The following is a 72,089-nucleotide window of genomic DNA, read 5'->3' as shown; positions in this document are numbered from 1 at the left end:
CAGGAAAAGCATGTCTAGGAGGAAGCAGCCCACAGAACGTTTGGCAGACCCTAAAGGAGATGACAAGTGGAGACTATCTACTGGAAGTTAGGGCAATAAGTCCCTTTTTATAGAGGGATCTGGGTGATACATTTCCATTTTTTCCACTCATAGTACCATCTAGCAAATCCTCTTATACCATTTATATTAACAGCAAAGAATAAGATATATCCTATCCAGGCATATTTCAACCTGCCACGGGCAACACTACACCTTTGTGATCTATATTGAAGTATAGATGTATGTGCAAGTGCCCATGGGCTTGTGGGGATAAGAAAAAGAGCTTGAAGTACACAAAAAACCTATATGTTAATATTTATAGTATAGAAGAACAATTATCAGATACATAAGCTGTGCTTTGGCTGGACTGCTCCTTTCTAGACTTATCAAGGACACTGGCTTTAGCCACGGTCCTACTTAATTGGCTGCGTTTAAATTTTACAAATCTCACATCTCACACCATAGTAAAGGGTTCATTAACATACTCACATATGTTGCTATAAAAAAGCAGAAGTTAACTTAAATATAACATAAATTCGTGAGTTTTCTAAATGTTCTTTACTGTCATGATCGTTTGTCCTGGAACTGTTAATCATAGGATATACCATGATTTTTTCTTTTTTCTCTCTTCTCTACTTAAATAACTCTCAAAAGCATGTTGTTGTTGTTGTTTTTCTTGTTTTTTGAAATACTCCACCAATTGGCTTAGCCTCTTTTTTTTTTTTTTTTCTGCTGTGTCACCTTTTAATACAGGTTTTCATCACCTCTGCAAAAGAGACGTTTTTTCTCCCCAGTGAAAAAGATGGATTGGTAAGAGGTCCCACAGCCTATAAACTGTTTCCTTTTAATTCAGGCCCTAGCAGTTTGGCCTGGCTCACGTTCAGATAGTACTATAACTTGTCTGAACCCCTTCTAAAGGGCCTCCTGCTAGTGTATTTATGCTTCAGCACTTGGGCAAGACTTGAAATAGCTTCTCTAAAGAGTGATGGGATCTGTTTGCTCACCTCCAGTCCACATTGTAATGAAGCATGACCCTTGCTTTTAAACTCCTGAGGTTCTGACCTCACCAGGTGAGGCTTTCCCTGGAAATGGCCCCCCGAGGCTATTCCTAACGGCAGTTTATGTGTAGGACACCAATAACGGTGCTCACTCTTAAGGGTTTTCATTCTCTTAACATTGTCAGCTGCTTTCATGTACAGCCTTAAATTTCCACGTAGGAAGTATTAGGAGGAGATTTCTAAAACTCTGAAAACTCAACCTGTTCAAGTTTTCCTTTAACATTCAAAATGGGATTTCTGAGCAATTTGCAATAATGTGTTCATTTTAAGTGGGGTATAATAGACAAAAGAACCAAGAAATCTTTTCATCATTAATGTCATCGCCAAGAAGAGGACCTGATGTTATTTGAGCTTTGTTTTCTTCCCCTCCCCTCACTGCTTAATTCAATTAGGGATCCTGCTTTACATAATATAGGCACAATTCCTACACAACTCCTCCTTAATTACAGACTATTCAGGGATCCTAGGTGTCCTGAGATGGTGCTGGTGTATTGGGCCACTGTTTTCTTCCAACCTCCACCAGGTACTGCATGTCCCAGATAATTTTCTTTCTCAGGCCCCCAAATATCAGACTGCATGATAATAGCTCATTCAGTAATCAGTAGATTATGAAGTGGTTGAAACATAAATGAAAATTAATGGATAGAACTGAGACAAGAGGCTACTTAGTTTCCTTTGATGAGATGATACAGCAACTTACATCTAACCTAAGTGCTACTCCCTCTCACCCAATTAACTATGCAACTGCAAATTTATAAAAACATTTCAAACTAAATTTATATTACAGGCCTTGTCAAATATAGCTTTTGAATGATGGTGGGCAAAAATTGAAGATATTAAAAGAAAATTAAAACTTCTTTCAATTTTATACCTTACTTCTTTACCCAATAGTTAGACTAGCATCCGTTACTAAACTCTTATTTGGAAAAAAAAAAAAAAAAGGTTGGCAGAGGAATGGATGGAGGATAATGGTAGTAAAAGGAAATGGCTGGCACATCATGAGAGTTTGAAGCATGTGTTTGTCCTCTGCCTAGGACAGAGCAAACTAAGCTCAAGAAGATTCCTGCCTTCTAGAAGCTTACCATCTGTCACTGGAGAAGGAAGAGTAAACAAATGAAAAAGGGCACCTGAGTGGCTCAGTCAGTTAAGCTCTGACTCTTGATTTCAGACCTGAGATCAAGTCATGATCTCAGGGTCATGAGGCTCCATGCTCAGGACAGAGTCTGCCATAGAGTCTCTCTCTCTCTCTCTCTCCCTGTCCCTCTGCCCCTCCTTCTGCCTCTCTCCTCATAATAAATAAATAAATATTTAAAAAACAAAAACAAATGAGAAGGCATTAAGCAAGGATGTCTATAAGTAATTAGATATTTTAAAAAAGAGGGAGAGACAGTTATGTGAAATAGAGTGTTAAAGGGAAAAGCTACCAGGGGAGTCAATCGCAATTTCTCTTCCAGAGTGTTGTGGAAAAGGGGTCTTAATTGGGATGATGAAGTATGAATGTAATGAACAAAACCTGGGGAGTTCATTTTTTTTATTTTTTTCTTAAAGATGTAAGTTAAGCTTTATTTTCTGCAGATTTTCTGCAGGTGTCCTTTTTTTTTTTTTTTTTTTTTTTTTTCTTTTCTTTTTCAGACATGCGTGTTATCTGAGAGGAAGACCAGAGGATGCCCTGGTTAAGACGCATCTCCTTTCTAGCACAGTTGAGCCAACTTTATATTACCATTTTTGGTAGCAATATTTTGATTTTCCTTTGGTTCCAAACATTTCCATAAATTGCAATTACTTCCCACAGTGTCAAATACATTTTCCTTGACAAAGGTGATTATTAGGTATTAAAGTCTAATCCCATAAGAAATTTGTGAATTGTTAAGCCTATTTCTTAACTAGTCAAGAGCAAATCCTTCTTTCTCATACTTTTTCATGCCAATGTTGCATGCTATCACCTGCATGTCAGGAGAAAATTCTTCAGGCAAAGATTTCTCCCTCCAGAAGAAAAAAACAAGGGCAGTTACCTTGTTCTAAATATATCACGAGGGACTTTGATCTTTCAGTTCTTTTCATATAACTTTTATTTTTACCAAGGAAAATTGTCCATAAGTTCAATTGTAGGGATGAAAATATGAGTGCAAAACCAACACGCATTTAAAGTAAAGGTAATCAGATGACAAGAGGCCATTTATACAGAAAAAGTGCACTTTACAATAAAGTTGTAGAAATGTTACAAATCTTATGTATTAATAGCATTAAAAAATATGTAAAAAATGGGTAAAAATAGAACTTCTATAGAGGCCTTTGTCAAAAAAGAAAAAGCAAGCCCCAAATGGAGTCATTCCCCTCTAAGACAACAAATCAAGACTTAGAGTTTCAATCTTTTCCAGGAATGTGACTTTTTAACAGTCAATCTGAAATTTCCTGATGAGCACCAGTGGGGTAAGCTACATGATAAAAACTCTCCTCATCCCTTCTCCCCAGGAAAAGTGTCCTAGCCTGAAACAATCTTTTATTTTGCTAATAACTTCCTGCCCCCAACTCCTTCCTATGAAAACTTTCTATTTTGTACAACTTCCAAGAGTTGTCCCTCTACGTGCCAGATGGGATAACCCCTGATTCATGAATCACTTAATAAAACCAATTAGATCTTCAAATTAATAAACGACTTTAACACAGTTCTCTGACTTTGTTGTTTCTAGTAGGTCAAGAAAAAATATATAAATTATGCCAGAAAGTAATATGATTCAATTAATAAACATATTTTAACTATAAATTCTACAAAAATATAAAATATGTAATATTTATGTAACATGTAGAAAAAATAGTCATCTATAATGTCACAAAATATTTCAATATATTTTACAAAGCATAAATAATGCAGGACACATTCTCTGATGACCATGCAATAATATAAGAAATAATAAGAAGAAGCTAAACCAACCAACAAACGAACAAAAAACAGTAAAAATTCTATTAGGAAATTTGAAATATTTTTTTCTAAAAACATTTAGACCAAGAAGAAATAAAAATGAACAATTTTAAATTATTTAGAAAATAAATCAGTATATTAATTTTTAACTCATATGAGATGCAGCCAAAGTGGTATTCAGAGACAAAATCACAGCCTTGGAATATTTCTATAATTATACAAGAAAAAAATGAAAATAAATCAAGCATTTAATTAAAGAAATTAGAAAAAGAAAACACACGTAAGGAAAATAGGAGAAAGAAAAGAGTGAAAATAAAGACAGAAATTAATTTATTATAAAGGAGGAAGATAATAGAAATATTTTTAAAAATTCAAGAAGTATAAAAGAACAGAAAGACTTCCTGAAAATAAAGTGGAGAGGGAAATGGGCATGATGATAACTATAATGCTAAATAGCTAGGATGTAGTGCATACTTTCACTGTAGCAGATGCTACCCTTAGAGTTTCGTATATGATTTCAGTTAATCCTTAGAGCAAAACCCTGAAGTGTTTATTCATTTTCCTTTTTTACAAAAGCAGTCATTGAAGCTGGGAAATTAATTTACTATTATCACAAAGCTTCTACGTATCAAAGATGGATTTTAATGAATCACTTCCTTTCCTTGACTTTGCCAAGACCTGGCTCCTAGTAGCTATATTATTTCTAACAAAATCATTTGAAAACATGGCTATAAAAGGTAAGAATGCATAATTTCCAATCAATTTGATAAATTAGAAGAACCGGGCAATTTTCTGGTACAATACACATTTTCCAATCGTATCAACTTTAAATAGGTAATCTATATATGCAAGTAACTACTGAATAAATTGGAAATGTTACCTCCCTCTAAAAAATCTCTGAAGATAGCTCCAGGCCAACGTAATATTTTATTTTAACTAATGATCATTCCTTTTTAGATTTTTTTCAGAGAACAAAACCAGCTCTGTGTCATTTATTCTAGAGCCTCTAAAGGGTAAAAAGTAGTCTTTTAATTTTAAAAGTGAAATACCTAATGTCAAAATCTGATAAGAGTAACAATAAGGAAATTGGACATTTATGTCAGTTATATAGATGTGAAAATACCAAACACGAGTACCAATCAATCTCACCATTATAAAGACATACAATTGAATAAAATGTAATCCTCTTACTCATTAAGCATAGTATAGAATAGCTTTTAAATCATTAATCAGCTGTCCCTTATTTTAAATTACTAGAGATACTCCCATGAAACTGAGGAACAAGAGAGGACTATGCACCATTATCATTATTACACAATAATGTCGGGAAGGTCCTGGCTAATTAAAGAGCTAGTAAAACAGTCTACACAAATGTACCAGAAAACCTTTGGAAAGGACCAAAGTTAGCTTTATGACTAGACCACACCGAAAACAAAACATACCATTTAAAAACTCTTAAAATTAATGAATGCTGAGAAGATGATCAAATGCAACAGAAAAATAAAATCTTTAGCTTCTTAGATACTACAAGTAGCTAATTGGAACAAAGTTCCATCTGCATGGAAGTATGCTTAAAAATAGGAAAGAGTGACTAGATACCCAGAAGTGGAACCCCCATGGGATACCACGGCCAGTCTGAAATTTCTGTGTCCTATCATTCATAAGTAAAATGTTTTTGTGATCCAACTAGGTACTAAGGTCTGTCCAGATACAGAGAAAACAACACTGGAGAGAAAACAACACTTCTCCTGTGGGAGAAGACCCACGGGTTTCCATTTGTAAGGAGCTTATAATTTATTGGGGTGAGCAGAGCAAGAGATAATAAAAAATAAATACACAAGGAAGCATCTGAGAATAAACAGTGCTATAAGGAATAATATAGACTGATAAGCTGGAGATTCACGGGCTACTATAGGTTGGGAGTTCAGAGAAGGCATTCTTCAGTACATGACATTTAATTTGAGACCTGAATGACCAGGGCCAGATATGTGAAAGTCAGGTTGCAGAGAATTCCAGAAAGAATCTCCTGTTTTAACTTAAAACTAGTTAACTTTTTATACTGGATTTTTTAATATAAATGTGCTTCTTTTAATGTAAATATTCTGGGTTTTTTTCTTCCAATATTAATGTGATACTAATGAAGAAGTCAATTTGGACTTTGCCTTCTCAATTTAGTTGCTTTGACTTCAGTTCGCTTGGACTCAAAAGTTAGATTTTGTCCTCCTTCTCTTATACTATCTCATCTTCTTTCTTTTTCATCTTATCTCTGACTATCACCTCCATCTGAACTCATTACTGAAATGAAGGACAGGGTGCTTCATCAAGATATTATTACAATTTGTGGTACCCAAATGGCCTCAATAAATTGTGTCTGTACATATTAAGGTAATTTCAAATTGTCTATTTCAAATTGTTCTATTTTTTCCCTTATCAGGCTAGCATTTACTCTAAAGGTGATTTCTTTTTAAATATAAGAATATAAAAATAAATCAATTCTAAGTTTAGTAGAAATATGGCAGGAAGTTAAATATGAAACTTCCCTCCTCTCTTAGAAACTACAGAAGAAAAACAACAAGAACAAAATCTATGTACTGCATTTCTAGGGAAATTGAAGACAGATTTCAAATGGTACATGGACTGATTAAGGCAACTGAGATTGACAAAGTCTTTTGAAGGGTTTTTTTTTTTTAATTTTTTTTTTATTTATTTATGATAGTCACACACACACAGAGAGAGAGAGAGAGAGAGAGAGAGGCAGAGGGAGAAGCAGGCTCCATGCACTGGGAGCCTGACGTGGGATTCGATCCCGGGTCTCCAGGATCGCGCCCTGGGCCAAAGGCAGGCGCCAAACCGCTGCGCCACCCAGGGATCCCGACAAAGTCTTTTGGTATTTGGTAATTATTACAGAAAGAGGCAACACAAGGGGTAGCAAAGAATGACAAATGGGGCCACAATATCTAGTGATGGCAGATCTCCGGAAGTGCCAGAAAAAGGAAATCCCTCTACCTATGTACTGTATCCATGAGGGTGGCCAAGAAGACATTAAAGAAAGACTGCAAAAGCAGTGAGGGAATCGATTGGGTTTTAAGAGGTAAAGGGGCCACAGATCACAGAATGGGTACATATTAAGAAAACTCTCATCCATAGACAATATTTCTGAGATTTTTAAAGGTATTGTCCCTCAGCAATGTCACAGGAAGCCAAAGATAAAGAAGGAATTGATCTCAAAGAGATTTGTGAATATGGCTTTTATCTAATGGAATAGATGATTAATTGATAAATTAAAAAAAAGTTTTTTTAAAGTAGTTATATTACATTAGACTGAAACTGTAATGTACAAAAACTACAAAATAAAAAGATCTCTGAATTTCAAAAATTCTATAGCTACAAAGCACATTAAGAAAGCTACATAGAGGGATCCCTGGGTGGCGAGCGGTTTAGCGCCTGCCTTTGGCCCAGAGCGCGATCCTGGAGACCCGGGATCGAGTCCCACGTCGGGCTCCCGGTGCATGGAACCTGCTTCTCCCTCTGCCTGTGTCTTTGCCTCTCTCTCTCTCTCTGTGACTATCATAAATAAATAAAAATTTAAAAAAAAGAAAGCTACATAGATACTAATATTGGTAATTTCTAATGAAAAAAGAAGGATGACTTGAATGTGAGAACCAGGAACCCAGAGGGTATAACCAAGACTCCAAAGAATCATTTTTAGGGAGCTGAATTAGACTATGAAAACTGCTAGATTCCCAGAATTACTGTGAACCACGAAGTACCTCCTGTTCCCCTTTTCTAATTCAAGCGTCTATTGATTCTATCTCTACTCCAACAGTGTGTGTGGGGATGAGGGGCAGAGAGCACATGGACCTAATTTAGAGGACAAAATCCTGGACTACACACTGATGTGATAAAGGGATGATAATTTTGCAAATCTTGAGAGGAGAAGAAAGTATTTCATATGTTGTAGAAAGTAAATAATTTGTATAAATGGTGTAAATTGAAGATACCATGAATTATTTTCTACTTTTTTTCATTGAAAGTTTGAGTATAATTTCCCTCCCCTTAAATTGTCCTGACTTTAGTAATTTCCCTGCTCAATAGAAGGAAGTTGAAATATACTTCTGAGGCTTAAGTTAGGTCGTAAGAAGCCTTTCAGCTTCTACCCAGGCTCATGTCATACTTAATATTTGCACCATGAGTTGCCATATATTTGACTACCTCACTGGAGATACCATTGGAAAGGCCCTGAGACGACATGGGCAAGGAGAGGATCCCAACTGAGCCCAGCCTCCTGGTCATCTCCATCAAACCACCAACATGTAAGTTAAACCTTTTTGAAACCTCTGACAGCCAAGTTATCAGGTGAATATCAACAAGTGAAATCAGTTGACAAAATATGAAGTAGAAGAATCACCCACCTGATCCCTACATGAATTTCTTTTTTTTTTTAAATTTCTTTTTTTTAAGCTTTTATTTATTTATTCATGACAGACACACAGAGAGAGGCAGAGACACAGGCAGAGGGGGAAGCAGGCTCCCTATGGGGAGCCTGATGCAGGACTTGATCCCAGGGCCCCAGGTCATGACCTGAGCTGAAGGCACTCAACCACTGAGCCACTCAGGTCCCCCCTACACAAATTTCTCCCCACAAAATTGTGAGATATAATAAAATACTCTTTTACACCATTAAGCTTTAGGATGCTTTGTTAGGCAATGATAGATAATCAAAATACCCACAGTAGAAAATATTAGGCTTTCTAAAACAAGAGGGAACTAAGGGTCTTATAATGAGGTGTAATTACAAAGGTAACCAGTGGAACACAAATACAAACCTTGTGAAACATCAAAGCCCTGGTAAGAAAAAAAGCTAAGAAAAGAGACCACACCATAAAAGGTTAAAAATGCACATACACATACACACTGTGATTTTGCAATGAACATATGCCATTGGACAGCAATTTGTCAATATGTATCAAATCTTAAAATTTGTAATATATTTTTTGATCTGGTAGTTATACTAGAAAAAAAATATATCATGGGAAATGTTTATAAAATTTTAATGTATTTATTGAATGATCATTTATGATGGTAGAAGTTTGGAGACATCATTACTGCTTCAAATGTGAAGTGATTTTAAAAATTGGGGCCCATAATGTAACAGAATAATAGGCAACCACTGAAAAGCATGTTTTTGAGAATATTTAATAACATGGAATCCACCCAAAATGTAATGCTAAATGCAAAACAGCAGGAAAAACTATAGAATGCCATTTTATAGGAAATAACACCATTTTATAGTAAAACAAAACACAAATGAATATATATATATATGTGTATACATACATATATACTCACACATATACCCATATATATTCAATAATGTTTAACTATGGGTAATAAGAATAAATGTTTATTTTATTCTATATATTTTCGGGATCCCTCCTATATTATTCATTCATTACATTGAAATTATAAAAAACTATTTAAAATTATCAAATAACTAAATTGTTAAACTATGGATCTGCTATCTTCTGCAGGCTGAAGCTCTCTACTCTGTCTCCTACAGTTATGGAGTACATTCCAGAAAGGGTGATGATAGAGCTAGCACAATCAAAATTGACAATTTATACCCTAAGGAGACATTTCGGGAGTAAATTTCTGAAGCACAATTTATTCTCTAGATTTTCGAAATACCTATTGTTCCTGAGGTATCTCCAGATGTCTAAAGAGAAACTTTTCTAGCTACATATCATTTTACATGTATTTTTGCTTCCCCCAAAATCAAAACCTTGCTTCTTTCTCCTAGAACCATCACTTAGCCAGGTAACATTTCCTACTAGACATTGAAATTTGAACGCGTATCACTCAACTACATACGACATGGAAATATCTTACCTGTGACAAGCTGGGTGGGGCCTTTACTTAATGATGCCTAAGAAAACCCAGGTACTTGCAATAATATCACCAAGACCATTAAACATTAAAGAAAACAAAAGAGAAAGCTTTTTAAAACACTATCTCTGGTGTGTTTATTGTTTGCTTCAGGTCCCTTTCTGTACACTAGGTAAGTTTGCAAGCTCTATTAATTATTTTACGAAGTTGGGTTACTCTTCTTCTTTTCTCTCCCTTTCCATTCCTTTGTCTCCTGGGATCATGAAACAGTTAAATCGCCTCCCAAATCATCATTTAAAAGCAATGTCCGCAGCAGGAGCATCTGCTCATTATTAGATTATGTGGGTACTAGTCAGGGTAGAACTCTGAGCAGACTAAGTAATAGCAGTGGAAGCATAGTTGTGGAAAAGCAACCCACAACCTGAACTGCCAGGACACAAAATTACCCTTTGGTCTTGGCACAGACATTGCCTCCATTTTTTTTTTTTTCTATGCTGCTCTTTTTACTTCACACAAAAAACATTCAAACTCATTAGTTTACATTACTTCCAATCAAGGATCTGAAAATATGAAAAGATTACTTTTAAAATGTCTAGATATCCCATCTTCGTCCTAGTTTTCTCTACTCTACTTTCCCACCCAAAAAGGAAGAAGAAAGTGCCTGGTATTTAGCTGGGCCTGAAATCAGAAGAGCCAGAGTACCACAAAAAAAGTCCGCTGTTTTGATATTTTTGGCGAACACCACGGGTGGATGTTCTAGAAACGTGGCCAAATTTTCAACCCTACTTTGTGGACTAACTTGTGAGGTTCTGAGCATTTGGAAGGAAACAGATAAGCAACTCAGCATCAGATTTTATTTAAATAGAACCCAGACACTAAGGGTCTCTGGGTTCAACAAAGGTGACATTTTTGTAGCTCGTATGGTCTGACTGTCTGACTCCATTGACCAGTCAGAGGTGAACTTGCAAGCAGCGCAGATTCCCCACACTAGGCACAGACACACCACAGAGCCAGAAGAGGATTTCCTGGTGGCTCAATGAGTCTAGTAAAGGATTCTCTGGTCACATGTAAACTCCACATCAGATGTTTGACAATCCCGCTCTATGCTTGCTTTGTTTGGGAACACATCTGTGAAGATGACTTAATTTTTAACTGCAACTTTTCATTAAAGAAGCAACTTCTTGTTAGCATGACACAAAGCAACAAAATAATCAGGAACTCTAGGAGTTTGTAGAGAAAATATTTCACTGATTCTTTTAAAATAAAACCAAAAAACATTCCCCAAACATCTCACCAATTATCTGTTTAGCCTGAACTGATGAAAAGAATGAGGCAATCCTTTCATATATAAAAAGAAAAACAATGTGGAAAGATGGATGACTACATTCGATGAATTGGGGATGATTTTTTAGAGACGTACTCCAAACTATCTCCCCATCCACTTTGTCCTCATACCTAACTTCTCCAAGAGAAATCATTCAACTTATTTTTTTTTCCAGTAGCTACTATGTGCTATAAGAACTTCCTTTAAAAATATAATACTTTGGGGTGCTTGGGTGGCTCAGTTGGTTGAGCCTCTGCCTTCCGCTGGAGTCATGATCCTGGGGTCCTGGGATGGAACGCCATGTCTGCCTTCTGCTGAGTGGGGAGCCTGCTTCTCCCTCTGCCTCTGCCTCCTGCTCCCCCTGCTTGTGCTCTCTCTCTTTCTCTTTCTGTGTCAAATAAATAAGTAAAATATCTTTTTAGAAAGGAATAAAATGTAATATTTTGAAAGGGAGGCTATTAGGCTACTCGTTGTTCAACACGTTGATTTGGACTTGTTTTTCAGATTAGTTGCAGAACACCGTGGGAGTGGATCACAGGATAGATGAGGTTTTTATTTATGGGGATTATGGCTCAGATGCTTTTTAGATCAAGGTGGGTTATTAGCTGTAATAAGTGGAAGCATGGCCAGGGAAGGCAACCTTTAGGTTGGCCCTGAATTCATGTATTTATTTAAGAATGTAAACGTCTTTTTTTTTTTAGGAAAAAAAATCAAATAAAAGATAGGTAGGTTCAAAATAGTGATATAGATTTTAAAAATGGATGTATTATCAAAAGACCCAGAGAGTCTAGGACATAGTGGAAGTTAATTGAATACAAAACAAATATAAGTACAGTGAATTAAGAGCTTGAAATTACCAATATTGACTCATATCTGTCCTCTTATATTACTGAATTTTTTATCAAAATACTTCCAATCTAGAAAGATGGAGCTAAAGAAATCAATAAGGGATTAGAAGCCCCATCATAGATATCATGTGTTTCATCTTTTGTTGTATTTTCAGTGAAACTAACATAGTTAAAAAACCTTAAGGTTGTTACTGTTCTTATTCAAAATATCAATAGCATCTGGGGAATCTGCGTGGCTCAATCTGTTGAGTATCTGACTCTTGGTTTCAACTCAGGTCAGAATCTCAGGATCATGGGATCGAGCCCCATGTCAGGCTCCATGCTCAGTAGAAGTCTGCTTGAAATCCTCTCCCTCCCTCTCTGCCCTTCCCACCACTCACACACACACACACACACACACACACACACACGCTCTCTCTCTCTTTCTCTTTTAAAGATTTTATTTATTTATTCATGAGAGACACAGAGAGAGAGGCAGAGACATAGGCAGAGGGAGGAGCAGGCTGTCTGTGGGGAGCTTGATGCAGAACTGGATCCCAGGACCCTGGAATCAAGACCTGAGCCAAAGGCAGATGCTCAACCACTAAGGTACCCAGGTGCCCCTCGCACTCTCTCCATAATAAATAAATAATCTTAAAAATATATCAGCATCTAACATGACTATCTTTCTTCCTTCACACTATTTTCCCCTTGCTTTCTTTGACATTTCGCTTGCTCAGTTTCCCTTTTATGTCTCTAAATACTCCTTCTCCAATGTTTCTTTACTGTGCTTCTACCCACAGTCATGTCCGGAGTTCAATCCTTGGATCCCCTCTTTACTTAGGTAATTCCAACTAGTTTCATGACTTCATATAACATCTCTTTGTTGACAACTCACAAATATGTCTACAAGCCTGACCTCTCCCTAAACACCAGATGGACGTGTACTGGCCTGTTAGCCACCTCCACATGAATAACAAAACCACTGCAAACCCAGCTCCTTAAAAACACACCTGGGACTGCCGTCTAACACCATGGCTTCCTCAGCCTGCTCCGAAGGCTACAGCCACTCCATTCTCTAATTCTAATTGCTCTGGCCAAACACCAGATGAGTAGCCTGGCCTTCTTTACCACAGATCTCACAAACATCCAGTTTGTCAACGAATCCTATGGGTTCTACCTTCAACATTTCTTCAGAAAATGTCCACCTTTCTCTTCCTCCATTGCTACCACATTCACACAAAACCACAGTCATGTCTTTTTTGGACTTTTTGCAATTAACTCTCCTTCCTGGTCTTCCTGCTTCTACCTTTCTTCTTAGTCCCAGTCTTCGGAGCTGGTGTACCCGTTTAAAATTCAAAGTAAAAAAAAAATTAAAAAATTTAAAAAATAAAAAAAATAAAAAATAAAATAAAATTCAAAGTAGATTATGGCATTTCCTGACCTAACTTTTCCAATGACTTCTCATCCTATTTGGAGTAAATGCCAAAGCTCTTCTGCTATCCTATAAAACCTACAGGATGTGGCTCTCCATCCAACTATCTGAGCTCATCCCCTTGCATTTTCCAACTTCATTTCCCAGCCCTCAGTGTCTACACTGGCCTCGTAGAACACCTCTAACCTCAGGGCCTTTTCACTCACAGACTGCCTCTCTGGGGGAAACTCCTCCATCAAATAACTCACTTCCTTTAGGTCTCTGCTTTTCTGTCATTTCATCAGAGGACTTCCTTGACTGCTCAATATAAAAATAGAATCCCTCTCCTGCTTCTAATTCTAACAAGGTTGCCAGATTGGGGATGGAAGAGCACCGAGATAGTTATATTTATATTTCAGATGAACAACAAATATTTCATCTTTTAGTATAAATATATCCCAAGTATTACAGAAGATATATTTTATGCTTAAAAAAAATCCCCAATATTGCACGGGACATGCTTATACTAAAAAATTATTTGGTGTTTATCTGAAATAAAATTTTAGCTTAATGCCCTAGCAAGTCTAAGTCCATACCATGACTTCTTTTATTTTAGTTTTCTCCATAGTATACATAACCACTTGATTTACCACATCTTTGTTTCTCGTCTGTCTCTTGAATTAGACTGAGGGCAAGGACTTTGATTTATTCAGTATTTTATCTTATCACCAAGAACAATGCCTGGCGGGCAAAGATTTGTTGAATGGATGAATGAACGAATGAATGAATGACTGAATAAATGGAATGTCAATAATTAGTATCTACTATTGCTCTCTACTATACTAGTAGAGCTGGGGGATGTGTTCTGTTGGCTCTCCTGTGATCTCCCACGGTCTTATTTCTTTATCCCTACCCAGATCCCACTTGTTCCTGGCCAGGAAAGGGACAGGAGGATCTGAAGGCCTGGTTTGGCTTCTAGGAAAATTCTGCCTTAAGCCTCCCCATTGCACTGTCTTCTTTACCAAGCCTCAGCCAGCCTGTTTCTGTTTCTCATGCCTGCCTGGTGTTTAACACAGGAACCAAAGAGGCAGAGTAGTTTAGGGATTCTTAGTGGGCTGTGTTTTCGGAAGGAAAAACCCTGTTGGATAGCGAATGTCATTCTGAATTCTTTAGATGTCAGGGCTGAGCTCACAGAAAGTCATTGTTTATGTCTGAAACAAATCTTTATTATGTGATTGAAAAAATTCTCAGTTACTCTAACTTACTTTTATTAAAAAGTTTAATGTGTTTTTATTTCTTCCAGGCAGTAGATAAAAAGGTGTCATACAAATATTGATTTAAAATCCTAGCAAGTTTGCCCTCTTTTCTAAATCTTTTTTTTTGCTCTTTGAAGACAAATATATGCTTTCATGGATGTGTGTGTGTGTGTGTGTGTGTGTGTGTGTGTGTGTTTATGTTAAGGCTACTTTATGTCAGGAAGCAAATCACTGTTCCCTTTATTTTTAGGGGAAAAAAATATTTTCCAGTCCTAGGTTAACAAATAAAATAGAGCAATGCAACGTATTTTTCTAAATTATTGAAATTGCTGTTAATAACTGCACATTATATAAAAGTGTGCATGAACTCAACTCTATCCCCTGAAGAAACCTACCAAGCAGCAATTATAACACATGAACTTCCACAGCTTGGAAATTTAACTAGAAACAAGACTGACGTGAGAATATACTTGATTTAATAGTATCAGAAACATTTTACAGGTAGGAAAACAGTTTCTAGAATAAACATAAAAATCTCCTAAAATTCACAACATTGGCATAGTTCTTAAATTATAAACTCCAAGTCTGTCAAATCCCAAACAACTAGCACTTTAAAGTTACTGATTATAATTTAAAGTGCTAACAATGACATTTTGCAATGAATAATCCATTAACGATCATGTCCTAGACCAACCACTCAAGTAAAAACTCCACTACTTCATTCACGACTTTACAGACGGCCCGTTTCCTCGCCAAATATTTTCCATACCGTGCTACCAATATTCTCCAATATGTTTTGTCTGGAAATTTCAAACATAGTTCTTGCTCTTCAGCAGGGCTTGCTTTCATTCTTCACCGAAGGCTATTCCCAAATTCACTGTCTCGTTGAGCCTCACGACTAACCTGATCCCCAGACTGTCTCTAGGAACCTCATTTCACTTCTTAATTTACAGACAACAAACAATCATCCCTCCACTTCTAGCTCTACCACGTGTAACCTTCCATAAACTCTTGGCATTTTACTACAGCAATTTACTACTCGGCAATTTACTACAGCATATTGTCCTTATAATAAAAGACGAAGTAAAATGAGTGAAAACTTACTGAGTAATTATTATATACCAACTGCTTTTCTATGCAGCTCACAAATAGAAACTCATTGAATCCTAACACAACCTCCTGTGTAGCTCCTATTCTTTTCCCCTATTCCTCACAAAAGAAGACTGAGGCCCAGAGACAGGAATGCATCCAGAGCATAGCTCCAGAACCCTGGCTCCCCCAACCTCTGTCTACATGTGTCCCCCCCCCCCCCCATCTGACTGGGCTCTCCGTAAGTTCAGTGGTTCTTTACTGGTAAGACTTGCATCTCCAGTGCCGGGCATAGTTTCTGCATCATAGCAGGAATTACATAGTTTCTTACTAAAGTAAATGAAAGGAATGAAAGAAGGAACAAAACAGAGGGAGATAGAGGAATAGATTAGATTAGATTAGATTAATAGATTAGAGGAATTTTTTTTTTTTTTTAACAACTCACTTGTTCTGTTAAACTGTCAGCATCTTCTGAGCCCTCACCCATTTATTCTACCAAAGACAGAGAGGCAAACAGACAACAAAACAAAACAAGTCTTCACATGACCAAAGCAAGCAAACAGATGAACTAAGCCCTCTTTATGTATAACTCATTTCTTCCAGGACATTGAACATCAGACAAATTAAAGTACTATTCATTCAATCAACCACTGATGTAATAAATGTTTCCTAAATACATATTTAGCTACCCGAGGGGCTTTAGCTCCCAGAAGGGCTTGTTGTGTTTCCTTCCTTCCTTCCTTCCTTCCTTCCTTCCTTCCTTCCTTCCTTCCTTCCTTCTTTCCTTCCTTCTTTCCTTCCTTCTTTTCTTTCTTTCTTTCTTTCTTTCTTTCTTTCTTTCTTTCTTTCTTTCTTTCTTTCTTTCTTTCTTTCTTTCTTTCTTTCTTTCTTTCTTTCTTTCTTTCTTTCTTTCTTTCTTTCTTTCTTTTTTCTTTCTTTCTTTCTTTCCTTTTTCTTTCTCAAGGGAAAAAGTCATCTTCTTACATATAGTTTACTTATTAATTATATTAATTGTTAATTATATAGCTCAACCTTCTGGAATATAGTAAGGTCCACGACTTTGCTTTATTCCTTGGTGTATCGTGAGCACATACAACCATGTCTGATGCAGCTTATACAGTCAACAGATATTTATTAAGTGAATGAATCAGTGTTGAAAAAAAAAGCATAAAGCTGAAGAGAGTATAGTGCATTTAGTAATGAAAAGTAATTGGCAGGATTAGGGCCAAACTGGATACATACAGGAAAATGTACACTCAAAAGTCATTGAGAAATATGAATGATATTGCCAACAGCCAAATAGGTAACACAGGAAAAGAGAAAGAAAGTTGGGCGGGTGGAGCTGGGAGTTAAATTTTGATAAGGTTTAATTTGAACTGCATGTGATTTTGAGTAGGCAACTGAAAATTCCTAGCTCTCTAAGAATTGCCAATATGCAAAGCTATAAGGATCAAAGTATTCAATACCTCATGATGAAAGCCCGTATTTGTGATTGAGTTCATAGTTGATTTCTTGCTTTTCAGCCTTCTACTGCAAAAATATAAATAGGTTGGACAGGATTGAAATGAAAAATAAAATAAAATATATTCTTTAGAACTTACTGTGTGTATGTGTGTTTATCTGGCTAACAGATATTTGGAGTAATGATTTGAAGTGCCCCTCATTTTACTGATAGTAAGATTGAAAGGAGCTGGCTAATGACAACCATTTTGTCCTGTGCATTAGGATTATGTTCATTAAGAAATGGAAAGACTAGTAGTATTGACAGAAAAGATTGGTGAAATAGGTCCTGTAACGAAGAGAATTATGGAATCCAGGAACACGAGTGAAAATTAAAATGTTGCCAAGGAGGAGGGAAAATACGGATAGAGCAAATATATAGAGGTCCTTTAAGGAATGAAGAAAATTGATGGAGAGAAATTTTATGATATTGTTATTCTAGGACAAATATAAGGCAGGTGTATCAGTCAGGGTTCTCCAGAGAAACATTCTTATGTTTCCATTTGTGTATTTCTATATTTATATTTTAATATATATTTATATTTCTGTATATATACATTGAAATAGAAATATATTTCTAGGATAGGGTATACAGATATTTCTATGTAGAATATACAGAAATATATCTTACCCTATATCAAGAAATTTATTTTAAGGAGTTGGTCACATGATTGTAAGGACTGGCAAGTCCTAAAGCCACAGGGCAGGCCAGATGGCTAGAAACTCAGGCAGGAATTGATGCAACAGTTTTGAGACCAAATCTCTTCAAGAAATCTCAATTTTTGCTTTTACGGCCTTCAACTTATTAGATGAGGCTCATCCACATTATCAAGGGTAATCTGCTTTACTCACAGTCAACTGACTATAGATGTTAATCACAATCTAGGAATATCTAGATTTGGTTTTGGCTAATGGTACCATCATCTCACCAAGTGAGATATAAAATTAATTAACCAATCACAGAAAGATTATATGCAAAGTTCAGCCTGAATAAGAAAGCAAGACTAGAGCTGGTCCAAAGTAGCTCCCAGTATGTATCTCACCATTTGTTTAGAAAGGTAGAGGGGGAAGAAGGTAAGAGTGAGACACAGAACCAGACATTAATTGAGAAGACAATGGCCTACTTAAAGTACAAAGCAGGACATAGGCACCTACCAGGACGCTCACTGAGCTAAGAACCAGAACACCTGGCTCCCAACTTTGCATTGAGGGGTTGTTTTATTTGGGTCACATGCAACACTGTTTCCCTGAACCTGAATGGAAATATTTATATCTCCTTCACCTGCATGGAAAGATCATTTTTCAAGTCAAATGAGATAATGTATGTGAAAGACTTTAAAATATATACATCTCTATATAGACAAGTCTATTATTTCTATTATTGCCACTATGAAAACTTTATGAGCTAAGGTCTATGTCACTCCAATAGAGATGGAGCCGAGTGAACATATGAACTTAAGAAATAATAGCAAATTTAACATTGAATGGAGACTGTCGCCGAACACCGCCATCCGCTTATATTGCCTGTTTGGTTCCCTCAGTCTCATCCATTGGAGCTGCTCACTTAGAGACCACTGGGCCTATAATAAAGCATCAATATCCTGTTGAAAGGCAAACCGTGATGGGAGTGAATATGTATTGCTTTTACTAGGTTACGGTGATCAATATGGAATTAAAATCTACAAGTTCAAATGAGACTTAGAGTTATTCTCTGAGTGAAGATTTAGCAACAAAGACTGCCGAGTATTTAATCAAAAGGTGATTCATAGTTTTAATCCTATGTTATTATTCCTTCTTCTAGCTTTAGGAATGTTTTAGTAATCAAAATGTCTACATGGAAGACAAATAATTTGAAAGTCTTGAGTTATTGGATGTTCACAAATTATATAAGCAAACTGCATTTAAGCATAATTAATAGCATATATAGTATTGTGATTAATGGGTTGAGGGAAGAGCAGAAGAAAAATCCTTTCTTTTTTTTTCCCAATAAAAAGAGAAATATCTATGTGTATATACTACTTACTTTAACAAATTTGTGGATGAGGAAAAAGCATTATCATTACTATGAAAATGAGAACACAATTTCCAAGCCCAAATGAAGGGCACTAGCAATAAGGATTAAAATCTATATAAACCTGACATAACAAAATGATAATCCAAGATAATATTTATGAAAATATGCACGCTAGCAAGTAATTGTGCTTTGACCAGCAAAGAAATTATTTCTTAATAAACAGTTCCTTTAAATAACCACAGTCTAATACATTTGAATATTTATTTACAGATGATTCTTTGTTTGGCATAAAAGCTGGAAGCCATCCCAGGTGAGATACTAAAGAGTTAGAAGACTATGCCAACTAAAGTTTTATAACAAAATAATGATATATCATTCCTTAAATCAAAATGTAAACCAATGAGGAAAACATTGTTTAGAATAATTTGAACAACTCATAAAATTTCAGAAATATCTTAGTTGGGTAAAGCAAACTCTGTGTACCTATAATGATCGCAGAAATCTTCCTCAGCTTGCGTTCTTCCAAAAAGAAGCCTCCTGAGAAGGGCTTGAGGGAAGATTCTTTATTTGGGGGAAATCCCCCCTCCCAAAAAAGAAAAAAACAACTAGGAGTGGGTATTGAAGAAAGCAAAACAGAAGAGGGGGAAGGAAAGTAGCACCCAACTGATCACCACTGTGGATATTAGGGCTCAGTGTTTGGGGGGACTCTAAGAGAAATCATGTAGAATGAGTTCACCATGGGCTTGCTTGCCTGAGACCAGGGTAGAGGCAAGTATTTCTTGATGGTTCCTGCTCCCTATTAGTCAAAGTTCCCTTGAGGATGTAACTTGCCTACCCTTCCAGATGTTTACAAGCGCAGCCTTTTACCCTGAGGTTGTAGAGAAGTTCTAGGGCAGAAAACAAGATGTTGGATTCAGTTGAGGCTAGACATTACCAGGTGCATCTGCGCTGGCTGGGTGTCCCACAATGGCAAGGACGTAGGCTGCCAGAGGGACAGGAGATAGGGCACGCTGTCTGCGAGAGGTTTCCCTTCTTCAAATATTACTGACAAGATTTAAAGTCAACCTGAATGGCAATAGGATTTAGAAAAGGCTCCCCCCCACCCCCAGCCCCGAGAGATCTGCTCCAATGTTTTCAGCAGAGTTAGGTAAAATAGATCCACGGAATTTTAGATGAAAAGATCTTGGAAGACTTTCTGCCAAGGCATAAGCTCTTCTGTATTATGAAAAAAGAAGCTCCTAGATGTATTAATACCATATGACTCAGATCAGGATAAGACCTAAGTCTTTTTTTTTTTTTCTAATTTAGAGCTTTCCAGTTTTTATTTCTATTTGAGATGCATTCATTTGCTCATCAATAATACTGAATACAATCTTCCACACACTGCAGATCTGTTTCTGCTTGTCTGTCTCAAGTTAGAATGGTGTCATTAAAAAAAAAAAAAAAAAAAGAATGGTGTCATTATTTTTTTTGAGCATCTACTACCAATACTACTAATACTACTATTATTACTACTAATAATAATAATACTAACAGAACCCATAAGGAAATATGAATTTAATTTGCCTCGGGATATATAGGGAGCTATTTATTACCTTATATTTTTATTTTCTCCACCTTGAAACATTATCCTGCCTAGTTTTCATACCATAATACTTCTTTTCTTTTCTTCCTACCTTCCTGATCATTGGTTTGATTTTTTAGCCTTTACCTCTTCATTAAAATTTCAGTATATCAGTTTCCTGGGCAACTTGCATCCCCCTCTTCCTTGCCCTCTATTGTCTCCTTAGACAACCTTATCCATTCTCCATGGCTTTCTACACAGAAGCAGCACACATGTTTATCTGTGGTCTAGCTCTCTCCTCTGAGCTCCTGGTCTTGTTCCCACTGCTCTCTGGATATTTTCACATGGGTATTTCCAATGCTATAGGCCAAACCAAACATATGGTTTTCTTTCAATCCTGGCCCTCGTCCTCAGCACCTCTCTCCTTCTCCATTGGAAAGCATTGGTACCAATTGTACAATCAGTGACTCAGTGGCATCTTATAACTTGTCGTCTCCCAGGGGCACCTGGGTGGCTTAGTTGGTCAAGTGTCCAACTCTTGATTTCAGCTTGGGTCATGATCTCAGTGTTGTGAGGTTGAGCCTGCTTGAGATTCTCTCTTTCTCTATTTCCCTCTCCCTCTTCCGGTCTCCCCTGCTCACACACACTTGCTTTCTCTCTCTCTCAATCTCTCTCTCGAAAAAAAAAAAACAGTTCTCATCATGAAATGGGCAAAAGACATGAACAGAAATCTCACAGAGGAAGACATAGACATGGCCAACACGCACATGAGAAAATGCTCTGCATCACTTGCCATCAGGGAAATACAAATCAAAACCATAATGAGATACCACCTCACACCAGTGAGAATGGGGAAAATTAACAAGGCAGGAAACCACAAATGTTGGAGAGGATGCAGAGAAAAGGGAACCCTCTTGCACTGTTGGTGGGAATGTGAATTGGTGCAGCCACTCTGAAAAACTGTGTGGAGGTTCCTCAAAGAGTTAAAAATAGACCTGCCCTATGACCCAGCAATTGCACTTTTGGGGATTTACCCCAAAGATACAGATGCAGTGAAATGGCAGGACACCTGCACCCCGATGTTTCTAGCAGCAATGGCCACAATAGCCAAACTGTGGAAGGAGCCTCGGTGTCCATCGAAAGATGAATGGATAAAGAAGATGTGGTTTATGTATACAATGGAATATTCCTCAGCCATTAGAAATGACAAATACCCACCATTTGCTTCAACGTGGATGGAACTGGAGGGTATTATGCTGAGTGAAGTAAGTCAGTCGGAGAAGGACAAACATTATATGTTCTCATTCATTTGGGGAATATAAATAATAGTAAAAGGGAATAGAAGGGAAGGGAGAAGAAATGGGTAGGAAATATCAGAAAGGGAGACAGAACATGAAGACTCCTAACTCTGGGAAACGAACTAGGGGTGGTGGAAGGGGAGGAAGGCGGGGGGTGGGGGTGAATGGGTGACGGGCACTGAGGGGGGCACTTGACGGGATGAGCACTGGGTGTTATTCTGTATGTTGGCAAATTGAACACCAATAAAAAATAAATGTATTATTAAAAAAAAAAAAACAGTTCTCAAAAAAAGGTCCTCTCCTAAACTCCTCTCTATCCAAAGCAAACTCCTTTGAATATATATGAATATTTATGTTAATAATACAGATACTGTTTATACTTATAAATACTAAATATACATTTGTTATTTTAATAAACTAGTATTATTGCATCATAAATAAATATATATTGACTCCTTTCTGCTGTCTTCTCTTTCTGCATCATCATCCCAGGACAAACACTCATCCCCTCTTTCTTGTACTATAGCAACCTCCTATCAAAAGGACTCATTTACAGCCAATGTGGTTTCCCATACCACAGCCAGAATATTCTTTCCAAAAGGCAAATGCAAAATGCTGTATTCATCCCTTGGTCCTTTCCCCTCTCTTCTGATTAAAATGTCAGTGGCTGCCCATTGCATTTAGTGTGAAGGCTAAAATCCATAGCCTGGCCCCTGCCTGCTTCTTACATTTCCTCATCCCCAGGGCTCACATTTCCTCATCCCCAGGGCTGTGTCACTGCTCCTTCTTCCTGTTCCTCATCCTCCTTGATGCAACTCCTACTATTCATTTCAGTCTCAGTTCAGTTCTGATTTCCTCTGAGGGGTAATTCCTGACCTCTTTCATTAGGCAATACTCTCATAATACTTTCTTCTTCTCATTTAAAGCACTTACACCAGCATAGTTTCATTTTCATAGAGATCTTTGTAATCCTTTGAATTATGCTGTGGGCTTTCTAGAATACGGGCTCTAAAAGCAAGGGGCTCTTTAAAAAAAAATTATTTATTTGAGAGTGAGCAAGCAAGAGCGAGAACTAGAAAGAGAGAGCACAAACAGGGGGAGCTGTAGAGAAAGAGGGAGAAGAGCTGCTGAGCAGAGAGCCAGATTCAGGGCTCCATCCTGGATTCCAGGACCATGATCTGAGCTGAAGGCAGATGCTTAACCAACTGAGCCACCCAGGTGTCCCAGGCAGGAGGTCTCTTTCACTTGCATACACGCATGCATTTGCACGTACTCACACATGCACACAACACACACATACACACAAGGGTCTCTTCTTACCTTCAGGCTTTCCAGTCCTAGAAGAGTATAGGTACAGAATAGGCCCTTAGATACCTAATTGGATTAATGAACAATGCCTAGGCTGAATTCAAACATGAATTTGGTATCAGTTTGTTCTCCTCAAGATTACATGAGCCTAAGTGAATTAGATTTTCTTCACAGTATATGCAGACAGTGCTTATAAGTGGAAGACATATATACATTCAATTTGGCCCCAAAAGTGAATGAATATTTCCTGACATAAATCATTTATGAATCTTTCTGATCACAGTCTTAATCAAAATTTTTAAAGTTAAATTAAAATAATTTTATCATAAATGCAGGCATTTCCAGCACCATCTATCAAGGCTAAGAATATAGTCAACTTTGTTTAATGGGATTTGGTTATATTCTAGCTAAAACATACATTCTCTACTATCACCCCCATAGAAGACATACTGCATGGATCTTAGTGATCTTGTCATAATCATCAGTATGAATAACTGAATTTTATATCTTTGGGAAAAGGTCAAGTGTATCTTACAGCTTCTGATTTCAATCTTTTCCCCATCTCTTAATAGCAAGAAAACAGAAGTGCCACATGTAGGAGGTCGACTGACATTATTTAAATTCTAGTTAAATATACCCTAGACTGATTACAGATTCCTGGAGCCATGAGTATTGAAGACTAACATTGTAGCTGTTGCACACTTATAGAAGTGGAGTAGAAGTGTGAGGAGAGAGAGGTGAAGAGACGGAAGAAGGGAAACTCTTAAAAAGGAAAAGAAAGGTAATGAGCAAACAACTAGAGATTTCAATACACTAGCAGCATGTGATTCACCCGATCTTGATGATAACATTTGACAAGGCTACACTCCAAAGATTAAGGCCTCCTTCCCTTGGAAGAGAAAGAATACGAGAACACCCAATTCATTGATTTTTTAAAAAAATTTTTACAGGGTCAGCCCACAAAGTGATTCTTACTATCAGCTCATGATAAGGGTTGCAGTTGTGTTCCTGAAATTATCATTCTCTTATAGGCATGAAAACAAAAGAAAGAAATACAGAACATGCTTTATTAAAAAAAAAAAATCCACATACACCTAAAATATATGCCTCAAAAAACACAGCTTTCTTTTTGGCTTTTCTCTTTCAAGATTTGAAAGGCAGGACAAATGCCCGTAACAATAGGGAACAGTTAGGAAACTATAATATAAATATGTATTTTGTGGTCTTTTCTAAAACCTGCATTTTGAGTTATACTTCATGGTGACTGCTTTAGAAATGTCAATGCCACAACAGACTCAAACTCTTAAAATTTGATCTATTGCCCAAGACTGATGTGGCATTCATATAACTGTTTTTATTTCTTTTAATAAACTGATTGCTTCTACAATTTAAAGAATTCCAAAAATGAGTGAATAATTAGTATACTTTTCCCTTTTGAGTGACCGATGTAAAAAAGATATGCAGGAATTTAAAACAAAGTGGTATTTTCCCAACACTGAGAAGAAGCCTCTGGACTTAACATATAAACATCAATAAAAACATCTAGGGAAGTTACTCCTTTGTACCTACTGAAGTTAAAGTAAAGCTATTAGGCAATTATTTTAGAAATACCAAACCAGGGGCGCCTGGGTGGCTCAGTTGGTTAAGCATCTGCCTTTGGCTCAGGTCATGATCTCAGGGTCCTGGGATCAAGCCCTGCATCGGGTTCTCTCCTTGGGGGAGGGCCTGCTTCTCCCTCTCCCTCTCCCTTTGCCTGCCACTCGCCTACTTGTGTTCATTCTCTCAGTCAAATAAATAAATGAGGGATGCCTGGATGGCTCAGCTGTTGAGCGTCTGCCTTCGGCTCAGGTCGTGATCCCAGAATCCCAGGATCGAGTCCCGCATCGGGTTGCCTGCATGAAGCCTGCTTCTCCCTCTGCCTGTGTCTCTGTCTCTCTCTGTGTGTCTCTAATGAATGAATAAATGAATGAATCAATCAATCAATCTGTCTTTCTAAATAAATAAATAAAACATAAAAAAAAGAAATACCAAATCATGTTGACTGACTTCCTCTATGAATTAAATGTATTTGCTGAGTGCTCAATATTGCACCTGATATTTTTCTAAACATGAGCTTTCAACTACATCAAGGAACTCTCAAAAAGGAAAGTGGACATATGACACTAAGTCATTAATACATGTTGACTAGCCACCGTTTTACATAATGTGTGTTCAATAAGCATTTTTCCAAAGTTGCATTTTACATGATTTCTTACATTGTTTCTCAAGAGGAAGCATGTAAATAAACCCCAGAAAATAGAAAACAAATGCATTAATTAATGAGTTAGAACCAAGGTATTATACTTGACGTTGAAAGACAAAATTCCCTAGAGGTTTACACTGAGTATACTTTGAAAGTGAAGATATGACTGGGTCCCTAAGAAAGATTTCCAGCTCCCTGTTTCCTCTTCTATGTGGTCAGTTTCCTAGTAACAGAAGAATGGAAACTAGGAATTGAGTGTGGGGAAACCAGTGCCCCCTCCAGGTGGAATCTGAGATGTTGCGGACCACAGGCTGAAAGGTGGGGCAAAGCAGGTGGACCCAGACCGGCTGCGAGAGATTTTTGCATCTCATGACAGTAGAATAATTCTCATGTGTTTAAGGATAGCCAAAGCTATAGCAAAAGGCCTCTCAGAGAGTCCCATGACCCCAGTGGGCCATGGGACCAGCAGGATTTTGCTCAGGAGTCTGAGAAAGGGCTGGAAAGAAGTTAGAAAGACAAAGTTACCAATTCTAAATGGGCTTGGCAGGCAAGACTCAAGCAACCTCTGTGAACTTGGGGGCTAAAGGTGAGATACTGGACCTCTCAGAGGTTCCCCTCCTTGACGTGACTCTGATCCTCAGAGCCCTGTCTGAAGCCTTGGATCTGTGTAAGCTTCTTCATACTTAGACTCCACCCTGCTTCAGTTGTTGTCCCGCATTCCGCCCCCTCACACATCCTTCTTCCCACCCATCTAGAGTCGGCCAAAGTGACTGAGACCCCAGTATTTTTCCTTTCTTGAGGACCCTTCTATCCTAATCTCTTAATGTTTATTTTCCAACTTTCTTCAGGCCCCCAGCCCAGCAGAGTTATATCTAATGGCTAACAGAGCAACTTGGCTCTTTACTTATCAGGTAGTTTTTCAAATATTTTTCTCATGCCCTAAGTTGTCTCTGCTTCTCCCAAGAAGTAGGCTCATGGAACTCAGAGGCTAAAATTTTACTCATTTTTCCTTTGCATTTTGATGTGTTATCTCTTCCCTGACTTTTCTGGAAAGGGCCAAGGGTGGGTATAAGGAAAAGGCAAAGCATCAGTTCATAGTTCAAAACTTTAACCCACCACATCATTACTTATGTGCAATGTAAAAAGCCATGAATATAATTACAGAATTTACAGGGGGGTATAAACAAAGGTGAAATAAACTCAGTATATGAAAGAATCATAAGGAAATAAAGAAGGAACAAAAAAAAAAGAAAAGAAAGAAGAAAGTGTGTATCTGTGTTCAAATATGCGCGTGGAAGAGATCTATATGCTTTGGTGTGATGCTGAGTAAACATAGTTGGTAGCATACACCATAAAGTTATCTGAGATAGACCTCAGTATCTGAAATGTCAAAGAAGTGCCCTATTGTGAACTCAGAATGATTTTGTTTATTTTTAAGCACCAAAATTTTATGGTGTACATCAGATTTTCACATAACTATATAAAGACAACATTTTAATTGCAATTAGAAAAATAGACACTGTCACTTCTACAATCTTCCACTAAGAAAAATACCCCTCCGCCCCAATGTTAACCTTGCTCCTTTGGTTGTTCTTCCTTCTTCCTTCTTTGGTTCTTTCTCCAAACCTTACTCAGTGTCCTGGTCACAGGGTGTAGATGAAGAGATACTATACACCGAGTCAATAATGTGTCACTCATTTCATCTTACTAAGTTCACGAGTTGTTAAGGTAGTAAGAGAGATGCAAGGCCCAGCAAGAAAACACCAAGAGTCCTGCTAATTGTCCCTTGATAAACATAAGTCACTGAAAACTTGTGTGAATAGATGACATTTTAAAAGGCAAAATCTTAACTATTCTTAGCTGACAAATTCTTTGGAAGCTTCTTAAAGGAATAAGCTGGCAATGCTCTCACATTTCAACTTTAAAATGAAAGGAATCTCTGAACTTTCCTTCTTTAGCAACAAACTCCCTTAACTCCTTCCCTCCCTTCCATAAACAAAACCAAACCAAACTAAAACCCACAAAAAACAAACAGTTTAAGATCCTTGGTGTGTGTGTATTCACACACAACATGCACACACACACACACACATCCACCTCTTTTCCTAGAGCAAGGTATCACCTAGAGCATTTACCCTTCATATCTCATTAGTCAAATTTAATGCTTTTATTTTCCTCTTTCATTTAGATTTCATTTTCTCATGATAAAAATGGATAGCTGTGGCTTAGAAAATGGGAAACTGGATCAACTATGAACTGGAGCAAAGTTGAAGACAACTAAATATTTCGAGAGTATTTTCGGTAATTCCATGAGCCTTCCTGACAGTTGGTCACTCTACCCTCACTGCATCCTGTGGTGTAATGTTACATACCCAGAGTCCATGATGCAACACAGCACAAGTTCAAGGGTAGTAGTAGTAGTAGTAGTCGTCTTACTTTTTTTTTTTTTAATTAAATGGTTTCTCCAAGCATGTCTAATGATTTAATGGTGTGTTGTAGCTCTGTAGTTGTGAGTTCATTAAAGATATTTGGAGTACTGGCTCCGTGAAGCTTAGCTGCATGTAGCCACTGGATCACATATCCACTGCCCTGCCATGTAAGAAGAAAACATCTTGGAATATAACTATTAGTTGGCTTTGTGGTGTTGGGTTAGTGTGCCAGTCTGAGGTTAGAGCACAGATGAAATCCCAAGCCCTAAGCTTTGTATTATATAGTATTGTATTTTTGATGTTGTACTTAAGGGTCAATTACTGTTTCCATTATAAACCCTGTTTTTCAAAGGTTTATAACTCACCAATTTTCATTTTGGTATGCAAGCTGCATGAGTATACAGGTTTTAAAAATAGTTTAAATTGGGCAGTGCCATTTTTAGATATAAAGCAGTAAAATGCACTCTTCCATTTGTTACAGTTTGTTTTGGAAGTTTCCAATCTAAAAGTTTATTCTATCTTAAAATGCAACAATGCTTTTTTTTTTCATGTATTTACATAATAGCTATTCATAGGGAAGATGGTAAAAGGAGGGCAGGGGAGATATCAAATGAAACTTCAAGGAGGAAAACAAAAATATTTTTTCTTCTGACGACTTATGGGCAGATGTCATTAGTCAAAATCCTTAAAAACCAATACATTAATCAATTAATACTCCCTCAGCATGGGCACTATTTCATGCTACTATTGTGGCAGGTACTTTGAGGAATAAAAGGGCTTCCTGTCCCAATGTGCTTGAAATTCTAGTTAGAGAAAAATACAAAGACAGCAATATTAAGCATAATGGCAACATACGTTGAAGCATGAGAGTGATAATCATGTGGCTAAGACTTTCAGAGGCAGAGGCAAAGCCACTTACAGAGTTGTGCAACTCACTGGCGTCCTGCAAAAAGAGTGAGAGATTCCAATGCATGGGCAATTGCCCAGATGTGGAAATTTACCCATGTAGGGTCATGCAATATTTAGAACTCTCTTTCCCTGATCATCAGAATTTGAAAATCCCTGCCTAAGGGATTTCAATTTTTCAAAATTGTTTTCTCTGTCATTCTCAATGTTTCCAAATGATAAAAGCAAATTTCCCCCTGTATTAATCTAAGTTAAACTTCTCAAAATGGTCGTCTACGCTAGCTGTTTTCACTCCATCACTCAGCTCTCACGCCTCCATCTCTTCCAGTCTGATTTCCTGCACCACTGTACTGCTCCTACTGCTCTTGCCAGAGTCACAATGACCTCCTTGCTGCTGCTGCTGCTGCTGCTACTACCAACGAAGAAGCCTTTGCTTTTCTCTTTTGTCCAAATTTATCTCTATTTATGAGATTACCACAATCTTCTAGCTTTTGTCTTATGATGATCTTTGTCATTTTTCAGTCTACCCAATAGCTACTCCCTCCTCCTTCCTATTGGCATCTCTATTTCCCTTTTGGAGAAAGCTCCATAGGTGTGGAGTTTGAGTGGAAGGTCATTGTTGCTTCCTATCATGGAAGCTGAAGGCGTATAACCTTCTTCTCTTTAACCCAGCACAGAGAGTAGTGCTGTAAGCTGGGCTCAGCCAATCAGACACTCCTTTCTGGGATTTTAAACCTTGATCAAATCCGGGTATAGGGATAATTAAAAGTCATATCCGCCACCGCCACCGCGTCCAGCTTGCTCTACTTATGCTATCCCACTCTCCAGATCTCTCTTTATTAATGCCCATTTTTCAAATATGGTTCTCCATGTTTTCTTAATTTCTGTTCTCTCCAGAAAGTTTTTGATAAATTTAAATCTTCCTTAAGATAGTCTTCTGTTGCCTATAAAAAGAATGTAGATTGCTGTAATTTCCAATTCTCTGGCTTCTCTTTTTTACGGCTTTTGGAGATTCATTTTCCTCTGTCTATTCCTTACACATTGCATGTCTTCCAGATCCTTGTTATTATTCCTTTTCATTTCGCCCTAAACTATCTACCTGGATTATTTCAACTACTTCCTTGACCTCAACTGTCACCTGCATGCTAATGACCTCAAAATCCATCCAGCCATTCCAAATCTCTCCTCTGATCCTCATAGTTCTTTATTCGGGCCACTTGTGCTTTTGTTTATTTTACAAATATTGAGTGAACTTCAACTATGCGGCATATATGATAAACAATGGAGCAACAGTAAGAAACAATGCATGAGTTTTTCTATTTCGTGGTGGTTAGTCTAGTGGGTTCCATAATCCCTTGAACTCCATAATCCCATAAAACTTTAATCTAATGGATGTCATGGTCTGGTGGATCTCATAGGTGCCATGTAATATTCAATATCTTCACCTGGATATCTCAAAAAAGAGTGAATTCTTTATGTTCCCCTAACATCTGCACTTGTATATTCCTCCTACTGGATTCCCTGTTTCAATGAAAATATTCAGTTGCTTATGCCAGGAACCTGAGTCTAAAACAAACTTTTCCTCTTCACTCCACCCCCATCTCTGCACCAATCATTAAAGCCTAGTTGAGCAAGTTTCTCACTAACTCTAAAATGTGCTCACTGTTACCACTTCTGTGCTGTCCTATCGACATAGGTTCCATCCTCCTTCTCTAGAATCAACACAACCCTAGTCTCACCCTTTGTGTCCAGATTGCTGCCAGAATGATCTTGATAAAATTCAAGTCTATTTGTGGTTATATTTTGATCAAAACCCTTTAAAAGCTCTATAATAATCTCAGAATTATTTATATAAGTGAGTCAGCAAATGAATTGTGGTCTCTCCTAAATCTCCTTCTATTTGGCATATCCTCTCAATTTCATATGAATGCCAAGCAGCCCAGCTCTACTCATTCTTTAGATCACTTCATTTTCCCTAGGAAGCCTTACTCTGTCAACAAGACTGGGTTATGTCCTCTTTTATGAGTTCTTCAAACATCTTGTTTCTCCACATTCTAACACCCATTACTCTGTATCATTAATTGCCATGTTGTATAAGTAGATTTTATTAGTAAGACATTTGAAAACTGAAATCACATGCCTTTCCACATTGCTTTATCTGTAGCACACAGCAGATCAGTAAACATAGGATAAAATAAATGAATTTTAGCTTTTGCATTATCAAAAACTCAAATATCAAACTGTAAAAATACTTGTGTTGCTTTTCTCTAGGCTTTAAATATGTTGGGTAGATTGGTTTGATAGTTGACTGATAGTTATATCTATCTGATAATTATGGAACTTGTTTATAAGCTGTGTTTTATGGCTTCAGTTATCAGAGATGAAACAGAAATCCAGAATCTCAGGTATGTGATTCTGTTCCTCATATGGATCCTAAGATGCTATATTTCCCCTATTCCTATTTTCTTCTCCTTTTCTTCCTGAACCTCTTCAAAGGTAATCAGAAGTGACCTCATCGGATACCCAGAATGAGATAATGTTCTTTGTGCTCATTCAGCAATACATAAAAGATCGTTGGGACCACTTGGGTGGCTCAGTCAATTAAGTGTTGGACTCCTGATTTCTGCTCAGGTCATGGTCTCAGGGTTATGAGATAGAGCCCCACGTGGGCTCCTCACTCAGTGCAGAGTCTGCTTCAAATTCTCTCTCTCTCTCTCTCTCCCACTTTTTCTCTATCCCTCCACCCCTCCCTCTACTCCTACACACACACACTCTCTCTCGCTCTAAAACAAACAAACAAATAAATAAAATCTTTAAAAAGTAAAGATCCTCAGAATCTGTAGCTATCTAAACTCTGAGGCACAAATCTGAAAAATTTTCTTTGAGTTAGAAAATAATAATTGGCCAAGAAATTATATTGAGTATCTAGTATGTGTCAGATGGCCCACTAAACTCATCATTTGGGGGAAGGTAGATACACATATTAATTCAGCACAGTATAGTCCAATATTGTGGTATATGACCTCCTTGAGAGTTCCTGAGACCCTTTCAGGGGTCTGCAGGATCAAAAGTGTTTGCATAAGGATTTTTTTTTTTTTTGCCTTTTTTTACTCTTATTCTCTCATGAGCCTACAATGGGGTTTTCCAAAGGCTACATAATATTTGACATTACAACTAAACTGAATGAAGAAGCAGATCAGAAAATCTAGATATTGAAGAGACTTGCTAAAATGTAAAACAGTGCCACTCTTCTCACTAAATATTTTGTTTTGGAAAATATAGCTATCTTTCATGAAAACCTTATTTATGGTAAAGTAGTAGATTTATTATTGTTTTGAAATATAAACTGGTGAATACTTTTTAATTTCACTTTTAATTTTTGGTAAGGTAAATATGGATAGATCTAATACCCAACTATTGAATGTCCTCAATAATTTTTGTGTGGAACATGGTTCTGGGACCAAAAGTTTGAGAATTGCTGACATAAATAGTGAAATAAAAGAGGAGGCATCTGTCAATCAGTAATATGGACCTGAACATGACTGGAGATAAAGCAAGTCCAGGGGTGTATGATCCAGTGTGGTTTAGGGCCCCATTCTGCTATGTGTCAGCCAGTCTTCTAGGACCATAGTACTAAGATAAGGGGAGATTCATAACTAGTACATGCATGTAAATATCAGCAATAGGCTTTCTTTGAGTGGTTGAGGAGATGCCTTGCAGGACATTCTGTTCCCCTTTTCTTTCTCAGATCATTGATTCGAGGAGCATCATCATTTGATTCCTAAGAAAAGCCACATTATTGAACATATCTCTATAGTGCAGTAAATTTTGGTTGAAATATGACAAAAATGAGGAAAGTCTTTGAGCACTCCTCTTTCTCCAGCCTGTTTGCAGGTATCCTGCTTCAGCTAACTCTCAACAGTTGTTTGGGTGTCATGCCAAGCAGGTGTGTGATCAATGTTTATAAAGTTACCGACTGATTGATCGATTATCTTGCCTAAAGACCTGCAGAAAGCATTACTTCATTCTTGGCAGGCTAGTCTATTAACCATGTGGCAAATTACTTCTATGAATAGAAGTATTCAACTACTCTCTTATTCAATGTAACTGTCTCATATTCTGAAAGAATGAATACAAGGTCAGTGTAAGTGTCCTCAGTGCCTTGGGAGAGGATTTTAGGGTTGCTCTTTTTAATAGACTTTTGCTAAGAGTAGCAAAGGCATCATAAAAAGAACAGTTAACGAAACTTGTTTTCTTCATTACCAAACTTAATATAAATACTTCACCATGAATGTTCTTCTTTTTTTTCTTTTTTAAATTATTCATGAAGTCTTTGCTTACGTTGGGGGGTGGTGATATATAAGAATAATCTCAGGAATGATTGCAATAGGAAAGCAGTAATATAATATTTTTGAACCCCAACTCATATAAGGATGATTCATAATCCCCCAAAATACAATACAATAAAACTGCAAGTTAGTCCTTAATTTGACCTACATTAAATAATTATGATGTAGAGGTAAACTCATAGATAATTTCAAGGACTCCAGAAGGCTTCAGCTTAAGTAAATGAGATCTTAGATTTTACACTCTGACATCCCTTGCTTTTATTTTTCCCTCAGGTGCAAACTCACATCAGGACCTCTTTCCTGTGCAATTAGCAAGGTAACTGCCTTACCTAGCTGGCATTACCCCTTTTCATTTTGGGGTCTGCAAACATTTGCCACTTATGCTCAGATCATGTTTTTGTGAGAGGCCACAGAGTGACTTTCTTAAAGCTATCAAAGCCTTCCTCATTATCCTTTATGGGCTGTGCAGAAAACATCTCAACTATTAGACATTTAACTGAGTGCAGTAGAATGGGTTTTCTGGCCCCCTCCAGTTCCTTGGGTAAAAGCTCTGTTCATAATCAGTTTCTGGTTTTTTAAATGACCCTCAAGAGGTTCCTTCCGGTCCACTTCAGTTCCCTTTTTAGTGTCCCATTGATTTTCCAGACTTTAGGAACGTGTCCTTAACTGCCTGCTTTTCCATTGGCTCTCTCTACTGAATGCTAAAGGAACACTTTGTTACTTCATACACCGAGACAGGAATATCTTGAAAACCAACACACCATTTATAACAGTACAGTTTACAATAGCATTTCCTGCAGAAAGAAGGTGCCTTTCTCAGAAGGAGAAGGACAATTTCTGCACCCCATTTACTTTCAAAACTACAAGCAACACCCTTGTTTCTTGTCAATAAAAAGGAAGATAGAATAGAGTAGCAATCACAATACATAAATGATATTATTCGTCCCCAGAGTACATACCAAGTAGTAATTCACTCAAAGAGCTTGCATGAATTATAAATGGCAGGAAAGCACAGAGAGGGAACCTCAGTCCAGACCCACTCCACACGGCTGTTACATGAGCATTTTAAATCCAGACAAGCTACACAAACTATATAATGAGACCGCAAAGGTATATAATTTACTCTTGATTCCTTTCCTGCTCTAAATCTCATTTTGAATAATATAAGGACACTATAGAAGCTGTGAATCTGAAGGTACAACACCGATTAAATTTTAAAAACAAATACGCTAATCCATGTAGAATCTGAAAAACCTCTTGGGAGTGGTGGGACTTTCAAAGAGACTAAGGCTCTTTAGTCGAAGAGACTAAGACAAAGAGGGCTAATCCGCTTGGCCCTACCCACCCCTGAAATAAAAACAAAAACAAAAACAGCTAGAGAAGGACAAGAGAAACCTTGGGTTCCAAACTATACACAGATGTGGAAGACAGAAATATAAGCATGCAGAAAACCGGGGCATTTATGAAGCCTTTGGTAATGTAACAGTGTGCACTGAGGGATCCTGCTTCAACCAGAAACTGGGGTGGCAAAACCATTATTGTTTCTGTTGCTGGGGAAAAAAAAAAAAAAAAGAGTATTCTTGTTGTAATATAACATTGTTATATTGTCCAGGTCTTTTTTAGCCTCTATAATAAAAAATTGTAGTCATTTCCCAAAGAAAAGTCCTAGAATGATCAGATCATAAGCTCTATAAATAAACATATGCCAGAGACCCTCAGTCTTGTCTCAGTGTACAGGATTCACACATCCTATTTCCTTGTTTTCCTCCAGCATTTTTCTTGAAGTTCCTTTGAACAAAATAATCAGGGGGAATTGGGAAGGTAAAAGGGAAAATATATTTTCCTCTTGTAGAAAAGAATAATAGTATAGAAGAATTTCTTACACGCATGCACACACATACCACCATCCCCCCCCCCCAAAAAAAAAGCAATAGCTAAGTTGCAACAGAATCGTTATCAGAAAGCCTGTGTTAGAAAGAGAAAAAGATACAAAGGCAAAGACTCATCTGAATGACCCTAGTTAAGGGTCTTACCAAAGAGACAGCTGAAGTTATCTTTGAAAACTGGTGAGTCGCCCTGCTTGGCTGAGTTTGAATTGAATGTTCCCAAAGTAACATTTCACAAACAGGGATACCCTTCCATTTCACACTGCTCTTTCTCGAAATAGCAACACCATTTAGCAATATTTCATATCAAGACAATTACATTGTAGAATTATTATAGTCTTAGTGCTTCATTAAAATTAAAAAAAAAAAGTTAAATCCCTGTTTTGTTGAACACAAGAAATGAATAGTAAATATTGATTTAGAATGAATGCAAACATTTCCCTAGGAGTGGATAATTACTGCCTTTCTATGCAAAACACTTATATTTGAAGAAGCACTTCACTTACTTTGCCATGCGGTATACATTCTTTAGTACATTGTAAATTATACGTTGTCCTGGACAGTGTCTGCTCTATAATTTCTTGTGTCTCTACACCAGAGTCAGTATGTAATTTTAAACTACAAAGTTTCTGCCAACTAGGAGAACAGGCTTAACTCTTTCTCTTTGCTGGGTTCTCAAATCCTTACAGGAAAAGATCTGGAAAGCAAGAGGACAGATGATCTCAGATCTGGGGCAGTTTGGTCTCTGTTTTAAAACTAACAGAAATGCCACTAGTTTAACTGGCCACAGATTTACAAAGTAGAGACTAAATTGAATATAAAATGTGTGTACCTAAGTCAGTTGCAGCCTGTCTAGAAGACATGAATTAAATAATTAACATTAGAAATTTTGAACGAAGCATGAGTGTTTTAAATATTTGTTGTAGAAAGGTCTAGTTAAATAAGGCACTTTCAGAATATATCGTATTTTAGAATATATCTTTTTTCAAACCTTTGATCTTCATAGTTCTATCCCTCTGCCAAGATATTTGCAACACAGCACTTTTTAAATTATGTAAAGGACTATATTTTAACCACTTCAATATCATCTACATAGATGGTGATTTAATTCAGAAGTTGATGTTAGAATACTTCTAATTGGATTCCTTAATATAGAAATATTAAATGTAAAAATTATAAAAGATCATGTACATCATTATATTCATCATTTTTGCTTATGAAATTATCCTTCTCCACAGAAATAAAATACTTGCAAAATTGCCTCATATTAGCAAGATTAAAGTACTCACCATTCAATTCTCTGTTTCTATAAAATTATTTTTTCCTTGTTTGTTTGTTTGTTCCATATGTAAATGATACCATACAGTACTTGTCTTTCTCTGTCTGGCTTATTTCACCTACCATAATGCTCTCAGAATGATGGTTGCCAGGGGCTGCAATGAGGGGAAAATGGGAAGATGTAGGTCAAAGGGTACAAACTTTCAGTTATAAGAAGAATAAATTCTGAGGATCTAACGTACAGTTGGAGATCATAGTTAATAACATGGTATCATATACTTGAAAGCTGCTGAGAGTGGATCTTAAGTGTTCTCTCACTACACACACAAAGAGTTAAATGTGTGAGATGAAGTTAGGTTAATAATCACCATCCTGGTAATCATTCCACTGTATGTGTGTATGTATATATTAAACACAATTTATGTATTATAATCATATACACAGTCACGCTGTACACTTTAAATATATAGTTATGTTTGTCAATTATTCCTCAGTAAAGTTAGAAAATATATAAATAATCTTTTTTTTTTTAAAGAAAGATGAAATTATGAAGAAATAAGAGCAAAGAAATGTTAGATTTAGGGACACCTGGGTGGCTCAATCAGTTAAGCATCTGCCTTCTGCTCAGGTCATGATTCCATGGGCCTGGGATGGAGCCCCACATCCAGCTCACTGCTCAGCAGGGAGTCTGCTTCTCCCTTTACCCATCCCATCCCTGTCCTTGCTCTCTCTTTGTCTTGCAAAAATAAATAAATAAAATTTTAAAAATTAAAAAAAAAGAAATGCTAGATTTGGAGCAAAGTTACTCTTCAGGAGATAAATGAGATGAAACTAAGTGATTGTTTATGTTTATGGATGCAGCAGTTTATCTCACTTTCAAAGCATCCTCACAGTCAGATCCTGTGGGATTTAGTCGTTTATTCTCTCTGGTTTCAAACTGAATACAACTTTCTACATCTTGGATATATTAAAGTTTGCAATATAGGAAAGATAAACTGTAAGAGGAACAATAAAATTTCAATAAGATTATACCATCTATAAATGTATTTGAAGAAGGTAGATCAAAGTTTTACCCTTTTGCATGTCATGTAGAATTTTGTGGCATCCACTGTGCTTTCTTATGTTTATACCCTCTCCCATTATTGGCTTATTTTAGACCAACTTGCCTGGTCATAAGAACTGCCTGGGGAGTTCATTAAAGAACAATTCTCAAGACCTTATTTCAGAAAGTCTGACCCGATGAGTCTGGAACAGGGCCCAGGAAACTATTTTTTTTTTTTTTTTTTTTTTTTAGTGCTCCAGATAGTTTTTATAATTAAGTTTAGTAAGTACAGTTCTAGACCTTCATTTAACCTATCCTCTAAACTCAGTTTTATTTTTAATCAATATGAGCAGAATTTTCACTAGTTGTACTTAGGGGGAAAAGGTAAAGTCTACTCTCCAGCATGCTCACTGAGAAATATCCTGCCTAACTGTGTCAGCATAAAAAGAAAGCACAGCTAGGATTGACTCTAAATCATACCAAAGTAAAACAAATTGATATCAGATCTACTCCTTATAGAAGGTATTGACAGAGGTGTGTGTTAAGAAACAGGAAGATATGAGTTACTCAAGTGCAGAAAAGGAAGTGGGCACCAAAAAATGGGACACAGAACCCAGGGGGCTGCATGGAGATGAAACTCAGTCAATCACACCATAAATGAGTCTGAGCTCTACTCCTTGCAAATAAACTAAATCCAACAGTTGTCTGAGAATAGACTTAACCAGCAAAAGATTATGTGGATTTTGTGGATGGTATTTTTTAAATGCAAATGACAACTTAATACTTCCATAGAAATTATGAATAGAGACCATGATGGTGAATTTACTAGCACATAGAAAAACTTTTAAATTCCAGATTTGATCATTATCATGTGAATGAAATCCAACCTAGACTCTGCAAGTGGTATCAAGAGGCATTTTGTTTTCTGAGTTTTTTTAAATTTAAAATTCTATTTATTTATTCATGAGAAACACAGAGAGAGAGAGAGGCAGAGACACTAGGCAGAGGGAGAAGCAGGCTCCCTGTGGGATCCAGGACCCCAGGATCATGACCTGAGCTGAAGGCAGATGCTCAATCACTGAACCACCCAGGTGCCCCATCAAGAGGTATTTTGTAAGATGGTGGGTAGACATCCTAGATGATGTCAATACTAATGTAAGTGACATTGGTAAACATCAAAGGTTTTTATAATAGTAAATAGTCAAATTCTACACATCATAAAGGTAATATATAGGTATGTTGATGTGTTTGGCTTTGTCCATTTTGTCCCTCCACATTTCTAAACACCCTAAACAGTGAATATTTTAGAATTGTTTGCCTTCTTTAAGGTCCTTGTTAGCATCATAGACAGTAGAGGAGGCGTGGGTAATACATCGAGGCTCTTACTAAAGGATAACAAAACAAAAAACCCAGAACAGGGTCTAAAATCCAGCCCTGGCAGCCCTTGACTTCACGCGTTCACTGGCTTTAGGAACATTTCAGAATGTTAAAAGGTGAAAAAGAAAGTACATCTTAGAATCAATACTATGTAGAACTCTTAAAGTAAAACAGATAGGAGGCCTCCTAAAGTTTTAAAGATGTTCATCAAAGAAACTCAAAGACTGACACATAGAGGTGGGGAGTGGTTCATTCCCAAGTCATTCCCCAGGGCACTGATACCATGTCAGGATGACAGGAGTCGCTTAAAGTCACTTTGTCACAGCAGGAGACCCTTTGCTCTCTCAGACAAGGTTATGAAAGACAATGGGCAGGAAGCATATCTCAGAGCAGCCAGATTGGTGACTGTGGAACACTTTCCACAACCAGAAGGAAGAGATCCTGCTACTCTAGTCCAACAGAGTGAGCTTTATGCCCCAAACTCTTGGCCACTACAAGTTGTTTATCCTTCTCCCCTTTTCTAAATGATAATCTTAATGAATTTATCCCCTCATTCCTCCTCCACTGTCCATGAAGGTGGTAAATGAAAATGCCATGCAGCATCTGGCGAGTAGCTTATGAAATTGCCACATCCGCATCAGACCGAAGGCAAACACGCATCCATCAAAGACCCTGAACTTGCATTTGGGATGCAGTAACAAAGTGAGATATGGGTTTGTATCTCTTTCGAAAGGGGTGAATGTGTTTATGGTGTAGAGGAGGGTTGCGTTATTTTAGGCAAGGGCATTACAAAATTGTCACATATAAAAAAGAGAATATGGAGAGAAAAATGGGCTACAAGTGGTAACTGGTAAGTGTATATCCATTAGAGATATTTGGGAGAACATCCAGCCTTCAGCGTGAGAATCACGTTTGCTGGAGGGCACACTTGCCATCATGTCCAGACAACCTGCCCAAAATGAACCCATCACAGAAGAGAGTAAATGCTGGAGAAGGAAGGGAGAGACTAAAAAGGAAGTGGAGGGAAGAGGAGATAAGGGGAACCTACAGATCAGACTTCCTAGAAATGTGAGAGAATATAAGAAAAAGATGGAGTTGGTTTCCTGTCAGAGTCCATTGAAAGAGGCCTCATTAATACAGAATGAATTGGCTTTTGATTCAAATTTCATAATAGCTTTCCAAAGGTGGGGTCAAAATAGGCAAACTCTTATTGACTCCCTGTCATGAAGTCAGTGAGAGTAGAAAGAGGAAGCAGATTGTGTATCTTACTTCCACAGGGAAACGGAATCTACATTTGCCAAGAGACACAACCAGGAACTATCCTGCTCGTGAGGTCAACATCAAACAGCCATAATAACTGACACTTATTGAATTCTTATTATGTGCCAATCATCGTACAACATTAATGATATGTTTATATTCACCTTCCCATCCCTGCAACAACCGAATTACTTTTACTTGCTCCATTGTACAGACGAGAAAACAGACTTAGAGATGATAGACAGTTTGCCCAAGGTCACACAGCCAGCGAGGACTGGAACCCAGGCTCATTGCCCTTGCCCATCTACTCCCTTAACCACCATGCCCAACTTGGGACAAGAATACCAAATGGAATACTTCCCAAATACCAATGAAATTCTTGTATTTATCTTGATCTCCCGTCCAAGTCCAGAATGAGAGGGAAAAAAAAGTGTTTTCCCTCTGCCAACAATACCACTAACATTGCTACATTGACATTATTCAGCAAATAGCTTTCACTTAGCAATCATGGTGAGAACTCTTTGCCTGACCATTACAGACTGTTTTCCCGCAAGCACAAATCCAACTAGAAAGAGACCCCAAAATGCAAACGTAGTAAAAGAGGTGACATGTAATTGGTATTAATTCCACTTAGATTTTCCTCAAGACCTGACTAACTGTTGGACACCAGCACAGAATCTAATTTGCTTGGCTCTTACTCAGCACCGATGCTCGAACTTACCCTCCTTCAGTCCTTGCGGCAGGACACCATTTCAGAAAGCTGAGTGTTCAAAGGAATGTTACTTCTGCAAACAGCATTCTTAATGCCAGAGGATAAAGCATCACAGTGGTGGGGAAAGTCATGCATCTACCAGGAAAATATTCATCAGCCTACCCAGTTGGTCAGTCCCTTTCTCTTTGGCTATCTGGGCATATTTTAGTCTGTATCAAAATATCCATGAGATCTCCCATCTTAATTATAAAGCTTGAGGGAAAAAAAAAATGTCCAGGGAAAGTTATTTTCAGGTATAAAATTAGAAGCTCCTTTTAACTCCTTTGCCTCAAGATTTGCATAACTGTGATGGCAAAGAAATCAAATGATAAAAATACCAGCTACTACAGATTAGCAATGAAAAGTAAACCAGCCACATGCCAGTTTCTTGCTACAAGTTCCAGCCGAGACCAAAATCAACGTGACGGAGGGAAGATGTAGTGTAGAGAGAAAATCTCCCAGGATAATCAAGGGATATATTTCCAAGTCTATTTCCCCCCACAGAACTGTTTTGTTTTCTCACATCAATGAGCTAGAATAAAATGTGGATCCCATGATCAAGCTGGCAAAAGTCATGCTCCCTACCTGGATGCTCGCAAATTGTAAATCACAACTTTACAAGGATTTAACTTTTCCCTTTCCAAAATAATCAAATGTTGTGGTGAGGGGGCCACTAATCATGACAAAAAATATACTGCAAATTCTTTCTTTTGGTGCCAAGTCCAATAAGTTCTCTGAGTGAAATTAAATGCACGATCTTATTCCAAACCACAGCTTCCCTTGGGGATGTTCAAATCTCAAGTGGGGGCTGAAAGGCCAGTTGTATCAAAGCCCAGGGTTACACCCATTTTTTCAAGTTGGTTTTTTTTCTTCCTTTTTTAACTACTGCCTGTAGTGTAAATGGCTCAGGCCCCTGTGCTTTCCAGTCCGTACAGTCAGATCAGCACTTCATACTTTCCATACTCTGCCACAGAAAAGTGGGCCAGTCCCTGACTTCTCTTAGTTTCTCACAGTTTTTGTTTATTTTAAGAGATTCTCTGTTGAACTCCAGGGACAGGGGGGAAAAAAGAGGAGGAGGGGTTTGGGGAGGCAGAAATCTGTTATGTTGTAAACAATTACTGGCTCCATCTCTTAGATCTGCAATATCACAGGAATTAGAGATGGAAAAGACCCATTAGGTCATCCTGTACACCCAGAGCCAACACAGCACTATTCCCTACTGTAGATTATCTCTTCTGAGAGTTTTTAATATGTTTAAAGGGTAGCCAATGATAACATAGTTTCATTTTATTTCTTTTACTGCTTTGTTCCATCCCGTCTACAACATGCCATCTCTAAGAATGGCTCCAGGGTGACTTCTCAGAGGACATTTGACTGGCCATGAAGAATTAAAACATTTGTGCTATCCAACAACTATGTGCCGTAAGTTCAGCCTAGAAGTATCCATAAAGACAAATTTTAAAGAGCCAACATTCAGTCCCAGGAATGGAACTGTTACATAAAAAAATAATTTTGCCGTAGACACATTCTACCTATCAAGTGCATCATGCCCCAAACACACTGTGTGACTGTGCATGTATGTTCACATGAAGTGAATACAAACACTCTTCATTACCCCAGAGTGTTTCTGTTTCCTAAACTTTGTGCCAAATGCTGCATAATTCACGAAAATGTGATCCAAAATATTTAAGGTTATGTTTCTCACAATTTTCTTCTTATCTCTCTTAAGTCACACATTTTAAATGTCAACTTGTACAGAGAAATATTTAATTTCAAGGATACTCCGCCATCTTTAAGAAGATACTTCTTAAACTCTTCTTTAAGTAGTTTTGTTTTGTTCTTCTTCTTTCTTATCCTGAGACAATGGAGTTTTTCAGGACCTTTTTATATGCCAAGCCCCAGTATCCTTACATTATTAGACTACCAGTCCCATACAATAGGAAGAAGAAGTACAATATGAAGGAAACCTAGAAGGAAGAATGAACACAGTGTGTGTTCTTGAATGGATGCCATCTCAATACCTGTCCTTGAAGGCTAACTGTAGGAGATCAATCCCATGTTAGTATTTGAAAGTATTCCACCTTATGCAAAGATTATAATCAACATTGATAAGATATGTATTTTTATTATGTCATATTCTAAGTTATATGGTACTTTCGAGGCATAATGCATGATACATTTTAATTTTCAATGCATATAATAAGTTGGCCCATCTTTGATATGTGGAACCGAAAAAAAAAATATCTCACTGTTCTACTAAAAGGTGGGATAGTTTGGCAGACAAGAGTCTGGAGTATGGACCCTTTACAAATTTTATGATTATGGGCACTACCAGTTACTTTCTATGTGAATTTGGTCATCTTGTTCGTCATATTTTATTGACTCTATGACATCATGGACTTTAACACTGATGATTATTTTATGTGTGATTAAGAAAATAAAAGTAATGCTAATTAAATGACATGATGCACAGAATTTTTTAACACAGTAGCATGACACATGCCAGCAGAATACTGATGCTGAAACATTTCTTGAAGAGTGTTATACTATTGTCTCTAATATTTCTCCCAAATCACTTGAAATTATTCTGCAAATTCTGATTTTATGTTTTTTGATCTGATCACAAGGAGTTAACAGCAAGTTTTGAGATAATAATCAGGAAAACATTTCAGAAAGCAATTACAGGGGAATGGATGAAATAGAAAAAAAGGGATTAAGAGGTTACAAACTTCCAGTTATAAAATAAATAAGTCACCGGGATATAATGTACAGTGTAAGGAAGAGAGTCAACAATATTGCAATAACTTTGAATGGTGACAGATGGTAATTAGACTTATCATGGTGACCATTTTGTAGTGTATAAAAATATCAAATCAGTATGATATACACCTGAAACTAATATGATGTTGTATGTCAATTATACTTCAATAAAAAAACATAAGAAGCAATTAAACTCAACATATGTAGTTGTAATAATCCATATATAACTCAACTGATGTAATATAATATGATTATGTATGACCAAACACATTCATAACAAACAATGAAAACTATGTCATGACTGGCTTATAAAATGCTAAGAATTACAAGACCCATCCTGAGATCAGAGATGTAGATGTAACAACAACAAAAAAGGAGGCCCTAACCCTAATGAGGGTTCCTATGCTGTCCTAGGAAGTTCCTGTCATAAATAAGGCTCTACAAAGAAATAATGAAATTGTTCTTGAGACAGAGGAGTGCCTCGATGGTAACCAAAGACTTGGGTTGCATCTCCAGTGGTGTTTGACATTAATCAGTTGACTTTCTTGTCACGTGGAGTAATGTTAAGTTGAATAGCACAACATAACGAGAAAACAAACTTTGTAAACATCAGAATATCCAGCAAATTAACAGAGAGAGTTATGGAAATAAAAGAGTTGAACATTTTTTGGAATCATGCAAACAATTAAAAAAATTTCAGGGCTCTCTATTAACCAGTAAAGTGGTCTCAGGCAACTTTTATCTCCCTGACCTTCAATGTGTTAATTTATTCAATGATACAACTTATTGAAGTGTGAGGTTTAAATGAAATAAAATATACGAGGGTCTTCCCCTGAAGCTTGATACATAGTAAACACTAAATACATTTTAGGTTTTTTCCCATTAAAGTGCCAAGGATCAGGCATGCCTGGGTAGCTCAGTTGGTTAAGCATCTGCCTTTGGCTCAGGTCATGATCTCAGGGTCCTGAGAGCAAGCCCCATGTCAGGCTTCTTGCTCAGCAGGGAGCCTGTTTCTCCCTCTGCCTTCCACTCCCCCTGCTTGTGCACTCTCTCTCTCTCTCTCTCTCTCTCTCAAATAAATAAATAAATAAATAAAATATTTAAAAATAAAAAAATAAGCAAAGTGCCAAGGATCAATGGAGGTCATTTTTAGAACTTGTGATTATTATAAAGGTAGGAGCAGTAAGTGAGGTGATAGAAACAACAAAATAAAAGGAGCAGAGGTTAAGGACAAACCTAGTTTCTACAAAGGCCTTTATTAAAAGGCAAAGCTCTGTTTCTAAAATCAGCAGTTGATTGTTTATATAGCACTCCTCAAGAAAAAGAGCCTCACTTATTCCACCAAAAATGTACATGATAGAGGGATTCAATCTACTTTTTGTAGTTTCAAGAATAGAATTAAACCAGAGAACTTTAGAAGAAGAAAGTTTGGGATCCCATTAGATTTTCCCCATTCTTTTTGGGGAAGTCTTTGCACTTGTTCTTTTCTGGACAAAGCTCTTCTGATGGCTGGTTCCTTGGAATACTCCCACCCTCCTCCCTGACCACTGTGGCTAATGGGGCTCATTAAGCCTTTTTCAGAATTCTGCTCATTTGCTTTGTAGCTCTAATAAGAATCAGTTACTGTGTTGTCTCTTTGTTTAGCTGGTGTCTTAAACAGTGGCATGGTGTTGGGGTGAAGAGCATAGGCTCTAAAACCATCATATCTAGCTTAAATCCCTGCTCTGCCAATTGTTAGCTGAATCTTTTTTGCAAGTTATACTCTCTTCCTTACTTGTAAATGGGGAAAATTACAGCTCCTACTTCACAGGCTTGTTATGAGGAATAAATGAGTTAATACGCCTAAAGCACATGGTAACTAACCTGTAGTGTGGTCCCAATAAATATCAGGTGCTGTTGTTTTGTATTACCTTCCTTTATGTTCCAAAGCCTAGCTTAATGCCTGGCACATAATTGGCACTTAATAAAGGTGTATTAAAGAAATGAAAGAATAAATATTCTGAAGAGTGTTCCTATTTGGGTCCTAGTTTTCTCAAAGATAAAATAAAGATTTTTGACTACATAATCACTAATATCCATCCTATTCCAACAGTCTATGATTCTATATGTGAGTCACTTGAACTTATGATTATATTTCTTCCTTAAAAATTCCCACAGGAGGTGAGTTTTTCTTTTGGCAACTCAAATAACCTGGTTCAATTAACACCTGGGACAGTTTTTCTACCCCAGGGGCAGGGAGCCCAGCAACCTGTGACTATAGCCACTTCCTGCCACTTGGTGACAGGAACACAATCAATTCCCCATGTCTCCTCTTTCCACTACTGGATGCTTGACTTCCTACCTTCTGAAGCAATACAGCCTCACAAAATAGAAGCAGCTCCAAAGCAGAGGAATCCACCCACACAGCACTACAGAAATTAGAGCCAGAAAACTCGTATTAGGTCACGCAAGCCACACCCCTTCCAGAACAAGAACATCCTCTTCAACTGACATTTCAGCTCCTCTTCTGGCTCCAAAATAAGGCTGTGCTTCAGTGGTTCCTGTATATGGTTTGAGTAACCGTTTGTAAGCATTCTGGGATCCTTTGAAAATAAAAGTTCCATATAAACTGATATGCTATTTTCTTTGTTATAAAGGTGTGTGTGTGTGTGTGTGTGTGTGTGTGTGTGTGTCTTTGGCTTATCTTGCTGGGAATAGTCACAAGATTTCTCAAAGAAAAAAATTATACCAGCAAGTCTTTGACCTGGTTTTTGTCAAACCTCTGCTGATTAATGCCCTGATTGCCTTGCTGAGAACAATAGAAAAATTAGTTTTGTAAACAATTAGAATATTATTTAAAGCACTACATGTTAATTTTCGCTAATATATTTGCTCACATTTTCCTCAACTTAAAGTATATATTTATTTACTGTCAATGTAAATTCAGTTTAATTTTAATTGTGTAACACTATTTTGTTGGCTTTGGGTATGAAGGCTTATAACTGTTAATTTGCTGAACATTCAATATTTTAAAAATCTGTTTCATTGTGCTGAATATACAAACTCAACTTTAGGTTACAAGAAAGTCAACTGATTAACACAAATGTCAAACACTACTGGGGATGCAACCCAAATCCTTGGCTACCATCCAACCATTCTTCTATCTCAGGGACAATTTAATTATTTCTTTGTTAGGAAGGGAACGTAAGGGTGGGAAATGAAGTCTGAGATGACACAGTAAGTAGTACTTTGCATAGTAGTAGTACTTTGCTACTTATGGCTTTCTCCTCTTGAAGAGCTGAAGGCAAATAGTCTAAGAAAATGTTTCTTTTTTGGCACATGCACAAACAAAATTAGCAATAATGTACCCATTTTACAGAGATGAAAACTGGATTGTGGAAAAATAGAGTCACTGGTCATTGTAATCTAAATCATAGTGACAGAGACAGGGAAGGGCTAAAATCTGTCTCCTAAGTCCTAACCCATAATTATATCCAAAAGACCAGATTTTCTTGAAAATAACCAGAAATGGAAACAACAAAGTACTCTACAAAATGTAAAGAGCTACTCAAAGATATAATAGTAATAAAATTCTGAACTGGAGCGGTTTGTTTCCTTCATCTGAAAGTATATTAAAAAGAAGAATTATTACAAGGAATGGTGTTAAACTCAATATATTCTTTAAAAACTACTATTATTTTAGATAATAAAGTAAGTTACATACTTAAAGAAGTTTCATAAGCTAAAGATAATTTCCTGATTTTATAAATACTGCCATTCACGTTGGAAAGCTCTGGATAACTGCTGTCTATTCTGACACATAACTAACGATGCAGAGAAAGTCAATTGTGACCCATAGTTGGGAATGAACCTCAATGTCTAACACATTCCAATTGAACAGAGTTCAGAGAGAGAAAGAGAGATATACACTACTCGGAAATTTCAAATTTTGAACAAAGTGGAACAGTCTTCAAAAGAATACACAGAAAATGGGGGGGGGGCTCAAGGATAAAGAGCTATAAAAGAAAACATTGGGAACATAATTTTTGGATCAGTGTAGAAGAATGTAGACTGGGTATAAACTAGCAGGAAGTACTTTAAGGTTATATTGAAAAAGGGGCCCAGTGAGCAACAAAAAGAAAACAATAGGTTCAGCAGTTTTAAAACCATAACAATAAATAAATGAACCAGTGTGAAAGGATATCAAGATTTCTCTAAAAGGAAGCATTCCTCACAGGAATTGAGCCATGGAAGGTAGTACTAAAACATCAGCATTTATACCACATCCACCAAAATATGAATTATTTTAACTATTTCTCCATGTAACACATCTGCCCATTTAAACCTAGACAACGCCTCAAGGTGGGAAACCATTAATCCAGAAGTTTTGCATTTTACGGACCATCAAGGGGCTAACAGAGATACCTAATGAGTCTCATTTCAGTTCACTTTGAGTAAAGAGGACCACAGAACGGCTGCTCAGGTCACTGCATTGAGAATTCAAAGGCCATGAGGCTCAGCGGGAACAGTCTGTAATCAATTATTGCTGCCTGTCATGGCCATGGGAGTGGGGAATCCAAACCCACCTGCCATTTGTTTGATTTTCTGATCCCGTCCGACCCTCTTAACTTAGAGTTGAGGAAACTGAGGCATAGGCAACTTACATTTAAGAACAAAGAGCTGCAATAATTGGCTGAAAGGCAGACAGATATTAGGTTGTTATTCTTGACATATAACTCGACACTGATGTCAAGTTCCCACCTTTCCTTTCTTCCATTGCATTATAAATACTGATTATTTAGAATTCTACAGAAGATATAACTCATACATAGTTACACTTCTTCAATAATATAATCTTAGTTTTTTCTACCATTAAAATCTTAATATTTATACTCTTATTTTTTCAAGTCCCTAATTAATATGTACCTTTCTGGAAAAAAAAAAAAAAAAAAAAACCTTCTTACTAAAACTTACTTTCTCTCTCTAGGACATTTAGTCCAATAAATGTACTGATTTTCCTAGGCCCCATTCCTTTTTCCTTTTTTTTTCTTTCTGTCTGTGTAGAGAGTTTATAAATCTAACTGACTTAATCCCATTCAGTGTGATACTAAAACTAGTAATGAAGTGTAGAGGAACCATTAATATACCAACTTCCTCTAAAATGCACACCAAGGTACCCTTGAGTAATCTCAAATTACTAGCCACATTCCCTTGAAGCTTACAGCAAGAAGTATGGAATATCCATTGGCCCAGCATTTACCTTCTGTAACCACACCCAATATAGAATTACTTTTCAGAAATCCGAATGAAATGTTATGGGTAACCAAATCATTATTACAATTGTAATAATAGGATATCTAATATCTATACCAACATAAAATAACCTAGCACTAATAGGTGTTATTCATCACTTAAATTTCCCTGCATCATTTGTTTTTTTTTTTTTTTTCACCTGTGTATAGTACTTATTCTAAAACTTGAGTGCACTTGCAAAGACAAGAAAGCAAATGTTTCTACAAAAGGCTCCTGATGAGAAAACACACAGACTCCATGAAGATGGCTTGTAATGGAAGTGCCTTAGGCCCACTTGGATTTTTTTCAGCATATTTCTCCAAACTATCTGTATTAGGTGATCATTGGAAAGTTAATGGCAAGTCTCTGGTATGTGGGCCTTCCTGTGAAAAATCCTTTAACCCAGGCACCCCTTTAGAAACTACAGAAACTATAGCAGGGGATAGGATAGGCATAGAGCATACTTTATGACTGTTACTGCTTTGCCTCTCCAACCGCCCACTGAAGAGATATTTTGGCTCAGATTTACCTATCATGGCAGCATGGGCCCATTGGGACCCATGGAAGGTTGTAATGAGGGGCTCCATCAACCAGTCTCATTATTTCAGAAGGCCCAAGGGAATAACACACTCACCAATAATAAGGCTGCTAAAGCTAGAGTGTCAAATTACTTTGCCTTGGGGTAAAATCTTATCAATTTCATATGAAAACTCTTACTACCTCATGCTGATCAGAGTCTCTGATTGGCAACTGTGCATGTGTTTATTAATAAAATGTGAAATAAAAACAAATTATTTTGTTTAAACATTAAAATATTTCAAAACACAGAGTCTTAGACATAGAAGGTAATCAGAGAAGACTAATTTACATTAAGGGCTTAAGGTCAGTCTAATATGTTTCATAATGATGAGGATTGCAAGGTCATAGCTAAAACTTTCATGGCATTTACTAAGTCTGAGGCACTCTTCTAAGTATTATCCATACACTAATCCATTCAATCATCACAAGGACCATATCAGAAAGGAACAATTATTAGCCCACAGTAGGGCTATAAAGTCAGAAGTGAGCAAACACACGGGGACCATCAAAAGGACATGACTACAGTCATACAGACAATAAGGGCTGAAGCAAGCACTTGAACCCAGGCACTGTGGCCTTAGAATCCATCCTCTTTCAGGTCCTCCTTCCAGGGAGTACTCTGTCTAGGGTCTTATTGTTAACTACAACAAACACATACATAGCACAGTAACTTTCCTTACATGTAAAATTAGGGATATTGATAGTTTTCTCAAGAGTTGTTGATAAGATTTAACAAGTTATTTTTGGCAAGATTATAGACCAATCCTTGGCACAAGGTAAGTTCTGTTAGGCGTTTGCCAATATTAATACTAATAGTCTCTTAAACCACAAATCTTTTTTTTTTTCTTCCCTTGAGCACAAATGAACCTTCTCACCTGTGATCAGTATTGGGTAACAGATTAACTTAAAGATGACTTTGCTTGGGGTGCACCTCGTGGCTCAGTAGGCTAGGCAGCCAACTCTTGATTTTGGCTTAGGCCAGGATCTTTGGGTCCTGGGATGAAGCCCCACATTCATTGGGCTCTGTGCTCAGTGGTGCTTCAGGATTCTCTCTCCCTCTGCCCCTCCCCTTCCTAATTAATTAATTAATTGATTGATTAAAATGCTTCAACTACCGATAGGTAATGAAATTCAATCAACTGCCTAAAAACAAACCATTAACTCATCATATGGTAAAAACTCATGTGAACACTCCCTTTGTACCCAGGGAGGGGGATGGTAAGGGGAGAGGAGACTACTCATCCCCTAGAGGTGCCTGTAATCAGGGGCCTCGGTGCTGCCAAGGACTCTTGTGAGTACTTTTTTTCTTTTCTGCCTCATCACAAACACTCCTATGAGACTGTAATTTACCACTAAATCTGTGCGCATAGAAACGAATTTTAAAAGGATAACATCCACCACATGATCTATATACATTCTTTGGGCCAGCGTATCATTGCATAAGATTACTCAGTTTTAATAAAACTCCATCCTTTGAAGCTCTGCTGTGGAGGAGAGTAATTCCACAGCAGCTTTGAAGTATACTCCCTCAAACAGAGTAAGAGAAAAAGCCATTGTTGATTTCACTACTATTTAAGAGTTAATGAGAGATTTGCACCTGTACAGCTGTCGTGGACTGTAACTAGCTCATGGAGTGAATGTGTTTTCTGCTTGAGACAGTTGTAAATGCCTTGAGTAAAAACACTGAGGACTGCTAATGGATAGGTTTATTTTAAAGCATGCCATCTGCTATCAATCATAGAGAAGTATAGGAAGCAAGTTTGGCTGGGCTCCCTCCTTGCGAGCCTGATAAAGACAGGGCTCCAGGACTCGGGAACATTGAGTCCTCAAGAGAATAAAACATCAAACCTACTCAGCAGCTCCACTAACAATAATAAAAATGCCTCTGCCTAAAGGTGACATTCTGAATTTACGATTATTTGTGTCTATAAAGTGTATTCTTTGGCTCCTGACTCATTCTGACTGTCTCACTCCGAGAACAATACATTAAGCCTGCCTGGAGTAAATGGAAATCCTATCCTTTTATTAAACCAGCAGCCAGTACCTGAGACGATCTAATGCCCTGTATGATCGCAGGAAGATTTTCAGCTCTGTTCTGTTCCTTTTTTCAAGAGTTTTAGTAAGAAAATTACAAATGAAATCTATGTTGATGCACTAAAATACACAAATAATGTAGGCAACTTATGTTTCCTAAAAGACAAAATCAAGAGAGGTAAAATAAAAGAGTGAACTGGAACTAATCCTACTCTTCTCCTGTCATGTGCCTACTGCAATGCCATTGGAAAATTGCATATTAGAGATATGTGTTAGCAAAACTGAGAACCGGTTGCTTAGAGTTATTATGTTCTGTACACCGTATGGACCAAGTATGTGTTCAAGAGGACAAAACATTATTTCCTCGGAAATCTTCCAGCTGTGGAATCATAAGCAATATTGCTTTCAAAAATGGATCCCAAAGTATTCCTTGAAAAATGTCGAGCCTGGCTTATTAAAAGTGCTGCCTGCCGAAATCCTCAGCGGATAAAATGAGTTGTGGTGGCTTTGGAAACTTCCATAGCTTATAATGTTAGATTCAGCCACAAATCTGCAGCTTAACTTAATTCTACTGTTAGCCTGGAAAATGGAGTTGTGAGTATTTAGGGAAAACCCACCTGGCCAGCAAACTCATGAGCCTAATTAAAGTTAATAGAGAAATTAAAAGAGGAAAACATTGGCTCAGCAGTGGCAAGAAGAAATGTATCAGGCAATAGAAATTCAGGGAAGGAACTTCTGTTTTTGTATGATGCATTTGTTAGAAGTTCTTTCTTCCTAAATACATGAAAGAGTTATTTGATTTACTATATATTATGGCTGACATGCTATGGTTCAATAAATAATTTTCATACTGAAGGAAATTAACGTTTTAGGTTAAATAGTAAAGAAGTGGAAATACTGATTCAATCCACGAGTACACTTGCAGATCTGCTGTGCACTCAGCACTCTGCTAGGTTCGGTAATATTAGGAGTATGAGTAAATTTGCAGTAGTTTATTAGTAGTAATATTGGTAAAAAAAATATTAGTATTATATGTAATATTAGTAAAAGGCATTATCCTTGCCCTTCGTGGGGAAAAATGTCTAACTTTGACTTGGATTGAATTCCAGAGCAATATTATAGTGCCAATCTTAAGAATCAAATTTTTAGAGAGGCAAAATGTATTCTAAGAATTCGGAGAAGGGGGAGAAAAGCAAAGTCTTCAGTAGCCCAGAAAAGTTGGTTGGGAAGCCTTGTATTATTTCCTTAAAAATAAAAGAAAGATATAAAATGAATAAAGAGAGCCTATAATTTACACATAAAAGGTTATAAAAGATAAATACCTACTGAAATGTCAGCATACTTTCCAATGCAATATGGGGTAAAATGTTGAGTCAAGTTCCAAAATATACCTGGGGCAGAAGGCAGCAACAACAATGCTTTAGTCCTTTGACAAGGGTCAAAGAAATCAAATGTCCATACTGACGAAGCTGGAAACGCATGAATGTCTGAGTAAAGCAGGTTAGGTCAGAGTGTGAGCACAGCCAGTGAAGGGCAACCACCTCGTCTAAACAGCCAGGTGCCTCTACCCAATACACACCAATCAGTGCCATGAGAGGAGGAGAACCCAGGGTCACCAGATCATGCAATTTATCAAACGAAGTTGGACACCTGGCTTTTACGTAATACTGTCCAATTTGTTAAAAGACTTCCATGGTCAAACCAAGCACCTTACCACTGCAGGCCACTTCCAGCAACCCTGCTCTGGGCTTTTCAATGGTCCATGACATAGACAACTGAATGGCTAGTTCTAAGAATCCTGAACATCAGTCTAAATACTACTAAAAGCTCCTGTGTTACATTTAAAGTCCTTCTACCTGGTGGACTCACCAATCTTTTCATTAGACCAACTCTATGAATTATTTTAGAGGGGCCAGTCTGTCTTAGAAAGAGCTGGAGGTCAATGTGCTTCTTACACCAAATCTCAAGTCCCTGACAAATAACTCAGTGGAGCACCAGCGGAACCAGCCCCTCAATGGGGCCTGTGCTGCCACAATTAGACGTGAGTGGTCATATCAGGAAGAGAAATACCTGAAGATTAGCACAGTAATTTGTTTCTTTAAACCTGAATCATTTAATTTCTTTTCCTGCAAAAACAGTGGGCTATGAATACAGTAAAAGAATTAAAATCGCATTTATAAAGTGATTTCTAAAAGATTTTAATGTTTTCAATAAAAAGAATGGGTCATTAAAATATAGTTAATAAATATTATTCAGAACTCATTAACTTAAATACCTCTGCTTAGAAATTATAAATACTCGCTGCCTGAATTGTAAGAAAGTTATAATGCCAGGTAGGTATTATGTGATGTTTTCACAGTTAATATTTGCAACCTAAGATCTACACATTGAGAAAGGGAGGTGTTTAAACCAAAATGAAGCCACTCTTGTACTTTGAGAAGTCTTATTTTGTCATACTATTTAAGAAAAGACTTAATGTGAATTTTTTAAATAGTACTGCCAATTCTGACTACATGTAATTCCATGTCATTGGGAAAATGTTTCTGAAGATATTGTGTGTTTATTGTTTTGGCCAACAACTATTTATTGAAGCTGTACTTAGTGCAGAAAAAAAAAATACCTTACTATAAGAACTTTGTGTTACTGGATGGAAATCACTTACTTTAGTTTATTTCCCTTGCATATTTGGTTAGTCTCAAATTCAAAGCCATCCACGTTAAAAGTCAGATGCATAAATGGCAACAGATTCAAAGACAGAAGCTCTTGCTTCATACCAACACTTAGCAGACATTGTCTACACAACATGTAAGGCTATGATTAATACTGCGACTACCTTTTCCAATTTAGAATGTCAAACCACCCACAGTATCAAGAAACAGGTGACCATTTGGGAGGTAAATATGCCAACCACATAACCCAAACTTCATCAAAATCAATGACCTACATGTAAACAAAGAAAGAAGAGCATTAAAAAAAAAAAAAAAAAGAAAGAAAGAAGAGCATTAACAATAAAATGCCATCTGTTGCATTCTGGAATGAGCTAAGGGCTAAGACTTGTTCTAGCTTGATCACAAAGTTACTGTGACCTTGATAAGAGGAGGTATCACATCACTGTGCTTCTTGTTTCTCTCCTGGGAAAACAGAGAGAGGAACTAGGTGGTTGCTTAGCCCGCTATCTTGAATTTCTTATTTGTGTTAACCTATTTCCATTTCTGTGATGGGTACACTTAAGAAATACAGTTTTTTTTTACTTTGATATGGATATTTTCATAATTTCTATCACTTACAAATTAGGTAAACATTTTCCTTCTTCTGTGTCTAACAAAGTGCATTTTTCATCCTACAAAAACAGTTTTACCTGTATCTACCTAATTATCCATCCATCCATCCATCCATCCATCCATCCATCCATCCATCTGGCTGGAATGCCAAGCTACAGAGAATATCACTGCTACAACTTTTGGTGTATTTCCTATTAGTCATTTACTTATGCAGTGATGCATACATATTTATACAAAGCTGTCATTAAATGGAGTCAGTTCTTTATTCTTATTTTTCCACCACTTCACATGATGTCAAAGACCTTACCTCATTATCTTCGTATATTCTTTAAGAATACAACCATAGAATCTTCCTTTAGATGAACATATCACAGCTGATTAACCATTTCCCAAATGTTGGACATTTGCTTTCATTTTTTCTTTTGCAGTCAAAATCCTAGCTAACAAATCTTAGTGTACACTCATGAATACTTCCTTAAGATCCGTTCCTAAGTACAGATATATGATTTTTAAAGCTTTTGGCTTGGACTGCTACCATGCCACCCAGAAAGGTTGTGTCAATTCACTCTGCCACCACTGTAGAAGATTGTCTATTATTGGTTTACACACTAGTGTGTATTGTATCAATATGATAGGTGGCCCATAACAAGAGATTTTGTGCTGCTTCCTGGGGAGCAATAGGGGAAGGAGTGCCATCTTAATCTCTAATTTTCTCAATCACAGTTTTTGAGTATTCTTGAAAGCTTAAAACTGGGCTCTGTGCCCACCCCTTACACACACACACACACACACACACACACACACACACACAGAGCCCCCGTGGTCATACATGTAAGATGAACCTTCTGATGACAGCAAACAGACTCCCGCTGACATACACAATCAGGGGAAGGGAGGACTTTTCTGAGATCACTTGGTTATAAGCCAGCTGTCAAGAGGCCATGGAGAGCGAGAGTGAGTCTTCAGGGGATCCTGCCTGGTTGAGAAAACAGTTTCTAAGATGATAGGAGTGTTATATGTTGTAGATGGAAAAGATCTTTCCCTTTATCTACTAAAGAAAGAAAACTGTTGCCAGGAAATGAAGTATTTTCAAAACCCAACAACAACAACCAAAAGAAAAATTTGTGAATTTTGCCAGCGAGCACAAGGAACTCAGCCACCAGTCAAAAGGCTCCGTGTCCAACTCAGAGCTGGATTCACTTTAACAAAAATTTCCCTCTTCAGCCACCTAAGTGTCTGTTGAATTAGGCAAGAAGCCAAGCTGGGGTAGAAATAGTCACTCACATGAAATGTCCGTTTCCATTTGGATCTCTATGGCCCTTTCCCATGTCATGGTGAAAAAATGCTTCCTCTGCTTGGATGTTTTCAGGATGCCTTGGTTTGAGGAGGAAGTCAGATCTGCTGTTCAGAAGGCATCCACAGGAGGGGAAGCCACAGCTTTGCACACTCGGACCAGGCTGTCCATGCTTAAAAAAGAAAGACAAAAAGGACAGGAAAGGACAGGAAATGAAAAGGAAAATAAAAGAAAAAAAGAAAGAAAAGAAAAGAGAGAAAATAAAGAAAAAGATTCCTCGCCCACTCCTACCCATGGTTTTGATGTTGAAAGAAACCTGTTGTGGTTTGAATGACTCGGTCAGTTCTTTTGGGATTTTCCAAAGTTTCCTATAAAAAGAAATCTGTGGGAAATGAATGATTGCATAATCACTAACATATGCCAATTTCTCAAAACCTGTTATCTTTTTGGTGTTTTGAATTGCATCGTCCCAACTAGTGAATTGCTATCTTCTAATAGTTTTAAGTAGTGATGCAGACTGGATAGTCCCTTTCTCTCTCTTTCTCTCTCTCTCTCTTTAACTTTTGAAGGGTACCTAGTTAAAGAAAAAGTAAATATCACAAAAAGGAAAGCCAGGTGGTTTGTGCAGCAAAAGAAGGGGATAGGGTGATGAAGAAGGGGTGGAATGAGGCAATTATCTAGATATATAGTGGATGAAGAGAAAACCTGATTTCTTCAATTACCTGTATACCTTAAATAAGATTTTATTTAGCCTGACTTAAAATAATTAATTCTCTCCATCTCTCTATCTCTTTCTTTGATAAAAGTAGATGTGGTTAGCTAGTAAGATCATTTGTCTTTTTTAATCCATAGTAGATATGGAATTTGCTCCTTTTTGCTTAAAAAAAAAATTAAAGTGCCTGAGCCCAGAAAACAATCCTTAAAATTAAAGAAAAGCTGGGGATAAAGCATAAAGGCAAAGGCAACACACAGAAAGGGGCTGGTGAAGGAAATAAAATGGATGCTGTTCACTTTCTATGACGATGAAGATCACTGATGCCTGTTATTCAATTTATTAAATGAGTTATAGATAAGGAATTCCAGAGGTTGCTGCTATTCCTGGCAGCTGCATCACAGAGAATCCACAGTCTTCTGGTTTGCTACTGGGACCACAAAAATGGATGTTAAAAGCAAACCCATTTTTTTTTTCAAAATTCTTCATTACCATTCTTTGTGAAAAGTTGAAGACCCAGTGAGGTGCTAATGTTTAGCCAGAGGGACGTGGGTCCATATCTCTAAAGTAAGGATCCTCAGCAGGCATTCAGTGAAAGGGGGGACTTGTGCTTCTCAATCCTGGCTATACATTGGAATTACCTAGGGAACTTTAAAACTACTAATGCCTCAAGTTTATCCTACACTAGGTAAATCAGACCACACGCATAAATATTGTTGTTGTTTGTTTTAAATCCTTGGGTGAATCCAACGTGCAACCAGGGAAGGGAGCCATTCACATGCTCTTATGGCATCTAGGACTTCTTTCTCTTAAACCATATCCTACTTGATTGCGGACACATTCTTAAATGTGCTATCTTTACAAGTAGATTAGACTGTAAGGGAGTGTATTGGCTACTTCCGTGTTCATAACACCTAAGGTGACACCTGATTTAGAGTAAATGTTCAAAGCACATTTTTACAAATGTTGGTGATATATAAATGATTACAAGACAACATTTTGAAACAGTGAATGATTGTTTTAGAAGTGATGAATATATTAAGACAGGAAAGTTTTAGCCTAGGACATATTGTTCAGAGAAAATTTGATGAGAGTGATGAATCTTTGCTGGGCATCGTAGGCAGTATGAAATGTGGTACATGAAAAAGAACTGTGTGAGCAGAGATTAAAAAGCCAGTGCAAAGTATTTTGCAGGGTGAGGAAACTAACTTTCCACTGACTATCTAATATTGCCCTTTGTGTTCATGCCAGAAAAACTGAATGTGTGTGAATCTACCTATTTTTTTTTAAAGTCCAGAAAATATCAAAAGCTAAATGTGTGAGAAAACGTAATTAGTGATAACATCAAAAAAAAAAAAAAAAAGGGGAAGTTCAGCTAGAAGTTAGCAAACATCCATAGGTAATAAGTAACATTTCAATAGCCTAACTTCATTTTACAGAAATGTTTCTTGTTTAGGAGATTAGGGAAAAGCAAAAGAATAATTCATCTTTATTCCCATCGGAAATTATACGTCATATCTTGAGTGATAACATGGAGATTAGAGTTCAATCGTGGTGCAGTTAAGGGGAGTTGTATCTTGTTGAAGGTTTCACGTTTTATTTGTAGGATTATAATACCGTGTGGTCAAAATTGTCTTTGAAATTGTTTTTTGATATGTCTTTCTCGGCAAGAACAACACAGTCAGTCTTTCCTGCAGCTATGGAACTAATCATTTTTTTCAGTGATTGAGCATTATATGAAGTAGTTGGCTCAGGTTTACAAACCATATTGAATATCCCTAAAAATCTTTAAAAACTAGAATCACACTCAGCTTGACAAAATGATCAAACTCAGAACTTTATGGACACTTGGAATCCAATGAGAACTGCAATCACAAGACAAACATCACTTGAGCAGAATGAAGGGAAGGAGAGCCTCCATTATGTGTGGTGTTTTCTCTCTCTCTTTACCTCTCTCGATTCTCTAAAATTGCACTTATTGGTGTCATGTAGAAAATATAATGCAATTAACTTATGTTAAATTCGTCTCTGATGAAATGTAAATATAGGCTTTTCATAATTATCAAGCTGAGAAAAAGTATATTTGATACTGTATTCATGGGCTTCTGTGGTTTCACTTCTCAAAGTTTTGGTGAATGCCTTAGATTAGGAGATGCAGAAGGAAGTGTATTCATTTTATGATAACATAAATCTTGGAGGAGAGCTAATATTTTGGAATACAGAGTCAATATGCAAACAGATCTCTATAACCATAGAATTGCCAAAGAAGGTAACATTTAGCAGCAAACTATAAACCTGTGGATTTAAGTTCCAAATATTATACTAATATAACTAATACCTAAACATTAGTATAACTAATACCTAAATCTATTTGAAAAAAACCATCTGTTGAATATGAGCCCCAAATCAAGAGCTATAGTAATTCTAACTGTTGACATAATAATTATGTATAGGCTAATAAAAAACAACTGCAGAGTAGAAAAGCATTTTTTTAGATTTTATGTTTAATTATACATTTTGAAAAGTAGTGAAAAGGCATAATAAAAAAATAAATCTGAATCTCCCAGTATCAATTACACCCAAATCTCTAATTTTTAACAAAATAAAATTTTAGCAAAATAGATTGTGCCAGTGATTACCCAATGGCATTTATCAAGGTAAATGAGTGAGTCTCAGGGCGACTTTGAACTCCTTAAAAGAAGTTTAAGAGCTAGTAGCCTTCATAGTTGTTTCACATGATTTAGATAAAACACAACAAGGGACATTTCATCGTGGAGAAATTAAATGGTTCTCCTGCAATGATCCTGGATTCATCTTCTAATGGTAGAACTTTAGATTTGGGAAGGACTATAGCAACCATCTGGTCTGAATTCCCTCTCAGTGAAATACTTCTTTGATAGTATATGGAATCCCAGAAGGAAAGAAACCTTACAAGCTTATTTATACAATTATCAGTAACGTATTTGCATCTCTTTCCAAATATGTCCACAAAGTATTCAAGTAGCTGATTAAGTCACTATTTAATTTGAAAAATGGACTCTGTCGAAAATTCTAGCAATTCAAATTGACATATTCAGTCTTGATCTGTCTCTTGAGCTCCAGACTTCAATAGTCAGGTGTCAACTAACCATTTCCATTTCCCATATCCAAAAATGAATTCTAATTTTCACTCTTTCCAATCTATTCCTATTGCAGTGTTTTCTTTTCAGTTTATATTGTTAACCATACAGGGATTACTGGGGGCGCCTGAGTGGCCCAGGTGTTCAAGCATCGGTCTCTTGGTTTCCACTCAGGTCCTGAGAGCCAGTGGCAGGCTCAACCCTGAGCATGGAGTCTGGGTTTCTCTCTCCCTCTCTTTCTGCCCCACCCACTCATGCTTGCTCGTGCTCTCTCACTTTCGTTCTCTCTCTTTGAAATAAATAAATAAATCTTTTTAAAAAAATAATTACTGATATTTGGGTTTATGTCTGTCATCACCGTATTTGTTTTCTATTTGATCCTCTGGTTTTATACTTTTTTCTTGATTTTTCTTTTTAATTAATCAAATATTTCTAATCATTTTATTTATTTATTTATTTATTAATCATTTTATTTTAGCTTCTAATAGCTTGTTAGTTCTGTATTTGCTAGCTTTCCCTTTAGTGGTTTCCGTGTAGATTACAGCATGCATCTCTGGCTTACGACTGTCTATTATAGATTTCCTTGTCCTCATAAATGGTGATTCCATTTTTATAGCCACACAAGCCCAACTCTTGGAGTTGTCCTTGATTCTTTTCTTTCTTTCTCCCACAAATACAACCCATCAGGAAAACCCTTTGGTTGAACTTCAAAATACATTCAAAATTCAACCACTCTAACCACCTCCATTTTAGCCTTATAGCATAAACTATTACCAGCTTTAACGTAGCCTATTTGAACAGCTTCCTCAGTGGTCTTTCTCCTTTGTTGCCCACTGGAATCTGTGTTCTACTTACAGTCAGGTGGATCCTTTAAAATATAAAACCAGATGGCATCAGTACTATGCTCAAAAAGTGAGGCAGCTGGCCATATCACTTAAAATAAATTCTTGAATCCCTACCTTACCCTCCAAGATCCAGCACAATCTGACACCAGTGCCTCCTGGAGCCTCACCTCCTACAGCACTCCCTGTTCCTCACTCCGCTCTAGCCTCACTGGCCCCATGTTATTCCTCAGCTACATACACATAGGCCCTGCCTCAGACATCTGAACATCCACTACCGTGGCCTGAAACAGGCTTCCCACAGTCTTCATTTGATTTGCTCTCTCACTTCAGCCGTGTCTCTGCATAACTGTCACCTCCTCAAAAGGGGATTCCTTAAACATCTTTTCTAAATCAACATCCTCTCCCTCCTTATCTTCTTGCTCTACTTTATCTTTCTTCATAGAAAACCTGATGCACTAACCATTTATCATCTTTGTATTCCCTGTTATATGCAAACATCAGAGAGACATAGAGCTTGCTTCTTTGGTTCCGTCTTTACCCTCTAGAAAAAAGTACGAATTGACCTCAACAGAAGCTCAATGGATATTTATGGAACTGAAGAATGATTTAATAAGTGATTTCCAATTGTTAGAGACCTACACCTCTCCCACGTGTTCTTATTTCTCCACCTACATTCTCTTTTTCATAGTTTTTCCAAAGAATTCCACACACTGGATTATCCACATCTAGGTCTTACCCAGAACATACATTCATGGAGAATGTGGTTTGCAGCACCCAGGGCTGACTACCCCTTATGCACAGTCCTCAGGCCAGGCAAGGACATCCTCTTGCATGCATCCCAGCTGAAATGCCATCTCTCCTCTTTGTCATTATTGTTCTAGCCACCCAAGAGATGCTTGCTCTGGAATCTCGCCTTACTACTCACCATTTCAGAATTGCTAACTGCCTAAAATGTTTTTAAGTGAAATTCACACACAGTTAAGACTGTGCTAAGGGCAGAGTATAGCTAAAGTAAAGAGAGAAATTATTTTCTCAAAGTAGTCACATGTTTCTCTCTCTCTCTCTCTCTCTCTCTCTCTTCCTCTCTTTTTGCTCTCTTTCTCTCTCTCTTTTATTTACTAGATGGAGTAGAACTGTCCAATGGGAATAAAATGCAAGCCACAAATGTAAGCCACTTAAGTTATTTTAAATTTTCTAGTAACCACATTTAAAATTAAAAAGAAAAAAGGAAGTTGGAATAGTATATTTAATAAAATATATATCTGAGCGTTATAAGTCCAACATTTAATCCTTATGATGATATAAGCTTTTGTAAGCTATGTAGAGGTTACAACAGTCTGGCTGCATCATGAATCTTTTAGGGCGTTAAGCTAAAGCACAGGTCATTCCCACGCAGAATATGCAAAACTGGATCTTAGGATGGTGAGGGCAGAGTGAAGGAATGAAGGGTGTGAGTTGGAATCATCTTAAAGATCTTTAGAAATGTTCATGTGGAGAAAAAAAGCATACATGATTTGAAAAAATGCCCCAAGCATTTTAGGAATCACCCCATTTCTTCTCCCACTTTGAGAACTAGAGTGAAAAAGAGAAATCTTCCAAAGGGACTAAGTAATTAATAAAGACTTTTTCACTTTCTTCATTGCATTCATTTCATGTGATGTGAAAGCTTGGCATCCTCCCAGCCCTCTCCTAAATCATCCCACATCATACAACATTCATTTTTCCAAATAGAGGTGAAAGACTACATCCTTAATGTCCATTTTAGCTAAATACATCCCTTTTGGCCTAATGTGTAAAACATATCTAGATTAATGATCAAAGGCTATGAGCAAATTGCTGCTACCTTCCCTTTACCACCCTCTCTCTTGGCTGGCTCTTCTCTAGTACAGGAGTTTTCACTGGATAACACCTGCTCTCTATGTCCTGCTAGCTTGGGCTTTTAACCTCTTTGGATTGAAGTTGCCGGGGTAGCATATTAGAACAAAAAGTTACTGAGAAAGCCAAAATTAAATACCCAAAAGTAGTCATGGCATTGTGGGACAATTCTAATTTGTATTTACTTTTCCACACTATTTTAATATCCCATGGTAGAGCTGTCACGTATGGGGAAGTAATCCAGTAAGTTGATCAATGGTCTGTGCATTCATGTATTGGCATCACCTTAATTCTCCTCTGTGACTTGATCTCTCCCTCTAAGATTTACATAACAATAGTACTCTAGACCTTATATACATATATCTTTATATATATATATATTATATATAATATATAATATATATGTATAATAAACATTTTCAAAATGCTTTGGAAAAATAATTTAAAAATCACCAAAATGATTTGTTTTTTTATCGTCAGATGCTTTCTCATTTTCAGATGATAAGCACAATGACAGAGACTCAATGTTCTTGAAAGTTTTTTTTTTTTAATATGCAAACTGCTTGATTTGAGATTAAGAGTTTAGTGGCACACAACAGCCTGTGTAACTTTAAATGCCTTCATTATTTCAAATCCAAATTTAAAATTCAGACACCTAGTGTTACTTAAATGTACCCAGGTTTTTGTGGTTTAATAATAACATCTGTTTTGGTTTTTCAACCACAAAAGTGCGTTTAATCTGTTCTTCCTTTAGTTGAACTTTTCACATCTGCTTCGGCTTGGTTCCCATAAGCTAAAGACCAGATCTTTTCCAAAAGTAGGAAGTCTACCTGTACCACTGTTGTTCCAGCTCAAAAGATCTGTTTTTAATACCAGCTGAATATTTCAAAAGAATAACAAAAATAAACTGCTTACCCATAATGCACTTCTCATGCGTTTTGGCTTACAAGTCATCGTGTGGTCATTTTATGAACACAATGTTGGGCAGAAATTTTAAATTAAAACAGTGCAATGTCAGATCACACATACCCAGGTAGCTCCCCTATCCCCCAACTTTCTTAATCATGGAAAAAGAGTGTATTTTATGAAGTTGATGACTTGTGAGAAAATTATACCAAGGATGGACAGTGGCTTAAAAACCCCAGTGGTTTATTTTGGACACATACCTAATGCTTATCTAAAGCCCATGGGTCCTGAAAAGTAGGCCGGAAAATGTTGCAAGGACAACATTACTTCACAGATTTTCCACAATTGTTTGCCGCTGCTGGACTTCAACTCTTCTTCTGCTCTGTTTATAACCAACCCTGAGACACATACCTAAAATCAGACTCTGAAACAAAATCCTGGGAAGTACCTTTGAAAAATAACCAAGGCACTGAGAAGAAAAATTTGTTCTTCACTTATGAATTTGGCTGAGAAAGTTCTTGAATAAATGAGTGCCTGGGTTAGATATGTGTTAATTGTTTTTCTCAAGTGGAAGGATTAACTCTCTTTATCAGCATTTACATGAGATTGAACAAAGCTGAATGTTCCGTCTTTATTTGGACAAGATTTAATTGATATCAAGTTAGTCTAATTATTTTATTTTAGAAATTTATTTTGAATATGTGAGATGCACATAATTACATATTTTTCCTGACACATGATTATGTAATTATATTTGGTCCTGTTTCCAGGACAGAGTAACACAGCACACTGCAATTAGTAGGTGTTCAACCCATGTTTGGTGAATGAGGCCTAATGAGGCAATATAATGGGGAGAGCCTGGTACGGTACCTTTGTCTATGCAAACAAGATGATTTCGTGATTTGAATAATTTTCCAATGTCTAATGTAAATAGTGGCTGTCAGTGGGGATGATTCAACTTAATTCCGAAAATATTTATTGGTTTCATGATATGCACAAGTCACTACGATAGACAAGGATGAGTAGGAGCTTTACAAGGTTAAAGCATAAGAGAAGCATGCAAATTATTTAAAATGCTTCAGGAAAAAATCACCAAGCACTGCTATGGCACAGCTAACATTTGAGACAGGCGTTGAAAGAGAAGTAATCAAAATTTTGAGAGTTCTGACTAGGACATGGGCAGGAAATGAAAAGCAAGAAGGGAAGTGATCTGGTAAGAAAGCAAAAGATTTTAGGTCTAGAGAACAGTATTAGGAAAAGTAGGGAATGACAAGCAGTCTAGTTTGTCTGGAGCACAGGCTTAGGGAGAGAGGATTAGAGGAGGATAAAGATAGAAAAGTGGCTCAGTGGCGTGCTGTGGAACGCTTTAAACACTATGCCAAAGAACTTGTACATAATTCAGTAGGAAATGAGAACTCAGATCTTCAAATCAGGTTTTCTTAATGTTATATTCAAAAAATTAACACAGAATTTCAATCATTTTGCTAGCATAGACATAACCAAAGAATCAACATTCTTTTCCAAACTTGGTCAAATAGGTTTGGTCTAGTTCTTCAACCCATTTTTTGGTTAAAAGAGAATTCAGGAGTGTATGTGTGTGTTTGGAAGGGGAGGGGGGTGTCTGTCCTATTTCCTGATCCTTAGATTAGTTCCTGGGCTTGGAGATAAAGCAGAGAAGGCTCTTTTAAAGTTCCTGAAGCAAAAACACACGTTCCCTGACAGAGAGAAGGCAATCCTAAAAAATTATGAGTAGAAAAACCATGTTTGGAACTTCTTGATCTGAAACACTCAAAATTAAGTGCCTGTCATGATCTATTAGATTATTGGCAACTGTAAGAAGCTCCATATATGGACTATTCATCAAAAGACAGTAAACACAGTATTCTTAAAAAGACAAGAAACAAAAAGAATTTCAATTCTTTTCACTTTGTTAAGAGAGTCATAAAAGCAACTATATAAATCTTAATGGAGAAAAGCTTCATGAAACAAAAAATACAAGGCCTGGCATGTTGAGAAATAGAAAATTTTGCTTTTTTTTATCATGATGCCATATATATGGGTGATTTTATATATATGTAGAAAGGATATGTAGATCATACCCTCACTAATTAACTGATTTACCCTTTCCCGAGACAAAACTATGTAAATTGAGGCTAGAATAGAAAGATGAACAAAATGTAATATGTCTCAAATGTCTCAAGACAAATTACTATTCTCATTCCCATTTTCTCCACCCCCATCCTGGCCGACTTCCAATGTTCTCTCCCATCTACTGAGTAATACAAAGCAGCACTCCTGATCCCACCCTCTCTTCCTTCCCCATATCCACCTCATCACCATGTCTTACAACTTTACTCATGAGAGATTTTTCTGACTCAATCCTATAACCAATTCTTCCAACCTACTCTAAATCACCATCACACCATACGTAGACGATTGCAATAATATGTCATTTCATCTACTTGCCCTTCTCCAATTCATTCTGCATGCAGCAGGCAGATTGATATGAACTTGTCACCACCTTCTACCCTGGTCTCTATCCTTTCCCCTTGATCTTAGGATTTTACTCCCTGTTGTCCCTCGAACATTTAGCCATCAGTAGAAATCTAATTTAATTTAATCAAAGATGTGGTTACTATAAAGGAGGTAACTAGACACAAGGAAAGGTTGGTAATTTTGCTCTTACTCCCAGAGATAAGTACATTTCACATGAAAAATGAAACATTCCCTTTCTTCCACAAGGCAACACTATTTTTGTTTCTTCATAGGCTTCCCATGATTACTCATCAGTTTGGTATTCTGGAGGGGACTTGATTCAGAATATGAGAAACCAAATTCTTTAGAAGTCAAAAGTAAGCTTTAGAAACCTAATTCATGAAAAAGTTCCCAAATATTTTACAGCCTTCCTTAAAAATCGTCCTCCTTTCATTGGATATGGTCCTTCCAGGATTATGTTATTACCTGAGACTTAGGTTGGGCCACTACTGGGGAGGCTACCCAGACTCAATTCTTAACTTATATTTCAGAATTCCACAATGCATTTTCACTTCTCATAAAGGATTAAAACCACATCATGATAGAACAATCTGTAAGAGTCATAATGCTTTTAACAAGTAAGAAATGGATTAAAAAGCACTTTACGTCTTGTTAAAGAAATCCCCCGTTCCTCTGAAGCACTTTTTAGCATCTTATTAGTGGCATTTGATCTGACTGACATATTGACCAGCAATTTGAACAGAAGACGGATCATTTCCACTTGTATCACAAAGGGAATATAAATTTGTGACTGTAAATTCAAGAGGGACAACTTCTAAAGAATTTCTTTAGAATAACACATCATGCTCTAAAACAGTTTTTAGAGATGTTTTAGATTCTTCTGCAGATTCTTTAATAAACCAGTGTCTGAAGTTACACCTAATACTAACCTATTGTTTTTATTTGGATTTGCAAGGAGACCAAAGTGGAATTGCTCTTAATGTAAAAGTGACTTAAAATACACCCCCCCCCCCCGCCATCCTGGTATCAACAGGAAATTAGTCCATCAGTAGCCATACCGTTACTGGGTAGTGTTCTGTTGTTCTTTATCTTGTGTTTTTATTTTTCCATTTTTGCTATTTTGTGCTACTTGCACATTAACAGTAATTGGCTTTTTGTTCCATATTCTCATTGATTAATGACTCCTCAAGCCCGAGATGCCACAGCTATCACATCTCTTTCTATAATTCCTAAGACAAACAGGCAAATAAGTCTGACTATAACACAATAGTAAATGTCTCACCATTTCACTGTTAGTGAAACACTGAGCTATGAGTCAGCCAAGTATCTACAGAACATACTCAAGTATTTCCTTTCAACTATACTGTTAAAGTCTCTTACTACTAGAACTACTACCAATATTAATTATTCAAGTATTATTTGGTTTCATTTTCATTGTTTACAAAACAAGGAAGGAATTCATTGCAGGTACGTGAAAGAAAACATATGCATAGGTGCATGTTACTGTTTTTGTTTAAATTCTAATTCCGTCTAAGAAAAATCACACAATTCAGATCATGGACATTGTATGAATACTTTGAAGGATCCCACCTGATTTTCTAGAAATGTAACCACACAAAAAGAAACTTCTTTATGGCACTTATGGATTTATTACCTAAACATATAAGTTCATGAATTTCCAGTGTATTGATCTTTATTTTGCAAATGTTTCAGCAGCATTTACTATCACTGAAATAGTGGCAACATGTTCTACTTAAGATCAAACAATCTCCCGAAATCTGGCAAGATTTAACAGAAATTTAAAACAATACTTTCCAGGGAAAACGCTAACCATCTGCAACTGTTATTGTTAACACTATTCTTTTCTCTTTTTTCTTCCTATATTATTTATACTTCCTGTTACTCTCAAAGCTTTCTATCTATCATTAGCAATTAATCGTAAACAAATGGTGGAAGAGGATGTTTATGTTTACGATTTTTTTCCTAAGTCAAAGAAATACAGCATCCTCTTTCAGTGCCATGAATTTCCTGTCCACAGACAGGTCTACCTGAGTTCAGTTGAGAAAAATCCATGGCAAAACTCAGAAACGATTACTTTCAGAGAGGAGGGACATTCCCTAAAATAATGTTCTTGGTGTACTCATAGTAGTTGGATGGATTTCTTTTAAAAGGAAAAAGAGCTAAGTAGGTTAATAAGGACTTCTTTAAATTAATAGTTTAAGTTGGTGCTATTTAGAGTGGAAAACACACACTTAGATACATTTGCACATAAAAAGAAATTGAAAACATCAGAATGTACCGGGTTGTTTCCTGTTACTTTGTCCTAAGCCCATAAGCCCAGCTACTCTGGAGGAAGTGGTCTTAAAACAAATTATGTCCCCATTTCTTAGTTCTTGTCCTAACCATCGCCCAATGCCACCCACTTGTATCTCTGCCAGAGTGAGCGCACAGTTACTTGCCTGATGCAAGTAACTTACGGCAATAGAGTTGCTTCTTTGATGTTGTTCAGCCACCATTTCCTTTCCATTCACTTTTATCTCTGTCCTGGCTCTCATTCCTGCAGCATCCTCCTTTCCAGATGGTCTCCATCTCCCCTTCAGAAGTGCCCAAAATACTCCAGCTTCCTCCTCTTGATCTTTCCCTACCGACAGCCACGTTATCCTTCAGGATTTTAATACCGACCCATCCTCTGCTTTAATTACTTGATTCACAGATTCTTTTTATGGGGAGGAAAGGGCCACAAGAAAAGGTCACAAAACCCTTAGCAAAATTGTTGCATTATTAGTACTCCTTCCCAACTATTTTCTGAGATGTTTGGTACCTTGTCCATGTCAAGTAACTATTATTTATCAGCAACAGCATTAGGCACTGGGGATTCAGATATAAACAAAACACAGTTAATGAGAGAAGATAAACGAGGTCTGGACAGAGTATAGGGGTTGGGCACTAAAGACGCAAAGACACAAACAACTTATTGTGCTTAGGAGAGTATCATAGAAAAGTTCATTAATTGGGTGTTGCAGGATGGCTAGGAGTCTACCAGGCTGATCATGGGGAAAGGCTACTCCAGGTAAGGAAACAGTGTGGAGAGGCAGATATGAAGCAGTCTGCCACGTTTAGAGAATTATAAGGAGTGCACATGATGCTAGTGAAGCTTCTAAAAGGAGGTGGGGGAAATCCAATAGATTAATTTTGAGAAATAGACACCTCCAAAAAGGGTCTTTCGTGCCTTGATATTCTAATTTGTTGGAAGGCAATTGCAAACATTAAAAGTTTTTAAGTAGGTAAAATATGTGATAATAGTATCTGCAGTTTTAAGTAATTTCTATGATGGCAATGTAGTGAATGAATGGAAAAGAAAAAAAAGATGGACAGAGAAACCTGAGGATACCTGGGTGGCTCAGTCCATTAAGCTGCTCATGATCCCAGGGTCCTGGGATCGAGCCCCATGTCGGTTTCCCTGTGCAGTAGGGAGCCTGCTTCTTCTACTCCCTCTGTCTGCCGCCCCCACCCCCTCTTGTTTTCTCTTTCTCTCCCAAATAAATAAAGCCTTTTATTAAAAAAGCGTTTTAAATTTTTTTTTTTTTTTTTTTTTTGCCACAGAGAGTGTGATTTTATTTTTATTTACATGAACTGTCCAGGTAGGCAAATCCAGAGACACAGAATGTAGACTAATGGTTTCTAGGGACTGGGGAGTAGGTGGATGAAGGGATTGAGGGTGACTGCTCAGGATTACAGATTTTTTTTTAATTTTTTAATTAAAAAAAATTTTTTTAAATGTTTAAAATAAAAAGAAAACTGATAAAACACCAATAGAATAGCTCCACTATGAAGTGCTCAAAGTTGAAACTAAAGTAAAATCAATGGACTAGGAGAGGATTGAGAAGGTACGGTCTAAAATTTAGGATAGATTAGAGCCTAACGCTGTGTTCAGGAGATAACACAGAAAAAAGAATCTGGAAAGCTTGCAAATCTCTGATTTGGGAAGGAGGGGAAGAGACGCCATTGGTTCTGGTTTGAACACATTGAACCTGAAGTGCCAGTAAGTGTCTAAGGAAATTTGACCAGAAGGCAGGTAGACTTTAGGAACCACGACTTGACTACAGGGAATAATTTGGGAAATATAAGTTCTTTGAGGGTTATGGAACTCAAATGCATCAATTAGAAGCCTGGGGAAAAGCATAAAGAGGAGAAGAGGCCAAGCCTCAGTTCCCAGAAAACACCAAAGTCTTATGTTCACTGTGAGCTGAGGTACCTGCAGGCAATATTAGGAATGGCGGAGAACTAATTCCAACAAGGTAGGATGCAAGTGACAAGGTCAGGTACCATTGAGAAGTATTTTGAAAAAATTACTAGTGATTGTTGATTGATAATTAGAAAAATAAGGGGGGTAAGTAATGAAAAGTGTGATATGTTACTCAAGTTTGAAGGAAAAAAGTGATCAAAGATGATCATTATCATGGGTCAGTCATCTCTTATGATGGAACTGTCACATCAGGAATGGAAGAAATCAGAATTTAATGGAGGACAGGACATACAAAACAATTATCAATTAACATGAGTGCTATGATAGAGAAATAAAAATGTGGGGTGTTGTTAGGAGAACCACAATCATCTCCCCCTTCCATGAATGTGAAGGTCAGTAATATTTTAACTGAATTTACCAAATAAATTTGAGTGACTTATTTTCTGAAACAAGGTGATTCATAGTGTTTGAACAGAAAGACGTACTGGAAGTAGTGCTGATACATTCTCTCGTTCAGTCAGAGGAAGAGGGGCACCTGGGTGGCTCAGTTGATTAAGCATTTGCCTTTGGCTCAGCTCATGACTCAGGATCCTGGGATCGAGTCTGGCATTCAGTCTCCATGCTCAGTGGGGAGCCTGCTTCTCCCTCTCCACCCTACCTATGCTATCACGCTCTCTCTTTCTCTCTCTCTCAAATAATGGACAAAATCTTAAAAAAAAAAAAAAAAATCAGAGGAAGAAGAGGAAGGCCTGCAGAGGTTCCCTGGCACACCAAAGTCAACGAGAATGCCCGGAGCAGTAGCAAAATACCACAATTTGTAGTATAGTAGGTTTATCATCATGACTTGTTGCCTTACCTTGTCAATGTCTAGGTTACCTTTTCAAAGTCTAAGTTTTAAGTATATAATTCAGATATAGGGAAGAAATTCATTGTGATTTGGATTTATCACAGGAATCCTGATAACAGACACTGTTCTTTGCAGGTAAGTATCATTTTATCTTATCTGACCAGACACTTTACTTTTTCAGAATGTTGAATTTTGACTAGATTGAGCTATATTACTTATTGAGTATTAACTATGTCTTGCCTATCATAAGTTGTGACATGAGCAGTTGTGATAATTTTCTTATTTCCCCCCAAAATATAAAGATTTATTTGGAAATATGTTCTCTCACTTAAAATAGCACCAGAAGACATAAGTTTGATTTTGCCATTGTTCTCTTATTGTTTGGGTTGTTTTTGTTTTTCCAGTGGTGAAAGCAAGAGTGGGGAAAAAAAAATCTTAAATTTAACTTTCCCTCCTAACTAAGCAAAAACAAAGCTTTCGTTTTCAGCCTCAATTCACTTCAAATCTTTTACCCTAGTCCCACTGACACTGTCACTTCAAAATCACAGCATAATGCAGTGCACTGTTTTCCAATGTCAGTAAAACAAAAGCTTTATTGAATAAGTATGTGTGAAAATGCTGCAAACAAAAACAACTCCACAGGCAGCACCTGATTGGCTCACAGCGATGCTCTCCATTGTCATATCAGAGCTCAGCAAGTAACTTCCTAGCATATCAGCCTAACGTTGCTTTCAAAGTTGTTTGTCTTTTTCAAATGAAGAAAGCAAACAAAGAAAATTAGGATAAATATTTTCCTAGCCAAACCTG

General features: G+C 37.1%; 1 long non-coding RNA gene across 1 annotated transcript; it reads right to left on the bottom strand.

Moving 5' to 3' along the window:
- Positions 1–35,820: 35,820 nt before the first annotated feature.
- Positions 35,821–56,535, bottom strand: LOC140611961 (uncharacterized). The gene is made up of 3 exons (XR_012013282.1): positions 56,227–56,535; positions 36,599–36,742; positions 35,821–36,006 (listed from the first exon to the last, which is right to left on the bottom strand). It is a non-coding gene; the product is annotated as an uncharacterized lncRNA (long non-coding RNA).
- Positions 56,536–72,089: the final 15,554 nt, after the last annotated feature.

Source organism: Canis lupus, chromosome 20 (genome assembly GCF_048164855.1).
Source record: "Canis lupus baileyi chromosome 20, mCanLup2.hap1, whole genome shotgun sequence".
Taxonomy (NCBI): domain Eukaryota; kingdom Metazoa; phylum Chordata; class Mammalia; order Carnivora; family Canidae; genus Canis; species Canis lupus.
This window is presented reverse-complemented; position numbering and strand designations above follow the sequence as displayed.